General features: G+C 41.8%; 1 protein-coding gene across 20 annotated transcripts; it reads right to left on the bottom strand.

The window, feature by feature from the left end:
* Window positions 1-13186: 13186 nt before the first annotated feature.
* On the bottom strand, window positions 13187-70900 carry CTNND1 (catenin delta 1). Of its 20 annotated transcripts, XM_074401488.1 has the most exons (22): window positions 70653-70900; window positions 45080-45191; window positions 42128-42244; window positions 40120-40408; window positions 37967-38038; window positions 36411-36563; window positions 35273-35808; window positions 30750-31213; window positions 29152-29335; window positions 27876-27993; window positions 26593-26746; window positions 26183-26200; window positions 25681-25749; window positions 24082-24209; window positions 23485-23635; window positions 22578-22770; window positions 22120-22234; window positions 20848-20935; window positions 17321-17383; window positions 16141-16244; window positions 15645-15731; window positions 13187-15349 (listed from the first exon to the last, which is right to left on the bottom strand). In XM_074401488.1, exons 4-22 carry the CDS (start codon window positions 40312-40314, stop codon window positions 15338-15340), a joined length of 2904 nt encoding a protein of 967 aa, XP_074257589.1. In that variant the 5' UTR covers window positions 40315-40408; window positions 42128-42244; window positions 45080-45191; window positions 70653-70900; the 3' UTR covers window positions 13187-15337. The 20 variants fall into 20 exon arrangements, with proteins under 20 accessions (XP_074257589.1, XP_010333112.1, XP_039327070.1 ...); XM_010334810.3 differs by lacking the exon at window positions 45080-45191; XM_039471136.2 differs by lacking the exon at window positions 45080-45191 and having other exon boundaries at window positions 13187-15346.
* Between the last annotated feature and the right edge of the window lie 1189 nt (window positions 70901-72089).

Below are 72089 nucleotides of genomic sequence, written 5' to 3'. Positions count from 1 at the left end.
CCTCCTACCATTGGCACTACACCAAATACTACTAATCACAACAAAAACTACTATTTATTAAGTTTGCACCATGTGTCTGTTACTCTTCCAAGTGCTTTACAGGCTTTCGCTCATTTAAACCACACAATAACCTTATGAGATAGGCAGCATTATTATCCCCATATTTTGAATAAAAATAGTCAGAATTTATAATCAAGTTTTCTTTTTTTTGAGACAAGTTTTCGCTCTGTCACCCAGGCTGGAGTGCAGTCACATGATCATAGCTCACTACAGCCTCAACCTCCCAAGTTCAAATGATCCTCCTCCCTCAGCCTCCTAAGTAGTTGGGACTACAGGCATGTGCCACCATGCCCAGTTAATTTTTGTGCTTTTTGTAGAGATAGGGTCTCACTGTGTTGCCTAGGCTGGTCTCAAACTCCTGGGCTCAAGTGATCCTCCCACCTCAGCTTCCCAAAGTGTTAGGATTACAGGTATGAGCCATTGCACCCAGCAGAGTCTGGGATGTTAATAGCTTGTTTTTATTAGCCATAAGCAACTTGATACATAGTATATGTCCATGTGTTTTAAAGGTATGGGGTTGAGTGAGACATTATCTCTGGGGGCGTTACTAGGAGGGAAAGTCAATGGATTTACCTAGTCAGACAGACTCTAAGATTTCCCAGAAAAGAGAAGAAGAGATGGCTAACTGCTGGGATCTTACAGTTTGGAATGCAAGCTGCTATAAGAAGGCAGAGTACCGTTAAGTAGATGTGGTGGTGCATACTGAAAGCAGCTATAGTTGAGACAGGGGCAACAACAGTAGAAGTGGTCAATGTGAGCCCAAACAGCTGGCATCACTCCCTCCCTCACCATACTATCAGTTATAGTGCACAGAAGGACAGACTAGAGACTCTGATCAAAGAAGATGCTGAGACAGTTGCAAGGGAGACATGAGTTCTCCGTGTGCTCTGCCAAGAGCCAGATAGAAGAGAAAGGAGCAGGGTTCCAGCCTATTCCCCAGTAGGTGCTAAGAAGGGCTGCCTTTGTTGTTACAAGGAGTGAGCATATTTCCACACCCTCTTTGTTGTCTTCCCTAGGAGTATGGCCTGGGAAACAATGATCACAAATATCATCTTAAAGGTTTTCCTCCTGGGACCAAACCTTCATTGACTAAATTCCTCTCAAAACAAATGCCTTGGGCAAGGCACAGTGGCTCATGCCTGTAATCCCAACACTTTAGAAGGCCAAGGCAGGCGGATCCTGAGGTCAGGAGTTCAAAGCCAGCCTTACCAACAAGATGAAACCTCGTCTCTACTAAAAATACAAAAATTAGCCAAGCGTGGTGGCGCACACCTGTAATCCCAACTACTCAGGAGGCTGAGGCAGGAGAATTGCTTGAATCCAGAAGGCAGAGGTTGCAGTGAGCTGAGATGGCACCACTGCACTCCAGCCTTGGAGACAGAGCGAGACTCCATCTCGAAAAAAATAAAATATAAATAAAGAAATAATAAATAAATAAAATGCTTTACTCATTTGCTATATTAAAATAGCCTCCCGGCTAAAATTTCCCTACCTCCAATCTTCTGCACTATGGCTCAAGTCACAATCTTTAAAATATTCAAATGTTTTCACAACGGCTACAGAGAAATTTTTTGAAGCCTCAGAGTTCTGCTTTTAAATAAAATATTACCTGGAAGCCCAATATAACAAAAGTTAGGAGCAAAGCTGTTCTTGTTCAAATGTCCTGGTATCCCCTCTGTTCAGCTTCTGTCCCTCATCCTTGCTCCAGAGGCCTCACCTCAGAATGCTAGGTCTTCAGGGTGGTGTGAAACTCATTTGCCTGCATGAGAAGGACTTTAAAACCCAAGCGCCACTCCCTTCATAGCCCCATATCCTGCTGCCCCGTATGTCCCTGTGCCTCAGCCACGTGGAGCTACTAGATCCCAAATATACCATTTTTTTAAAACTTATTACAAGGAATTTTAATTTTAAATTTTAAATAATATACAGAAAGATCAAATAGAACACTATAATGAACCTTGGTGTACCCACAGCTCAGCTTGAATTATCCATGGCCAATTGTGTCAATTATAGCCCCATCTACTTACTCTTCCCCATTCTACTGAGAAGCACAAATTTCCTGATCATAACATTTTATCCATTAAAATTTCAGTACACTGCTCAAATTTACAATGAATTAATCGTAACCCATGATACCACTGTCACGTCTAAAAATAATGATCCCCGGGTAACATCAAATACCCAGTGTTCAAATTTCCAATTGTCTCATAAAATGTCCTCTTTGTATAAGGAACCAAATAAGACCCATGCATTGAGACTGACATTTTTTTCTTTTATAGGTCTTCCTCCATTGTTTTTCTTCTTGCAATTCATTCATTAAAGAAATTGGATCATTTATAATTCCTCCCATTTTGCTAATTACATCCTCATGGTAACAGTTTAACATTGTCCCCATCCTCTGTGTTTCCTATAAAGTAGTATTTGGAGCTACAAGTTTGATCAGACTCAGGCTTGATATTTTTTCAAACTACTTCATAGGCGATATCTATCTCTTTTTGTGATGTTAGCCGCTGTTGACACTCAATGCCTAAGATCCATTTATTAGGGATTGCAAAATGATGTTCTATTTCAATCACACCTTCAATTATGAGATGAAATGTTTCTATAAAGAGAAACTTCCCTTTGCCTACACGGACACCTAATGAACCACATTCTTTTTATACTCTGTATTTTTTGCACATTTTCCATCTGACTTGAATGACTTCACACCTTCTCCAACTGGTGGAATCCTAATTATCCTTTCAAGCCAACCAAAATGTCACCTCAGTGAAGTCTTGCCCTCCTTCCTGGAAGAAATCAACCCTCTTCTAAATGTTAAAAAGAAATCATTATAATAGTTCTTACCGGCCAGACACAGTGGCTCATGCCAGCACTTTGGAAGCCAAGGCGGCCAATCACCTGAGGTCAGGAGTTCAAGACCAGGCCTTCACATGCACTCACCACTCACTCACTGACTCACCCAGAGCAACTTTCAGTCCTCAGGCTTCCTTCATTTAATTACCCTATGCAGATATACCAGTTGTTTCATCTTTTATACCACATTTTTATGCTTAGACATGCAAATCACTTACCATATTACAATTGCCTACAGTATTCATTATTACTAGAATAATGGTACACACATGCTATACAGGTTTGCAGCCTAGGAGTAATGAGCTATACCACATAGCCCAGGTGTGTAGTAAATGATACCATCTAGATTTGCATAAGGACACTCTATGATAGTCCCATAACAATGAAATTACCGAACAATGCATTTCTTAGAACATATCCTTGCAATTAAGTAATGAGTGACAGTAGTGATGGGGTCAGGGTTTCACTTTTTAAAAGTCAGTTTCGTGCAAGCGACACTATGGAATGCAGGTTACAAAGCAACTGGCAGTTACCGACCATCACTAGAATATGAGTTACCAGAATTCAAGACACTCTACAGGAAGTAAAGGTAAAGTCAGAGCTGAGGTACCGAATGTCCACAGCCAGACATTAGCGAGACCCAGAAAGAAGAGTTGGGGACCTGATTTCTCAAAAGTTCAGAGAAGACATGGTGAGAATCAGATTGAGCCAGGGTCCTTTCTGGGGATTACATCAGAAACAAGTTAGAAGCAGGCTGTAGCCTTCAAATGGCTGGCTAGGACTCAAAGCCAACTGCATTCCACTTCCTTCTGCTACACTCATTTCACACAGTGTCAGGACTGTAGGTTTGGGGAATGCAGACAGAGCAACCCCTATCTTCAGATAAAATGTAGGTTTAAAAACCCAAAAATAAAAATAAATAAATATATTTTTTTTAAAAGGCAAAAATTCTCTGAGTTATATTTCGAAGGAAGTGGGGGACAGGATACTTTGCATCTCTGCCCAGGGTCACAGAGCAGTAGGAAGCATATTTTCAAATCCTCTGGGGAAGTGAGGAGGAGGTTGATGAAGCTGAATTGTCTAGAGAGGGGGCAAAGCGGCCTTACTGTCTGTTCATCCTAACCATAGGATCATAGACTCTAGACTAAGCTTCCAGACTGGGAAAAAGGTCTCCTAAGTGGACTATAGACTTCCATGTTGGCCACAGAAAGTTGGCCCAGAAGCAAGAAGATTCCAAGTCTAAAATGGCACAGACTTATAATGGTGAAATAGGTAATCATGAGGAAAATAAGGAAGACTAATATGACTAATATGCAATGTGGTAGAAAGATGTTTATGACATGCTTTATGGGGAAAAAACAAATTGCAGAATATGTATATCATACATTCCATAAGAAATAAATCTTTGTGATTAGCCAGGTGTGGTGGTACTCACCTGTAATCCCAGGTACTCAGGAGGCTGAGGCAGGAGAATCCCTTGAACCCAGAAGGCGGAGGTTGCAGTGAACCAAGATCAGGGCCACTGCACTCCAGCCTGAGCAACAGAGCGAGACTCCGTCTCAAACTCCCCCGCAACACACACACACACACACACACACACACACATAATTTTTGGCCAGGCACGGTGGCTCATACCTGCTGTAATCCCAGCACTTTGGGAGGCCAAGGCAGGTGGATCACCTGAGGTCAGGGGTTCAAGAACAGTCTGGCCAACATGGTGAAATTCTGTCTCTACTAAAAATACAAAAATTAGCTAGGCGTGTTGGCACACACCGGTAGTCCCAGCTACTCGGGAGGCTGAGGTGGGACAATCGCTTGAACCTGGGAGGCCGAGGTTGCAGTGAGCTGAAATCGTGCCACTGCTCTGCAGCCTAGCAACAGAGCAAGACTCCATTAGGAGGGGAAGGGAGGGGAGGGGAAGGGAGGGGAAGGGAGGGGAGGGGAGGAAGGGAAAAGAAAAGAAAAATCTTTGTGACCGGGTGCAGTGGCTCACACCTGTAATCCCAACACTTTGGGAGGCTGAGGTAGGCAGATCATGTGAGGTCAGGAATTTGAGACCAGCCTGGCCAACATGGAAAAACTCTGTCTCTACTAAAAACACGAACATTAGCTGGGTGTTGTTGCCTGTGCCTGTAATCTCAACTACTTGGGAGGCTGAGGCAGGAAAATCGCTTGAAGCTGGGTGGTGGAGGGCAGTGAGTGGAGATTGTACCACTGCACTCCCACCTATCTGGGTGACAGAGGGAGACTCCATCTCAAAAAAAAAGAAAGAAAGAAAAAGGAAGGAAGGAAGAAGGGAAGGAAGGAAAGAAAAGAAAGAAAGAGAAGGAAGGAAGGAGAAAGAGATTTGCTGCATAAGCACATGGAGAAAAATATCTGGAAGGATATGTAACAAATGGTTAAGAGTAGTTATTCCTGGGGCATGACATAAAAGAGAGGCAAGAATTTTAATTTCATAATCTGCTGTATTAAGTCTTGTTATTTTAAAAAGGTCATATGGGCTTTTTTAATTTAAACCAAGATATTACAAAATAATCAATCTATGAGGCAGAATGGGGTCAAGGTAAGGCAAGGTGGGGTTGGGGTATGTGCTTTAGGTCCACTTCACTGTTGCTGGAGGTGGAGACTCCTGGCTGGTGATGGGCTTTGCCAGCAAAGGACACCCACCATTCATTATCTCATCGATCGCTGGTGGTTACTACGTACGCCTATGTTCAGCACCTACTGTGCTCCGTTCTTGGTATTTTACTGGCCTTATAAGTAGAGAGCTGCTCAATAAGGACAAGTCCCGAGCCTGCACTGGTCCCATCTGATTCCTGAAAGCCTGGGTTGATGTGGCAATAAGTCTGTTGGAATTAGAGTAAGGGACAAAAGTGGACAGAGTAAAGGGATACATGGGTTCTTAGTCCTGCCAGTCCTCTGGGACTCAGGACTATCCTAAGTAAGCTGGCAATCTCTGCTCTGCAGGGAGAACTCACTGAGGGGGACCACCTCACATGAAGTGGCTTCCTTCTACAAGTCCCAGGGTAGAATGTGGCTGTGTACTATTGGCAATGCTAACCACTCTTTGAGGGACAAACTTTTGGGAAGGAGAAATAAAACCAGATTTGTGATTCTTGATAGACTGCCTGGTAGTAGAGGTCTAGAGTGGTAACAACTAGAGAACTAGTGGGAAGAAAGGAAGAAGAAAACAAAGAGAGGAATGAGGGGACAAGCAAGAGACAAGTAGGGAGAAGAGGATGAGGAAAGACAGACACAGGCCTGATGGTGGGAAGAATCAGAACAATTGCCCATTTTGTTCAATCAGTAAGGTGATCTTCTGGATTCTGAAGCCTAGTTTTATGCCAGAGAGAAGGAGGATTAAACAGAAGATTGAACCCATGCTCTCTAGGGTTCCAGACCCCAAAGATCCAAATATTATAGGAAGATTGGAAGAAAAATTAAATATCTTCCAACGATGAAACACATCAAAGCAAACCCTGCCTTTTCTGCTGCTTTGCAATGGGAAGCCGGACTGGCTTCTTAAAAAAACAACCAGGCTGGGTGCAGTGGTTCAAGCCTGTAATATCAGCACTTTGGGAGGCTGAGAAGGGCAGATCACCTGAGGCCAGGAGTTCGAGACAAGCCTGGCCAACATGGCGAAAACCCATCTCTACCAAAAATACAAAAATTAGCCAGGCGTGGTGGCAGGCACCTGTAATCCCAGCTACTTGGGAGGCTGCAGCAAGAGAATTGTTCAAACCCAGGAGGCAGAAGTTGCAGTGAGTTGAGATCACGCCATTGTACTCCAGCCTGGGCAACAAAGCGAGACTCCCATCTCAAAAAATAACAATGAAAATTTAAAAACAAACAAATATATTCTCCTAAATCAGACTAATTCCCTAGTTTTTCAGAATCTCCTTTCCCTTCTTAAATATTTATGTACCAACAGGGTTCAAATCTAAACTCATCATTCTTCTCATATTTACACTCCCTGAGCCATCTCATATATTCTCATAGCTTAAAGTACATTGCTTAGACTGTCAAATCTGTATCCAAAATCCAGGCCTCTTTTGAGTCCTGGTGCCACATATGCAACTGCCTGTTGGATACCTCCACTTCAGTGTTCCCCAGTCACCTCAAACTCTACTTGTAACTAAACGTTTCTTTTCCAACATATCTTTCTACTTGGCACTGTTTTCTATCTCAATTAGTGGTTGATATCACCCAGATATCAAGAAATCTTTTTTTGTTTTATTTTTTTGAGATGGGGTCTCCCTCTGTCACCCAGGCGGGAGGCTAGTGGCATGATTTTGGCTCACTGTAACCTCTGCCCCCCAGTCTTAAGTGATCCTCTCACCTCAGCCTTCCAAGTAGCTGGGACCTGAGGTATGAACCTAGCTAATTTTTTGTATTTTTAGTAGAGACAGGGTTTCACCATGTTGCCCAGGCTGAAGGAACTCATTCTCAGCTCTTCTCCTCACCCTATGTTCTACCAGTTCTACCTTTTAAAGCACTCTAGGTTAGTAATTAAAACAAAACAAAACAAAACAAAACAAAACAAAACAAAAACCACAGCATTTCTAATCAAATGTGATCCAAAAAAATAAAGTTTTAACCTTTGTCACTGAGTGTAACCTAAGGCAAGCTACTTAACTGCTGTAAGATGGGAATAATCACAGAGTTGTGGTAAATATTAAACAAGAATAATGCATGTGGCTGTGTGTGGTGACTCACGCCTGTAATCCCAGCACTTTGGGAGGCCAAAGCAGGCAGATCACCTAAAGTCAGGAGTTCGAGGCCACCCTGGACAACATAGTGAAACCCCATCGCTACTAAAAATACAGAAATTAACCAGGTGTGGTAGTGCACGCCTGTAATCCCAACTTCTCAGGAGGCTGAGGCAGGAGAATTGCTTGAATCCAGGAGGTGGAAGTTGCAGTGAGCTGAGATCGCAGTCACTACACTCCAACCTGGGGGATACGGCAAGACTCCATCTCAAAATAATAATGGTAATAATAATAATAAATGAAGCCTAGCACAAAGGTTAGCCCCAAAATATTTGCTATTTTATATATACATGTCATTCTCCTATGTATGAGGTTCATGTGATTAAATGTCAATATATTCAAAGTACTTGGAAAGCTTTACACATCACTAAATATTAGCTGTTAGTATTACTGAATAAACCGGAAATATTCTTTTCTATACTATGACCTAGACTAAGCCACCATTATCCCTTGCCTAGAATCTTGCAGTTTCGGATCATCCAGTCTTTCCTCTCCATACTCTTCTCTATAGCTAGTGATCTAATGACTTCACTGCTTAAAACCCTTTGCCCTCGGGGTAATTTGCCAAACATTCCTTGAGGACAAGGGCCTGTGCTCACAATATGTCTGTTACCAGTATAGGGCCTAGCATACAACAAAGTACTTAATAATTACATGTAGCTTTTTATTCATTCTTTCATTCAATTAAATCCCTTCATATTTCTCCTGAGCTCTGCCCAAAGATTACTCCTTTATCTCTTGAGGTTTCAGGCACACACACAAAAAAACCTTGGTATCTTGTGAGGGAGTCTTTTCCCATCCTGGTTCGGAAAAGTCTATATGTTGTCACAAGCACTACCAGACTAAACAGATGCTTCCACACGGGCATGCCACATAGTAATCTCTAAGCCCTTAACATTCATTCTTGCAAGAGTCATTCCTAAAAGTCCTAACGCTTAAGCACCTAGAACAGAGCCTGGACAAAAGAGGTCTAAGTACCCACCAAATGACTAAGGCAATCTTTCCCTAATCTAGGGCATGGACATGTATATCACTTGTTTGTTATTTTGAGTTCCCCTTGAAATCATCCCCGAAGTAGTTGGACATAATAACTGAGCAATCACATAGCTAATTATATCATATTAACGTAGAAGTACCTGGTGATAAATACAATAGTAATAATACACTATGTGCCAGATACTCCTTTAAGTGAAATTACATTCCTTATCTCTTTAAATCTTCACATTATGTAGATATTATTCTTCCCATGATGAAGGATACCAAATGCTTTAAAATCTGTTCAAGGTCACACAGCTAAGTAGCACAATAAGGACTTGAATTCAGGCAATCTGGTTCCACAGCCTGAATTTAGTGTTGAGTATTTTAACATAGATGGTCATTCTGAATGATCTAAAAAATTTGAGCTAGATTTCAGAGTCACCTCAATAAAAATAAAAAATTAAAGTAAAAGGCATTTGAATAAGACAGTAGATAGCACATCTTCATCCCATATACAATCTAAGCTTGTATCACTAGTATAGACATGCCTTAAGTGCACCATAAGGGACAGAGGAATGTCTGTTGCAAATGTGTGACATTGTAATGTTGCACCAATTCAAAATTTGGATAATGTCCCTGAGTAAGCCCTTCTTGGTGCCCAGGAAATGATGACCCAGAGATGAGCTTGAATAGCCCAATGCCTCCCCGTGACCTCTCTCACTCCAAAGCCAGTGGTACCTAAATATGAAACATCTTCATGTCAAAGGGTAGCCTCCAGCTCTAGTCCAGCCCTACTCTGGGTCAGTTAGGATGTGGAGAGGCTTCTCAGACAAATAAGACTTTGCAATTTCATCAGCAAGATATGAAAGCATTTGTACTGACTCTTTCAGCCAGGCTGACCAACTCATATACCAGCCAGAAGATTTTTATTTAACTTCGCTTTTATGGAAATTGTCTTGGAGCTATTCCCTTTGCCCCTATTGTTCTTCACTCTGCTCTTTGCTGCACACAGCTACTTCACTTGCCACGCTATACCCCAGTGCTGTGATATAAAGGTGGGTTCTTCACCACCAACAACCACCACTGCCCTGTGGGCTCAGCTTGTTCCGTCAGATGCAGCACCAGTCCTAACTTTGCCCTCTCCTTTTGCTTTCTTCCCTCTCTACTTGTTTGGAAGTTATATGTCTTATATTCATTATTTAGTGGTTATTCCAGCTAATATCTATTAGGTTGGTGCAAAAATAATTGCAGTTTTTGCCATTTCGATGCAATTACTTCTGTACCAACCTATTTAGTTTTTCAAGTCTTATCAGCATCTTTACTTTCCTCCTGAATAGAAGAACCTGAAAATTAGTGTTGTAATCTCTCCCTCAACTTCACATGCTATTGTTGTCCAGCATTTTTATTCTAGTCTGTTTTTCTCCCATAAATTATGCATTCTTCTTACAGTGAAGGCTTTACCAGTCTCTGTTCAGTGTTCCTTCTTGCATCTGATTCTCCATCTGAGATCATTTTCCTTCCACCTCAAGGACATCCTTTTGTGAGTGGACACTCTACTTTTGTCTGAAAATGTTTTTATTAGCTCCTTCTTTTAAAAGTGTCACCGGGGGTAAGCTTTCATGGTAAGTTCCTTTTTTTCTTAAAATCATGAAGATTAATTGTTCAGTTTCCTGGCTTTCATTGTTGATGCAGAAGTCACCCATCTGGCTGGTTTTCTACAGGTAGTCTGTATTTTCTCTGCAGAGAAATTTTCTTTGGTTTTCTGTACTTCACCCTGATGTATTAGATAAGTTGGTTTACCTTGCTTGAGATTCACTGGGCTCCCTAAGTCTGAGGTTTGATGCCTTTCATCCAATCCTTAAAAATTTCTCTTTGAATATTGCCTCCACCATCTCCCGATGTTCCACATAATGTATATTAGATCTTACTCGATTGTCATCGCAACCTCTTGCCTATTTTCTATTATCTCTTTATCTGGAATGCATTCTGCATAATTTCTTATCTTGCAATTCACAAATCCTCCTTCAATTTGTCTAATCTATTTAATCCATCCATTGACTTTTTACTTCATATATGTATTTTTCACTTCTAATTCAAAGGTTTCATTAATCATTATTTCATTATAGTCTGTGCAACAATGCTAACATCTGAAGTATTTTTCAAAAATCAGCTTCTGCGTCTCCATTTTCACTCCTTGTGCCTTATTTCTTTGTTCAGTTTCTCATTTTTTAGCAAGACCACTCATTTGCCTTGAAAGTATCTATGGGAATTGCATTTGCTTCTGGAAATCATCTGGAAGCATAAACAAAGTCTGGACTGAAAGCCCACAGAAGGCCATTTGCGGTTATGAATTGTCAGGTGGGCTACTCTATACCTTCCATGCGGCACTAAGGTTCCCTGCTGCCCCCTTCTATGGGGTGTTTATTTCTTGTTCACCTTTACACTGAGGGTGTCAGCTTTATGAGGGAACCTACTAGATTTCTCATTTCCTGTTGTCCTTACTTTGTGTAATCACTAAAATAGGTTATGGTCTGCTGAATTTGGCAAAACTTCTGAGGAAAAGCTGGCTTTGGCAGTTACTTCTGAGGATCCCAGCTTTTGCTTCATTTTGAAGATCTGTAGGCTCCTTACTTTTGTGCCTTCTCAGCAATATGTTTAAAAGTATTTTTTTTTATAAATATATTCACCCAGAATCTTGGTTGCTTCTGCTGAAAGGACTTTTCAGAATATCTAATCCAGCATACTGCCAAAAACAGAACCCTGAATTAGTTCCAAATATGCACACCAACACACTTCCCCTGCCCTGATTCTGCCAACAGAGTGAACTATAAGACCAACGCTAAGCCTGCCTTCAAGGTGAAAGGAAAAAACTGAGGTGAAGATTAAAAGTGGGTAACTGACTGACACATCACCACAAATATCCCATATTTATTTCTCCTCAGGCACAAATGTTTTATGGCACTGTCCATTACCACTAGAGATAGAGGGGGAAAAGACAGCAAGGTAGTAATACCTTTGTGTCCTAAATAAAAGTGGAATAATCTGTCCTTTTTCAACAATATAGAGAAGTATATGGAGATAAGTATAGCACTTTTTCTCAGATATAATTTTTTTTAAAAAAGCTAGTTGCCACACCAAGTGAGGTCCCAGCTTCGAACTCTGCCACGAAGTGCATCAGTGTCAAGAAACTTGTGAGATGGGGCCTTTACGGATCATTCTGTGTAACACTTCACTATACTTAGATAAGACTGAGAGAGTAGTGTTTTTAAGATCAGAGATCTTGTCTATGGCCATACTACCCTGAACGCACCCCATCTTGTCTGATCATAGATCTTAGCTACAGAGGATTCTCTTGGATTGCAATGTATGAGAAAAGATTCCTGTTTCACTCTCTAATCTAAACCTAACCTTAACACAATGCTTAGCATATAGGAGGTACTCAGCAAATATTTACTGAGATAAAAACAAATGGACCAATCCGGGAGGAAGAGGGAAGAGTAGGGTTTATATCTAGCTCAATGTCAGTGAATAAGAATGTAGCAGGGAAATAAAGTGTTGCTGACCAAACAGCCAGGTTTTTCTACATAGATAAAAATCACCTCAAGCTGGGCTATCAAACCTCTTTGGAAAGTAAACTCTTAATAGCTTTTTGGCTTTGTACTTCATCCTTCTAGTCTAATACCCTATAATTGTTAGACACAAATCAAGCTTTAAAAGGTAACAGCTAGATTTCCTGGTCTCACTAGCCCAAAAAAGTTTTCATACCCAAGTCCTAGTTCAATAAAACAAGACAGGACCATCATCAGGAGCAGCTATATAATTTTAATCTAAAGATTTGGGCATACAGAAAGCATTTCACATAAAATCTCTTGACTCTTTAATTATATGACAGGACATAAGGGCCTCAGAAAAATAAGTATCTTCCCACAGATCTTAATCCTTGGTCTCTGCAGCAAAGATAGTCCCTGGTAATCCAGGTAATATGGTCTGTAAAATATTAATAAATAGGCCTGTCTATTGATTTCTGACTGAAGGACTGCATACAGCCTGAGAAGCAACATTACAGCCCAGTGATCAGTACTTATATACATGGGCCTTATGATCCTACATTTTTCTATTAGGTAGTTGGGATTGGTGGTTTCTAACCTTCTAGTCCTAAGTGTAAGAGGGCTACGTATTACAGTGGGTTTTATTCAATGTTAGTTTTGTCAAATGTTGCAAAAGAATTTCAGTAATTAAAGTAAGTCATTAATTCTTTATGCTTGTTTCCTATCTCTAAGTTAGCAATAAGCTCCCATGCTCAACCTCAGCCACATTTAAGAATCTTCAAGAGAAAAAAATGTTTCACATATAGTTAACAAGAACGTTGCTTCATAAGAGTTGGGGCTGAGCTCAAAATAAATCCTGGTATAACTTCCTTCTGGTTGCTCTGGAAAGAAGGACACTGATACATAAGGAAGTAACAAAGATGAAAAGCAGGGAAGAAATAACAGCTTGAAGTGAAGAAATGACACAGACCCCCCACATACACACTTTAAAAACTTTATTTATATAAAAAACTCATTTGTTTTTAAAAGCATTAACAAGAGAGAAAGAAAAGAGAAAAGGTATGGAGCAGAACACAAGCCCCTTAGTAGTGTTCGGTGGGAAGGTGGGGTTTTTGGTTCTCTGGAATTGAATGTTTAGTGTTTTTATAAACAAAAGAGAGGAAAAAAAAGTTAAAGGTCCCCAAAAGCCCATGGCTGTTCTATTACCCACACCTCACCGAGAAAAAAGAGCACCAGGAAAAGCGCAGAAGAAGACAAGAGAAATCAAGAGTGGAGCCAGGTCTGGATGAGGCAATTTCCCCTGAGCAGTGTGCTCTTAGGGTCACAGAGAGCAAAAGGCTCCTTTTTGCCAGAAAAGGTAGATGAAAGTGGGAGGAAATGGGAAAGGGGAAAAGGGTAAATAAGGAATTTTAATGCACAAGTAAAGGGAGTGGTGGGTTGTGCACTTTTCTCCTACCCCATAGCCTCAATATATAAGGGAAGGGGAAGAGAGGAATAAAGAACTCCAGTTGCATGGAACAGAGCTTTTAGATTAGATTAAGGGGAGAAGGCAAATAAGGAAAAGGATTTAAAAAATAATAATAATCAACCCGCATAGCAGCTGATTTCTCTAGCCCAACCTGCTAATTAATATATGCTAAAGTGAGAGGGGGCAATACTGGAGGGAGGGGAGAATTGGGGAGAGATCAGTTCTCCTTCGGCAATAATGGTAAATTCTGGGCACCTAAGGAGTAAGAGTCACACCACTCACTTCTCACTAACCTTACTTTGAGATTCAACAGAATAGGACTTTTGCAAAATCCCACCCATTTGCTGTTGAGCAAAAGCTTGCTATGACTGAAATCATGGCTATACCAATCCCCACTGGAGAATTTGAGGTTCTCTAGGTCACTTCTCTTCTTTCTGCTATTTAGGGCCAATAGTAGGTAAGAAAGCAACAAAATATAATTTGCAAAATTATGAGAAATGAGACTGCAGAGGCAAAGAAAGGCACATGGAAGGGTGGGAGGAGATGCACCCCAGGCCAAAGGCACAAAGAAGAGGCAAGCCAGGGGCAATCCCCACCTTTTATGGGTAAAAGGGACAGGAGTTATGTACATCAAGTCCTTTAGTTTGCCAACCAATCCAGGGCAGAGGCAAGGGACAGAGCTATAAGGATAGGAAAAGGAGAAACAGGGGAGGGGGGAAACCAGCTTTGAAGCTTCCTGCCAGTTTCAGACTAATTGCTTCACGTACATTCCTACTAGCTCTTCCTAGAGGTGTTCTTCATCCCCAAAACACATCTTTCCGCTCCTTCTAAACCAAAAGTCTTCCTTGACATTCTCCCCTTTCTACAGCCTCTTGGAAATGTTCAGGCCAACTCAGCAGACATAACACAGGGCAGAAGAGGTGGGTTAAGGACAGCCTCTGTTAAGGGGCAGCAGCAATAGCCCAAGGTTGGCATGAGGCTTGCAGAAGAGATGGAGTTTGTAGATTCTTGATGGTCCCTGCCTTGGAGATGAGGAGAGCAAGGTTTCTGATCCCAGCTCTAGGAGACCTTCACTTACTCAAGGGTCTTTTGCCAGGTGGAATGTGCCAATGTTGCCAGCCTTCTTTGCTTCAAAAATAGCCATTAGGAGTAAGGGAAGAGCTCACACTTTCCCCTCTCTAAAAGAAAATAAAAGTCCCTTCCCCACCAGAAAAAAAAATCTTGATTAAGAATCATCAGTTTATCGGACTGCTGGACATTGCATATACAGCATGTAACTTCCAATTCTTCCCATGGCTTCCAGTGAAGATTTCCCATTCTCTCCCTCCCTCCCTCCACAAAATGCCAGGAGTTCCAGGGAGAACTGGCAAAAAAAGAACAAATCTGCAGCAGTTTCTCAAGATATGCAAACAACTGAATCAGGCTTCTTCGGAGAAAATGGAGGGAATGGGGAAGGGGGAGGCATGGGGGCAATGAAACTTCACCAGAAGAAGTTGGGAGCTGATGGAAAGAAGGCAGCCACTTGGGCTGTAAGGGCAGGAGGCAGCCTGGCAGTTGGCACAATAGTCCAGCGAAGAAAAAGGAAAATCATCATTTTGTCCATTTCACCACCAAAAAACAAAAGTACATATAGGCCCAGATGGAATGGAGATAGTGGTGTGCTAAATCTTCTGCTGTGGAGAAAAAAGAGAAAGAGAAAGATGTTAATGGGGTTAAGATTAAGGAGACCCCCCCTAAAAAAAGTTGAGCAAATCTGGAGAAAGGAAAGCAGTACATAACGGAGAATCAGATCACCAGCTGCATGTCCCAGACTCTTAAGAGGTAATAATCACAAAAGCAGAACCCCTCGAGCCCCATGTGGCTGAGACTAGTGTCTCTGGCATGATCAGATCAGTGTGATTGGCAAATTGCTGGCACACAGGAACCTCCTTCCTCAAGAACAATCTTGGGGGTGACTGAAGGACATACCATGGAGGGGTAAGACACTTGGCCCCCCTCATCATCCAAAACCAACACATCCAACTCTTCCTCCAGAGATTCCTGCCCCTCGTCCTGCTGTGAACACATGCAATTTGTTAGTATGAGTAGAGACAAGAACCTCATGAATGTGTGCCAGACGGAGGGAAACTCTGAAAATTTGTAAATTCAAACAAAACAAGATAAAATAGTAAGAGAAGGGCAAAACATTCATAAACAGGCAGGGAGAGGAAGAAGGTAATGTTTGAAAATAGGTCAGTTTGTGTTAGTCATATCAGTAATACTTTTACAGACATGCTTCTTCCATTTTGACCACTTAATGGCCCAGGAAATCCCAACATGAGTCGAAACTCCTACTTTTTACTAAAACCCCTACCAGAAAAGGATGCCATCTTTCTCTCTGTACTTTTTTTTGTATTTCACAAAACACATAGGCTTCAAAATAGAACTAGCCTTAGACAGACAGCAGTATATAAAGAGAATTTACCATCAAGGGTGTCCCCTTCAATGGCTCCATGTCGCCTAGATCTCCCGATCGATCCAGTGTTCTATTGTGATCTCCTCTCTCATTTGGTGTGGAATAGTTGTTATCTGGTTAAAAAAAACACACACACACACAGAAATATGACATTCCCCTCTAGTGTACAATATATATAAAGCAGATAGGTGTAATTAAGCACCATTTTGGGGAACTAAGCCTGCCAAATGCTCCAGAAAGGCATTAAAGTCTGATGGTCCCCAACTTAAAGAACTTGAATCTGACCAGGCACTGTGGTTCACACCTGTAATCTCAGCACTTTGGGAGGTTGAGGTGGGTGGATCACTTGAGGCCAGGAGTTCAAGATCAGCCTAGCCAACATGGTGAAACACTGTCTCTACTAAAAATACAAAAATTAGCCTGGTGTGATGGTGTACACCGGTAGTCCCAGCTACTTGGGAGGCTGAGGTATGAGAATCAGCCACTACATTCCAGCCTGAGTAACAGAGTGAGACTCTGTCTCAAAAAAAAAAAAAAAGAATTTGAATCTTGAATCTAAGAAGACAATATTTATAAAATACCCAGAATATGACACTATAATAAAGCTAAACACGTGGTCTGTCTGAAAACGGTATTGGAATTCAAAGAAGAGAGAGTGAAATAAGCTGCAATTTTTAGGAAGGACCTGACAAGGGAGAACAGGACTTAAGTTTTTGGAGATAGAGAATTTAGAAAAGCAAAAGGGAAGGACTTATCAATAAGAGGTATTATATGAACAGAATCAAAAAACTGCAGAGTGAAAAGACAGAATAGCAAGCAGAACAGTGGGGCAGAAACAGAATGTATCCATTCACTCCGGAGAAGGAGACTGGGGTAGGAGTATGATGGGCTATAATTTTAGGGACATGAACTTGAATGTGCAGTAATGGGAGAGGTATAGAAGCATTTCTGAAAACCTTTGAGCATGCAGGAATGTGGAAAAGTAGATAGATCAGATTTTTTTTTTTTTTTTTTTTTGATAGATCAGATTTTATTAAATTTCCTTACATCCTTCAAAATGGAAATGATCAGCTAGTGTTCCAGGATGGTAAATGGTGAGGGTGTTAGGAAAAAAAGTATAGAGCTAGACAGCTCTCCTTAGCCCAGTGAAATATCACTCCACATCTTTAGGCAAGTATTAAACACCTACCTAGCAATTTTGTGTTTGATCCCATATTGCTCATCTGAATTTCTTCCCGATCAGGCTTCTTATCTGTATGAAGTCAGAAAGTTATCGATGTCAAAAATAACTCTTCATAATCTGTACACATCATGAAAATTGCTCTCTGGTCCTCCTTCCTTCCCTTCACTCACACTTCTACTTAGCACCAACTGTGTGCACCACAATGCCTGGCTAATTTTTAAGTTTTCTGTAGAGATTAGGTCTCACTATATTGCTCAGGCTGGTCTCAAACTCCTGGGCTCAAGCGATCCTCCCACCTCAGTCTCCCAAAGTACTGGGATTATAGGTGTGAGCCAACACACCTGGCCCCTACAGACTCCTTTTGTTGTTGTTGTTGACACTCTCTTGCCCTGTCGCCCAGGCTGGAGTATTAATGGCATAGTCTCGGCTCACTGCAACTGCATCTCCCCAGTTCAAACGATTCTCCTGCCTCAGCCTCCACCTCCCAAGTAGCTGAGACTACAGGTACGCGTCACCACGCCCAACTATCCCAGCTATCTTTTTGTATTTTTAGTAAAGATGGGGTTTCACAGTGTTAGTCAGGATGGCCTTTATCTCCTGACCTTGTGATCTGCCTACCTCAGCCTCCCAAAGTGCTGGGATTACAGGCATCAGCCACTGTGCCCGGCCCCCTACAGACTCTTAAATCAAAAAACAATTCCATCTAAACTAGCAGTTTTCAAATTAGTTGGTCTCAAAGGCCCTTTTATAGTCTTAAGAATTATGAGGATCTAAAGAACCTTCATTGGTGTGGGTTATATGTATTAACTGTTACCATACTAAGAAGTCTAAAGTATCTATTTCACTTAAGAGTAAACTTATTACATGTTATCACAAATAATCTTTAATAAAATGCTTTTCATTTTTGTACATCTTTTTGAAGTTTGGCTTAGATTCTCAAATCTGCTTCTGCATTCAATCTGTTGTGTTATGTTATTGTAGATAGTGTGTATCAAGAAAATTGAGCCTCACACAGATGAAAAGTTAGAAAAGAGAGGATGACTTTAATAGTCTTCAGATAACTGTGTTTATTCTGCTTTTTTGTTTTGAGACAGAGTTTCGCTCTTGTTACCCAGGCTGGAGTGCAATGGCGCAATCTCGGCTCACCGCAACCTCCGCCTCCTGAGTTCAGGCAATTCTCCTGCCTCAGCCTCCTGAGTAGCTGGGATTACAGGCACGTGCCACCATGCCCAGCTAATTTATTTTTTGTATTTTTAGTAGAGACGGGGTTTCACCATGTTGACCAGGATGGTCTTGATCTCTCGACCTCGTGATCCACCCGCCTCAGCCTCCCAAAGTGCTGGGATTATAGGCTTGAGCCACCGCGCCTGGCCTATTCTTCTTTAATAGTATGCTAATTAGTAGTAGTTTGTTAAAGGTTAGCAGTAATGTGGAATCTAAAACTAACAATCTCTTCATATTCTGTTTCATTAAAATCCATTGGTCCATCTTGCACTTTTAATGGATCAATTATGTATGTGTGATTTTGACACATCATGCATTGGTCACTTACAAAATATTGCTACATTAAGTTATCCAGATGTTCAAAATCTTAACACACAGCATTATACGAGATTTTGAAATCACATTCATTAATATCAAGGATTATTTCATTAGAAAAGTCTTATTTATTTATTTATTTTTAGACAGTCTCTCACTGTCGCCCAGGCTGGAGTGCAGTGGCACAATCTCAGCCCACTGCAACCTCCACCTCCTGGATTCAAGCAATTAACCTGCCTCAGCCTCTTGAGTAGCTAGGACCATAGCTACATGCCACCACACCCAGCAAATTTTTTTAATTTTTTTTTTATTTTTCGTATTTTTGTAATTTAGTAGAGACGGAGTTTCACCATGTTAGCCAGGATGGTCTCAATCTCCTAATCTCGTGATCCACCCACCATGGCCTCTCAAAGTGATGGAATTACAGGTGTGAGCCACTGCACCCAGCGTATTCATGTATTTTTTAAGACAGGGTCTCGCTCTGTTGCCCAGGCTGGAATACAGTGGCACAATCACGGCTCACTGCAGCTTTGACCACCTGGGCTCAAGTGATCCTCCTGACTCAGCCTTCAAGTATTTGGGACTACAGGCATGTGCCACCATGACCGGCTAATTTTTTTGTAGAGACACAGTCTCATTATGTTGCTCAGATTGGTCTCAAACTCCTGGGCTCACATGATCCTCCTGCCTCAGCCTCCCAAAATAATGAGATTATAAGCATTAGTCACTGCACTCAGCCTAGAAAAGTCTTTTCAGTATTGGGAAGTTACCAGGCTTACAGTGGCAAATAAAAGTTTTTCAAAACTATAATTTCCACTTGAAACCTCAGGCAGCAAACATTGTGTTATTTTCCTCAAAATGACAAGCTTATCACATTCATTTTTGAGAAAATGTCTGCCAAATACACACGTCTGAATAATCCCTTTGTCTACCAGACAATTTTTTTCAAGTAAAAATGGTTTTCCATTAAAAAAATGGTTAGTGTGGCTGGATGCGCCACATAATCCTAACACTTGGCCAAGGCAAGAGGATCACTTAAGCCCAGGAGTTCAAAGACCAGCCTGGCTAATATAGGGAAACCTCATCTCAAAATAAATAAATAAATAAATAAACAACTAAAAAGTGGCTAGTCAAACTAGTAACTGAAACAATAACACAAGTATGTTTCTTTAAGACAACCACCATGCTTTGGTTGTCTTAAGCACAGAATATTGAAAAGATATATATCAAGGGTAGAAAAATAATAAAATTATTTCTTTTCTTCTCCACTTAAGTGAAAATGGCTGTCTGCTTTTACCTACATGCATGGCAATGAAAAGTACAATGACTCATTCAGCTTTGTGTCACTGCCCTGGTTTGCGCTAGGCCACCAGCAGGAAGCATTACTGCCGTCAGTACAGTTTTGGGACTCTCAGACCACACTATAAAAACCAATAATCAAGGAAAAAGCCAAGTGTAATTAAGATAATAATGGTCACAATATACAACTTAGGTGAAAAAGAAAAAACTTATAAAACAAAATAGATAATTCATCTCGGGGAAAAATGTGTTTCCTCACATAGTAAAAATGTTTAAAGAGATATGAATGGTTTTCTCTGGATAATAGAAACAAGTGATGTGATTTTTTTCTTATTTTTCTGGTTGTTTATATTTTGTAATTTTAAAATAGTAACCATCTATTACAATATTAGGTATTAAATGAAAATTTAAAAGGAGAAAAAATAGAGAAAATAGAGTAGAGTTCACTTTCCAGTGTTTTTAAGTTCACAAGCAATGGTAATGGAATCACACCCAGTCTAATTACCTGTTTTGTTTTGATTTCTAATGCTTAGACTTACCTATTTCTGCATTACAATCCTGGAGTGAAGAATTATTCCCCTCCCCCAAAAAGACCAGCTAATTCAAAAATAAATATATATCCTATTTCTTAGTAAGCCGCCTAAAGAACAGCAGGAGTGGCTAAAAGGAGAGGGTGTGCCTTCTGGATACTGTACCTGATTTTTGGTTCCGGTCAATGAGAGGCAGAGTACTATCATCATATGAATGACTGCTCTGGCTTCGGGAAGCATTGTTTAGATTCACCTAGAGGCAAACACAAAATGCAACAATGTCACAGAATACTGAATTCACTCATATCTTATGCTATAATGGGCATAAACCCCTAGGCTCCTATTTCCAAAAAGAATTATGAAAAAGCAACTCATAAGGGTTGATAAATACCCTACATAGTGAAACAAACTAAGATATTATGGCTTCTATTTGTGTTCCAGAACAGGAAATTACAAAGGATCCGAACATTGATACTATCAGAAGAAAATACAATTTCAGAAAACAGTAAAAACTCCCTCCAAAAGGCTAGCTAGGGTAGATTTGGGCAAAAGTGAAAAAGGCCATTATCCTTCATTATCACCTGCACCTAAAGTATATTATGACATAGAGGGAGACCTGAGCCGCTGTGTTAGCAACAAATGAATTACAGACACATCATCCTTTTGAGGAGTAACCGTTTTTTTTTTTTTTTTTTTTTTTTTTGAGACACGGTCTAGCTCTGTGCCCAGGCTGAAGTGCAGCAGTGTGATCTCAACTTACTGCAACCTCCATCTCCTGGGCTCAAGAGATCCCCCCCACCTCAGCCTCCTCAGTTGCTGGGACTACTGGCAAACAACACTACACCTGGCTACTTCTTTTATTTTTATTTTTGGTAGAGATGGGTTTCAACATGTTGCCCAGGCTGGTCTCACACTCCTAGGCTCAAGCAATCCACCTTTCTCAGCCTCCCGAAGTGTTGAGATTACAGGTGTGAGCCAAATCTGGCCAAATAATTCCTAATTAGGAAATATGGGTCAAAAACAGATTTAACTTGAGGCCAGGTGCAGTAGCTCACGCCTGTAATCCTAGCACTTTGGGAGGCCAAGGCAGGTGGATTGCCTAAGCTCAGGAGTTTAAGACCAGCCTGGCCAACATGGTGAAATCTTATCTCTACTAAAAATACAAAAATTAGCTGGATGTGGTGGCATGTCCCGGCTATTAGGGAGGCTGAAGCATGAGAACCACTTGAATCTGGGAAGTGGAGGCTGCAGTGAGCCAAGATTGCACCACTTCACCCCATCCTAGACAACAAAGCAAGACTCTGTATCCAAAAAAAAAAAAAAAATAGATTTAACATGATGATGAAATGAAAGAAACCAAAGACAACAGAAGCATTTATTATCCTGGGGCTAAGGGAAAAAAAATAGTAAAAGTCTTGGTCTCAAGATTTCCTATACCTGAAAGTCTGATTTCTTCCATCCTTCTTTTTCCAGTGGCTTCCGCAGTTCCTTATATCCCCAGATTGTCTGTAATACCAGTGCTGCTGCTCGAACTTCTTTCTCTGAGCGGTTCCTTTGGAGGAAAGTAACACCATAAGGAATTTGGATAGAAGACCAAGAAAGAAGCTTGGAACATATATCCTCTAATAACATAAGACTATAAATGCCAAAATGGGTTAAATCAAGTTTTTACTAAATCCTGTATTCTATCCCAAATGGTGACACAAAAAAATGTTTGACATAAGAGTCTATTATCAATTTATGGATCAACATTAAGATAGATAATAGAGTGATAGCTCTTCACACTTTACATGTAAATAAGAAAAAATTTTCTCTTTTTCTTAGTAAACAAAAGAGGAAAACAACTCTCCACTCACTCAAATTCTTCTGACTGTAATTTTAGGTGGTAAGCTCACCCTGATTTGTTGATCAACACCAGCTTCTCAATACCCTGTGTCTCTCGAAGCTTTTTGGCAGCCTCCAAGTTCTCAGCGATAACCTCATTGATGGTGTTCAAAATAGAGACCACAGTGTCCTCAGAGAAATTCCAAGAGGAGTTCTGCTGTCCTCCTGGCAGATTCTTTACCAAGTTAGGAATAGCATGTTTACCTAGTAAGACAGAAAGAACATATACAGGGAGAAAAGACCAAGTCAGGTCACGAAGAGCCTTACAATATACTTCATCGCATTAATCATATCAAGTGTAGCTACTATCCATCTGAATCAACTTCATTATCCTATAGATTATCATAAAAAAAAAGGGCTAAGGACCTGAAATGTCACGGATTTACTCTTCTTCGACTATTCCTTTATTTCTTTTCTATTTCAACAACATTGAAATTGTAAATACTGTATATTAAATAAGATACACAGTCCTTTCAGAAACTCTAATGAAAATAATATCTTGAATATTATAATAATTTAATAGAAGAGTTCAAATGAATTTAAAATATAAATAAACAACCTGGGCTCTGCTACTAACAAGCTACATTAACTCTGGGCAAACTACTTAACTTCCATGAGTTAAGTAATTTCCTTATCCTATTAAAAAACTGGACCTTCATAAAGTGGTGAGGATTAAATAAACATAAAAGTGTTTAACAGTGCCTAGTAACAAAGTAAGTACTCAATAAATAATAGCAATTATTATTCTAAGAACCCATTAAACTAAAACCCTCACCAACTCTTGCACACATAAACTACAAAGTAGAGGAGGGTCTTTCCCTTCAGTCATTTCAATAAATTCAATAAATTATTAGGCACCTGCAAGACTACAGATACTGTACTAAATTTTGAGGTAAGAGTTAGCATTCAACTCCTCACCAATTAATTCCTTGTTGCGAGCATCTACCGCCAGATTTCTCAGTGCTCCAGATGCAGCCTTCACCACCCGTTCATGTTCATTAGTCAGGAGGTCAGCTATGGCAGAAAGAGCCTTCTCTTGACGCAGAGCAGAGCGGATGTATCGACCATACTAGAATATCACATTGAAAGGGTGAAACAAATTATAAATGGCAGCAAACTACTTATCTAAGTTTTCCCATCTCCAAATCCATTTTCTTTTTTTCTTTCAGTTTTTTTTTTTTTTTGAGATGGAGTTTCGCTTTATTGCCCAGGCTGGAGCGCAGTAGCACGATCTCAGCTTACTGCAACCTTCACCTTCTGGGTTCAAGCAATTCTCCTGACTCAGCCTCCCAAGTAGCTGGGATTACCAGTGTGCAGCACCACACCCAGGTGATTTTCATATATTTTTAAGAATATGTGAAGATGGGGTTTCACCATGTCGGCCATGGTTGGCCAGGCTGGTCTCGAACTCCTGACCTGAGGTGATCCACCCACCTTGGCCTCCCAAAGTGCTGGGATTACAGGCGTGAGCCACCACGCCTGGCCTCCAAATCCATTTTCTAAAAGGCACTTTACCGTCCAGCGCCCAGCACACAAGTTCTGGATAGCTCCAGCTGAGGCTTCTAGGATGGCAGGAGTCTTGCTCTCCTTGAGAAGTGAGATGTATATCCGAACCACCTCTGGCTGAAATAAGAGCTCATAGCCTGCACAAAAGAGAAAAAGGCAGCAGAGGGTGCTAATCAGTACCAATAAACCAGGGTCTAGCTGGCTGGAGTCCAGACAGTACTCTGGGTTGATGGATTTATGCTCCTGTACTAACTGGTTCCCTAAACTCTCTCACACCCTCAACAGCAAACTTATAGGCCAAATTCCATGTCTTAAGAATAACGAATCCATGGTAAGAGTAGAACAAATATCAACTCATTATATTCAACTTCTCTCTTTCCCTCCTTCTTGCCTCTTCTCCCATAGCTTTGCCTTTGGTTCTACCATGAGAACTCAGGCTTCATTTAGCTCACTGACAGCACTCAAGGTTAAAAATTCCTCATCTCAAATCAACTATTTCTTTTTTTTTTTTTTTTTGAGACGGAGTTTCGCTCTTGTTACCCAGGCTGGAGTGCAATGGCGCGATCTCGGCTCACCGCAACCTCCGCCTCCCGGGTTCAGGCAATTCTCCTGCCTCAGCCTCCTGAGTAGCTGGGATTACAGGCACGTACCACCATGCCCAGCTAATGTTTTGTATTTTTAGTAGAGACGGGGTTTCACCATGTTGACCAGGGTGGTCTCGATCTCTCGACCTCGTGATCCACCCGCCTCGGCCTCCCAAAGTGCTGGGATTACAGGCTTGAGCCACCGCGCCCGGCCTCAAATCAACTATTTCTAACTCAATCCAGTCATTCTTCCCATCTTTGCAATTACTAAGTAAAAGGGTTCATCACAGATTTAACATTTACAATTTTTATATCCGTGGAGAGCTGTGAACTTTGGACTCCCTGTATTGATGAATACAAAGATCCAAACTTCTTAAAGTATAAAAAATAAAAAGTATCTTTTTCTTTTTTTTTTTGAGAGTCTAGCTCTGTTGCCCAGCTTGAAATGCAGTGGTGCAATCTTGGCTCACTGCAACCTCTGCCTCCCAGGTTCAAGTGATTCTTCTGCCTCAGCCTCCAGAGCAGGTGGGATTACAGACCCGTGCCACCACACCTGGCTAATTTTTGTATTTTTAGTAGAGATGGAGTTTCACCATGTTGGCCAGGCTGGTCTCAAACTCCTGATCTCAAGTGATCTGCCTGTCTTGGCCTCCCAAAGTGCTAGGATTACAGGTGTGAGCCACTGTGGCCAGCCTAAAAAATATCTTTCTTGGTGAAGGATCTTCGTTTAATAGTGAGGTTTAAGTCTCAGGCCCTGTATGGCCATTTATGGTTCCTAAATTTCTGCTCTAGACTATCATCAGGACCTTATTCTATCCTCAAGTAACCTGAATAAATGCCTTAACAAGCAGTACTTTGTAACTGCTGTAATACTATACATCTTCTCAATACTTTCACAATTATTTCAAATCCATAAGTTGGAAAAGAGAGGACAATAAACATATTACATAAAGTCTGCTGTTAGGTTACCAAATATCTTTGTACTATGTTTATGAGACCTTTGGAGACTCAGAAGATAACTTACCTCGAGCTGGACTCGTTCTTTTAGGGAAATCCACTGTATCATTTGCTGGATCCTCTATGGGTTTTTTCCCTATAAAAATGAAAAAGGGTTGGGGAGAGAAAGGTAAGCCAGTTTAAAAAAATAAAAGATTCCACATGGCACATTTTTCATTCTTCAGTCAGAATCTTTTGATCACAGATGCACCATGGGGGGCAAAGGGCAGGTGGGGGCAACTTGTTCCAGAAGAGGACTACACAGAAACAAGGATAGAAAGCAGGCAGCAGATAGGTAAGATGAGGATGACCACTGCTGATGCTTGATGCTATTGTCCTGAGTTCTGATAACGGGGACTGCTGCCAAGAAACAGCATGCCATGAGCCATTAGCTACTGTTTCAATGTCTTCCTCAACTGAATTTTCCTACATGCATAGACAGGGAAAGGTTAGGCAAGGATATACTAGGGACACTAAAACCAAAACATGCAAATTAGAAGTAGATAAGCACCTTAAAAGACTCCACTCACCTCTGGAGAACCACTCATCTTCCAGTGTATCACCCAAGGTAGAAAGCAAAGAAGAGAAATGAAATAAGAAAAATGCAGAAGAAAGATGTCAGCAGGATCATGGGCAAATAAGCAGGAAAGCACAGAGAAGAAAAGAAAAACACAGAAAACACAAAGGACGTATGGGGAAAAAGGTCCCAGATTAATTGAGTTCTCATCCTCCACTGCCCCAGTCGTTGATACCACCACCACCACCACCCCACCACCACCCTGAATAAAGCACATAACACAGGATAAGCAGCAAAGCAAAAAGACATCTGTAACCAGGCAGACTCCCATACTGCTTGGCAAGTATTTTATGCCTTAAGCAAAAGTGTTCCTTCCTTTCCCTGCCCTACATTGAAGAGTAAGAAACAGGAACCAAGACTCACCTTTGCCCTTCTTGGCCCCAAAGCAACTCGCCGCATGTGGCCCAGTATTGTTGGCGACATTGGGAGGTGCCTCTTGGTAACGCTCTGCCTGTGGGATCTCGCGGTGAACTTGATATGATAAGTTCCGAAGGAGGCACACACAGTTCTCTACAAGCTTAGGGACACAAGATAAAAGGGGTCGATGAGAAAAAAGAATGTCTATTGTGATTTCTCCACAAATACAGCTTTCCATGACTAAGGTATTAAAATGTTGATCTTCAAATGCATAACCCAATCCATAACTTCTCAGGATGCCTTTTTTTTTTTTTAATGTCAGCACAAAAACCTGAGTAACTCAGTATGCCTCTTAAGTGTTCCAGGCTTCTTGAAATACCTGTGGCCTCAGGCTAATGGAAGGCCGACCTATGGACTTATTGGCTTCTGCCACTATTTGGTGTGTAACCAAAACTTGGATCATCATTCTTTCTACTTAGACAATGTACAGTTTTGGAAGACAGCTAATCAGCTTTAAAATATATAGGTGACAGATTTTTTTTAAAAAGGCCAGGCACGGTGGCTCACGCCTGTAAATCCCAGCACTTTGGGAGGCCGAGGCAGGCAGATCACCTGAGGTTGGGAGTTCAAGACCAGCCTGGCCAGCATGGTGAAATCCTGTCTCTACTAAAATATAAAAATTAGCCGGGCATGGTGGCAGGCACCTGTAATACCAGCTACTCAGGGGCTGAGGCAGGAGAATTCCTTGAACCCAGGAGGCAGAGGTTACAGTGAACTGAGATCACACCACTGCACGACAGTCTGGGCAACACAGTCAGACTCTGTCTCAAAAAAAACAAAACATGTTTTAAGTTGAATACCCACTTTAAGGAGTAGGGGCTCAGCTGGACATGGTGGCTAACACCTATAATCCCAACATTTTGGGAGGCCAAGGCAGATAGATCATGTGAGGTTTAGAGTTTGAGACCAGCCTGGCCAACATGGTGAAACCCCATCTCTACTAAAAATACAAATATTAGCTGGGTGTGGTGGCACATGCCTGTAAGCCCTACTCAGGAGGCTGGGGAATTGCTTGAAATTGGGAAGAGGAGGTTGCAATGAGCTGAGATCATGTCTCTACACCCCAGACTGTGCAAGAGAGTAAGACTCTGTCTCAAAAATAAGAGATAGGGGCCAGTACGAATATTTAACATTACTTGAAAGCCTGAGATGATAGGTCTCTGCACTAGATACGTCATAGTTGTGGTGAATGGAATTCACTCAGCCATTAAAGGTAAGCCAGCACTTACCTTACTGTCTGAATCCTTCTGCCCAATCTCAGCCTGAACAATGAAAATGAGGGCATCAACTAAACCATCACATTCCCGAAGCTTCCGGCGAGCTTCACTCCTCTCTGAGCTTACATTCCTGAAGGGAAACCAGAAGCTTCAAGATGACTCGAATCCAGAAATCCTCCCTTAAATAACCCTCAACACCTACAAGCTTCCTCAATAATTTTTTCTACTCACTATAATAATGAATACCTATTATAAGCAAGGTACTGCAGTTGAGAAAAAGTTGATTAATAGTCCCTGCCTTCTGAATGTTTATAATGCTGTGGGCTGGGGGTTAATGATATGTACCAGATACAATAATAAGATACAGGCCGGGCACAGTGGCTCATGCCTGTAATCCCAGCACTTTGGGAGGCCAAGGCGGGTGGATCACAAGGTCAAGAGATCGAGACCATCCTGGTCAACATGGTGAAACCCCATCTCCACTAAATACAAAAACTTAGCTGGGCATGGTAGCGCGTGCCTGTAGTCCCAGCTACTTGAGAGGCTGAGGCAGGAGAATTGCTTGAACCCAGGAGGCGGAGGTTGTGGTGAGCCGAGATCGCGCCATTGTACTCCAGCCTGGGTAACAAGAGCGAAACTCCGTCTCATAAAAAAAAAAAAATTATAAGATACGATAACCAGATACAATAATAAGATGGAATAGATTCTTCTTGTATGGAAGTATAATACATATGGAGAATGGAACAGAGCACACAGAGGTGTATTCCAAAGAAGGAAAGATTATATAGCAGCATTTATAGAATATAAAAAGAATAATTCAGGAACACTTTAATAAAGGAACTTGAGTTTAGCCACAAAAAGATAAAGAAGAAGGGAAAAGCATTCACAGAAAGAACAGACCTTCCTCACCCATAACCTTGCCTCCTAGTACTCTGTACCCCTTTTGCTGCATTTATCACAGCCTGACTTGAAATACAGATAACTAAGACAAGGGCATAGACACAGGACTAGACCACCCTACACATGGTAGATGCTGAACAAAAGCTTACCAAAGTAGATGAACAAAGTCAAAGAGGCATAAAAGTGAAGAGTATGTGCGGGGAACAACAAGCAAACTGATACAGGTACATGTGGTATATAAGAGGGAAGAGCAACAAAGGCAGAAAGACAGGCTGGAGTTATAGTATGCAGTACAGATAGGAATGGAGGCTAAAGAATTTTAGTTTTAAGGAAATGTAAATCAGTCCTCAAAAATTCATCTTCACATTCTCAAAACCCCTATTGTTACCTAAGGCAGCCAGCTGTGTTGGTGAGCACTGATTCCCACTCAATATGACGTGGCTTACAGTCTTCATTAGGTTCCCGCTCCCAGCCAGAATGAGGAATGATCACTTCATCTGTCAAGGCGTGCAATGCGTGGTCCACAATCTCCATTTTGATTGAGTCATGAGATGAAAGATTCCACAGGGTTCCTGGAAGAGACAACTCATCAGATGGCTCTTGGGCACTCAAGCAATACATTTGAAGAACGTCAAAGATAATTCCCTATTATATCATTTCTCAGTCTTTCCCAGTGACCAAATACCTCATAGTGATATTCAAGCTTTGTTTGCGATCCTCAGCAAGAAATATATTCTACATTATAGCTCAACATAAACATACAGATCATGAAATAAAGTTTTATAAAACTATACTTAACTATAAGCAATGCTCTCTGATCTACCTATATCAGAGTTTTTCAACTTCACCATCACTGACATTTTGGGCCAGGTAATTCTTTGTTATGGGGAGCTGTCTCATCTATTGTTGGATGTTTACCAGCATCCGTGGCCTTTACTCGCTAGATGCCAGTAGGACTCCCTCTCCCCGCTCCAAGTTGTAACAACCAAAAATAAATCCAACCCTGAAAATGTCCAAAAGTCCTCAGGGCAGGGCAGACAAAACAGCCCGTAACTAAGAAGCAATGGTCTAAACTACTTTTTTTTCTTTATTCCTTTCTCTTGGAATGCTGATTATGCTCCACAAAATTTTATTCACTCATGGATTACACTAATAGATTGCAACCCACAATCTGAAAAACTCTAAATAAAGCAGGAACCACAAGCTCATATGTCTATATGGGCCAACAAGGTGAGTCAATAGAGGCAGATATTTAAAAGAAATTACAAGAATGTTAAAAAATGGCAGTTGACACTCAACTCCATGTTTGGGAAACAACTTCCTAAATGGCTCTAGTTGGTCAGATAAAAGAATGTGTTGGAGATTAGTATAAATTAGAAAGCATATGCTTCAATCAGTTCAGACCAAATACTGCCAGGGAAGAAAAGAGATCCATTGTTAACAACTCTTTCACATTTTTAGTAGAAGTTAAGAATCTGCAATTTTAAGTAAAATCTTCTGAATTTCTTTTTTTTTTTTTTTTTTTTTTGAGACAAGAGTCTTCCTCTGTCACCACACTGGAGTACAGTGGCACAATCTCGGCTCACTGCAACCTGTGCCTCCCAGTTCAAGCGATTCCCCTAGGCGTAAGCCACCATGCCCGGCTAGCTTTTTGTATTTTAGCAGAGACGAGGTTTCACCACATTGGCCAGGATGGTCTTGATCTCCTGACCTTGTGATCCATCCACCTCGGCCTCCCAAGTGCTGGGATTACAGGCGGAGCCACCACGCCCGGCCAAAATCATCTGAATTTTAAACATCAGCAACCATTTCTTTAAAATTTCAAAAATGCTGTATAATCTAAACAAATCTGTGAGATGGATCTGACCCAAAGGCCACCAGTTCACAACCTTTCATCAAAAGTAAAAGGTCTGGAAATCCCTCTAGTTCTCAATATCTCTAGAGACTGACAGTGACTTAACAATTTTCCTTGGGCCTAGAACTCACCGGTAATGACTTCAGTAAGGTCCATATCACGAGCCTTTCGGAGCAATCGCACAAGGGCAGGCACACCATCACAGTTTTTTATGGCAATCTTGTTATCCTGGTCACGTCCAAAAGAGATATTCTTAAGAGCTCCACAGGCTCCAAGGTGCACTTCCTTTTTGGGGTGGTCTAACAATCCCACCAGTATTGGGATGCCCTTGAGTTTCCGCACGTCGGTCTTCACCTTGTCATTGCGGTAGCATAAGTGTTGCAGGTATGCAGCTGCATTGGACTTGACAGCATCTAAGCGAAATCCAAGCATGGCGATCACCTCTGGCAGCTCTGGCTGTCTCCAATTAGGAGGTGGGGGCCCTCCTTTGCGCAGGCTATCCAAGCTTGCTAAACTTCCTCGCTCATGCTGGGCCAAAGGAGCCCAATAGTACTGATCTGATGGCACCTCCTCACCAATCATGTCTTCATAGCTCCTGAGAAGTTTTGGAAGAACCAAGAGAATACATCAAGCCATAATGTCTAGCTTCCTGGACATTCCCTCATCTGCAAAGCAGGATTAACCCAAATTTAAGAGTGCTGATCTTATCTCTCCTTTGCATGAATAATATACTGATCAATTTTCCTCAATGGGTTAGGAAAAATAAAAGGCAATAATTTTAAAGGCACCTGCAATTTAATTAAAACTACATTTTTTTCCTTTGAAGTATGAAGGCTTAGAAAGTAGCAAGCATTCAGGAGAGGTTAATCAAAAAGAAAGAACCAAATCCTTATTACTTATCATTTATTTGAATGATATCTGACAGCTATTAACTTTTCTAGGTAGAGATAAGGATAAACCCTGAGACAGCAGAGTTAAACAAAGCAACTGACTCAATGGCACAGAAGTCTGAGAACAGTTTCTTAACCAAACAGGAAATGAGGCATTTACACATAGGAAACAACTGGTGAGATAAGACCTTTAAATACATTTCATGTTTAAGCTTCTCCTTATCCTAGTTTGAAAATTATAAAAGATGGATTGATAGAGAAAAAATCATAAAGGACTTCTTGCTACATCACAGGAGAACCTGGCTTTGGTACTGATGAGCTATAAACTTGAACAGTAATTTTCAGTCATCCCAAGGTCATGTCTGCTACTCAACAAATGTGTCAGAGGTAAGATTCCATCCTCCAATTTCTAAAGATAATACCTCCAGTTCTTTCAAAATGGAGCCTATTCACCAACATCATATTTGGGAAGCCCAGCCACTAGAAACAAAGCAATAGAAAGTAAGAAAAATCAAACCAGGAGATAATTCTTCCTGTTTCAGTACTACCAACAACCACTAGAGGGTGAGTCTCACACTATTATTTATTCATAACTACCAGGAAGGAAGAAACCATTATCTGTGAGCTCATCTCTTTCTGGCTCCCACAGGAGAGGGGAATCTATTGTGTGGAACTCTCCAAATAAGCTGTTGTTTGTTCTACAAAACCACTCCCACTGTCACCAAATACTCAAGGTTGCCCTGAGCAGAAGGCCTTCCTCACAGGTATCAACATCAACCACACAACAGTGATTTAGATGGACAAAGCATTTAGTAAAACATGACCCAGATAGTCTTAAAATAATGCGGAAACAGAGACAGGCCTGGTGGCTCAAGCCTGTAATCCCAACACTTTGGGAGGTTGAGGCGGGCGGGTCACCTGAGGTCAGGAGTTCAAAACCAGCTTGGCCAGCATGGCAAAACCCCATCTCTACTAAAACTACAAAAATTAGCCGGCTGTGGAACTGTAATCCCAGCTACTTGGAAGGCTGAGGCAGGAGAATTGCTTGAACCCAGGAGGCGGAGGTTACAGTGAGCCAAGATTGCACCACTGCACTCAAACCTGGGCCACAGAGGGAGACTCCATCTGGGGGAAAAAAAAAAAAAAAAACACGAAAACAAAATGAATAGCTTAGTTAGCTAAGTTTTAAAAGTAGGCTATTAAGCAGTATGTTAACATTCCATTTTAGTAGACAGAAAATAGGATATAGTTACATGTATAAGAAAAAAACTCAAAGGATATGCACCAAAATGTTAACAGTGGTTCTTTATCGGTAGATGGTATACTTTTCTGGGTTTTTCAAGCTCTGTATTGAGCATGTTTAACTTCTATTATTAATATAAACAATTATAAAAACAATTACCATAACTAAAATTTCCAGAGAACTCTATCTTAAATCCTCTTCTATGTAGAGGCAGTGGATTGGACATTCTTCCCTCTGTTTTACAAGTAACAAAGCTGTGCCCAGAAAGATCAAATGACTTGCTTGAGGCTACTTGGCTAGTGGCAAAGGCACAACTAGAACCAAGGTCTCAGGGTTCAGTGCTTTTTCCACTAATCACTGTCTCACTGTTTAAGTTTGACCTTGTATCACTCTCCAAGCCTGGAACAGGAAGCAGCAAATGTTCTTGCTAGTCAAGCAGGTTTCCAAGTCCAGTGCTACCCTGGAACAAACCCAAGAACCAGGCACAAAACTCTATGTGAACTACCACAGCTAGGGATGGCAGAGAATGACCTGGCCACCCACACCCATCTGGGTCCAATCACTCTTTACTAATGAGGAAGTCAGAAAAAGCAGACTTGCAATAGAGCCAACACCCTGGACAGACTGCTTCAATGATGGCTGTTATCTACCACTGCTCTGGGTTGCACCAGCTGAGGTCTGGTGCTCCTACAGGTATTAAAATGAGTCACATGTGAGTTGGATTAGCTATCAAAGACACCTGAAAGGTGAGTAACTCAGTCTTAGATAATGGGGCCTCTACCCCTGGGCCCACCCCTGTTCACTGTTAACCAAAGCTACCTAATACATGAGGAAAATGAGCACCAACGCATTTGCTTTAAAAGGTCATGACCCTAGATAGAGCACTTCAGCAACAGCTGCTGGGGTATCCTTACCATCAAGACAACCATAAATCTTCCCTTGTTTCTTATCATTTCTCTTTGCCTGGAAAACACTGTCTCTAATTTATTCTAAAGCAGCACTGGCAGCCCATGGGACAAATTTGTTTTTGTACACCCCCAGAATGCTTTTTACATTTTTAAAGGATTGTTTGAAAAAAAAAAGAACATAGGACAAAGATAATACATGGCCTGCAAAGCCTAAAATAGTTCTACGTGGCCCTTTTTAGGGGTCTGAAGACCCCATTCCAAAGCATTCTCTCAAGGCAACAAGGCAAACCATATACCAGTCCAAACATCAATCACTCCCTTTTTCACAACACCAAAGAATCCCCAGGGACAAGTAGTGAAGTCAGAGCAGGCAGCTGCTTAGTGACCTTTTAGAGGGTTGCTACTATACCCCCAGACCTCCACCCAAGGATGTCACCACAATTATTTCACTTTACAATCAAATGTAAGACCCTAAGCATAGAATGTCAAGGCTCTTGTGAGGTCAAAGTTTGCTTTTAACTTTGGGATTAAAAATACCACAAGAAAGTTGAGGGGGTGGGTGTGGGGGTGTTGGGGTGTGTGTGTGTGTGTGTGTGTATCTTTAACTGTCTCTTTTGGCCCTGAATTCCTAAAATCTTCAGCTCTGTTCTTAATACCAAACCAGAAGCTGAAGAAATTCCCAGGAACAAGTGAGCAAGAATTCCACCACCCCACACATCAGAATCCTCTGCCTAACACCAAAAGGGGGTCACAGTTTAGCCAGAAACAGCAGAAACTTAGGCACAGAAGCAAAGTTCATTCTTCAGGACATACATCAGGCGTCCCCAAACTACGGCCCACGGGCCACATGGGGCCCCCTGAGGCCACTTATCCGGCCCCCCGCCACACTTCAGGAAGGGGCACCTCTTTCATTGGTGGTCAGTAAGAGGAGCACAGTATGTGGCAGCCCTCCAACGGTCTGAGGGACAGTGAACTGGCCCCCTGTGTAAAAAGTTTCCAGACGCCTGACATACACTAATAACAATCACAAGTTGTTTTCTATAATTAAAATATATGGGCCAGGTGTGGTGGCTCACACCTGTAATCCCAACACCTTTGGAGGCCAAGGCAGGCGGATCATCTCTAAGGTCAGAAGTTCGAGACCAGGCTGGCTAACATGGTGAAACTCCATCTCTACTAAAAATACAAAAAGTTAGCCAAGCATGATGGTGCTTGCCTGTAATCCCAGCTACTAGGGAGGCTGAGGCAGGAGAATCGCTTGAACTCAGGAGGCAGAGGTTGCAGTGAGCCAAGATGGTACCACTGCCCTCCAGCCTGGGGGACAGAGCAAGACAACTATCCAAAAAAAAAAAAAGAAATTAAAATACATGATTTTCATTTATATATATATATATATATATATATATATATATGTATATATGTATGTATGGCAAATCAGTACTAAGCCAAGTAAGAAAAGGGAAAAACAGGGTAGCCTTTCTCCCCAAACCAGGCAGAGGGGAGGAGGCCACAAGAATCTCTAATCCTGAAAAGCTCTTAGAAGTTGAATGAAAAGCTACCCCTTGTTCCTGGTCTTAGAAAAGGCCCTTTCATCTTCCCCCATTCTTGCCTACCTGAGGCGCCGACGAGGGTCAGAGGGTGTCCCAGTCCGACGGGCAGTGCCATAATCAGACATCATACCATAATCCAGGTCCTCATAGCCCATACTACGCTGGTCATCCTCTAGCCCATAAGGCTCTGGATGAAAGCGATGTAGATCCACGCTGCTCCCACCTACCCGAACCTGGGGTTGGGGCCCATACACATCCTGTCTACTAGGTGCCCGGTAGCCTTCCATGCTGGGCCTATACCGCTCCTCAATGCGAGTAACCCGGGACAAACTGCCATAGTTATCACTGCCACCTGGATAACCATCTTCATAGTGGCGGCTATATCCATCAGGAGGGTAGTGGAAGTTCCTGGGAAGGGTAGCAGTGCCTGCTTGCCCCACATAGGGACCAGGTGTCCCATTGCCATTCTTGCGGAAGTCACGACCCAAAGTCTGGATATAGTTGTTAGAAACTGATGAGGCATCCACAGGCAATCCGTCTGGTCCCATAGGGACTGGCTGTACTGTCCGTGTGGTCACAGTCTTCACTACTTTCTTGACCTGCAAGTAAGGAACAAGAAAAAGAAAAACTAATGAAGGAAGTGAGCAATTAAATTCTAAACCACTCTAAAAGAAACAAACCCTTAGATTCCTAGGTCATTTTACCTTGAAATGCTTTAAGGCAGGCGTCCCCAAACTTTTTACACAGGGGGCCAGTTCACTGTCTCTCAGATCATTGGAGGGCCGCCACATACTGTGCTCCTCTCACTGACCACCAATGAAAGAGGTGCCCCTTCCTGAAGTGCGGCGGGGAGCCTGATAAATGGCCTCAGAGGGCCGTAGTTTGGGGACGCCTGCTTTAAGGTCTACCATCTATCTTTCTTGCCATCCTACAGGAAGTCCCCAAGCAGGAAAAATGCCCTGACAATAACTATGCCTATAAGGGGAACTGCTACAGACCTTGAAATACCTTCCCTCTTCCTTGTTACATAAGATTTTCCCATATCTCTTCATCTTTTCTATCTGGCCAGAGATCACTTTCTTTATGTGATCAGATCAATGATGGCATATCAATCCTCCATCGTAAGTGCTCAACCCCTCCCCTAACAGAAACAAAAAGACCTCTTCTATCATTTCCAGATCTTATACACATCTTAGTTTACCGTGGTCTCTGTGCGCCGAGTGGTCCCATCATCTGAGGTCTCCACAGAGACTACAGACATAGCTCCCTCAGGATCCTCCTGGGTATAGGTCTCCACAATCTGCCCCGGTTCCTGCATCCTGGGGATAGTGCTATATAGAAGGTGACTGTGATCCTATATGGAAAAGAAAAGATAGAAGAAAGTACTGTTAAGCTCTGTGTATTAACAGTCCATCCTAATAAGAATCATAAGTGGTAACCCTGGAGATAGGGTCTCCTCATGCATCTTGTATAGGCCTCAGGATTTTTAGATGGGTGGCTGCCATCTTCTGAACTTGTACAAAAGGACAGTAGACATAATTTCCCAGTTGTAGTCATTTAACAAACATGAACTGAGTTAACTATAGCCACATCAACATCCAAGTGACAGAGACAGCAGATTTAACTTCCCAGCTGTGGTCATCTAAGTTAACATGAACTGTGTTAACTGCAGTTTCATCTATGCCTGAGTGACCCCTCAAAAGAGCAGCTCACCCAATAAAAAAAAGAACTTTTAATTTATTTACTTGAGATAGGGTCCTCACTCTGTCACCCAAGCTAGATAACAGTGTCATGATCATAGCTCACTGCAGCCCCAACCTCCCAGGCTCAAGCAATCTTCCCACTTCAGCCTCCTGAGTAGCTAAAACTACAGGCTTACACCACCATGCCTGGCTAATTTTATTTTTTTTGTAGAGACAGGGTCTCACTATGTTGCCCAGGCTGGTCTTGAACTGCTGGGCTCAAGAAATCCTCCAGCCTCAGCCTTCCAAAGTGCTGAGATTACAGGAATGAGCAAACCACACCTGGCCAAAATAAAAAACTTCTTTTTTTTTTTGAGACTGTTTTGCTCTTGTTGCCCAGGCTGGAATGCAATGGTGTGATCTTGGCTCACCACAACCTCCGCCTCCTGGGTTCAAGCAATTCTCCTGCCTCAGCCTCCTAAGTAGCTGGGATTACAGGCATGCACCATCACACCCTGCTAATTTTGTATTTTTAACAGAGATGGGGTTTCTCCATGTTGGTCAGGCTGGTCTCAAACTGCCGACCTCAGGTGATCTGCCCACCTCAGCCTCCCAAAGTGCTGGGATTACAGGTGTGAGCCACCACACCCGGCCTGAAATAAAGAACTTTTAAGATAAACTTGAAAATCCCAGTAAGAGCCACCTTTTGACTGGCTCTATGCACTCTTCAGATACTATCTAAAAGGCTCAAGACCAGCCAGATTTTAGGTAGGGTTTTCTGCTGCAAAGTAGAAGCCTACTGTCTCTAGAAAAGAAACATAGTACTTAGGGATCAAATAAGGTGGCAGTGGTGAGGAAAAATAGCCATAAAGATCAGTGGTCATTAAAATTCATTCCAAAACAATACTACATATATACTTTGAAGCTCCATTTCTTTGTTTTTGTAAATGAAAAAAACTTATTAATGGGTGTGTACAATGTGCCAGGCACTTTACAAGACACCAATATGCACTCACAGGCTGGGGAAATAAGAAAATATGAATGAAGCAACCCAGGTCTTGAGACAAAGAATTACCTGGGGTCCGTTGAGTTTCAAATCTGAAAATTTCTGTCTCTCAAGGTCAGCATCGCCCACAAACCGGCCGTTCTGAAATACAGCCCACAAGAAGACAATTCATTTTGTGGCCTTCTTTTGCTCTATCAAACACAAATGATCTTTTTTCCAAATAGGAAAAGGCCTTTCAAGAAGATAGGTGTGGCCTGGAGTCCTTGTGTCAGTACTCATAAAAGAACCATATCACTCGTTAGTTTAGCACTTTCCTCAAAATTGGAAATCAGGCCTGGAACTCTGGCAAACAGGGTCTCTGGAACATAAGAACGTAACCTCCATGATGGCAGAAGGTTTAGTTTAGTGATGTATTCCCTAGTGCCTTTAGCAGTGCCTGGCACATAACAGGTGCTCAAAAACTATTTGCTGAATAAATAGCAGAGACCGAGATAAGTCCCCCTACATGCAGCCTTTTTGGAAATCCATAAGAAAGTAAGGAAAGTTGGAAAGCCTAAGTGGGGGGGTTTCCAAAGAGCTTCTTTATAGTCTCATGAATCTTCATGCAGTACTACCACTGGAAACTCCCATTCCCAGCAGTTTTTTAAAGAAAGAAGCAAGATGGCTATCATGTCCTAATGTAAAAAAAAAAAAAAGAAAAAGAAAAAAAAAGAAATTAAAAAAAAGAGAGATATGAGTCTCCCTTTCCAAGTACAAAAACAAGTACCCCAACTCCCCCCAAGAAAACAGAAGGCTCATCATCTTTACCAATAATTATTAGAGCCACAGAATACATTCCAAAATGTCATCCAGAAGTTGCTCTGACTTAAGCAGCAGGAAATAATCTAATGACATTATACCACATAAAAATACATTTGCCTGCTCCTCTCCCAGTAGAACAGTGAGATCCAACCACCTTGGGAGACTCTTCCTCCACCCCACTCCCATTACATAGAGAGCGTAATGCTGCAGGGAGAGGAAGTTAAACATTACTTTCAGGAAGAAGGAAGGGTGTGGTTTTACTGCTAAGCAGAAGTTAAAAATAAGAGAGAAACCACATACTGAATCCTGGAATTCCCCAGCACCTCTAGGCCTGAGCAATCCTGCTTTCTCCTTTCAATATAATCTCATCCCTAACTTTCTACTATAGTTCCTGTAAAAATCCTAGGAACATTGCAAGCATGCTGCCTCCCTCGAATTCCTTTATCCCCAAATTGGAATTCTGTTATCTCACTCAACTACAAGGTTCCTCAGTATGAGGGACTTTCTCTATCTTAAAAAATAAATTACTCAATAAAAAGAATGACAAGGACTATTAGGGCAAGAGCACTGTTCTGGTTCCCACTCAGAGATCTCTCATAAGATGCTGTCTATCAGGCAATGGCGAGCGCGAACACACACAAACACACACACACACACACAAACACACACACGCACACACGCACAAAACCTCAGACAGATTATATCACAGCAAAGTCAGACTAGAAAAACCAGAGGAAACACAAGATACTTCTCATTTCTACCACCAATCTCCAGAGTCACATCACAGAGTCAATCAACCCAGAGACCACTGGCTCCTGTGGTTATTTGGGTTAAACAGCAGAATGATGCTCCTTCTCCAACTCTAACCAACAGAATTAACAATGACCCTTTCCTCCAACACATGATTTACACTGCCAACAAAGAGAGCCCACAAGGGCAATATGGAGCAGGAGTACACAATTTATGGACACTGACACACCTGAGTACAGACTGTTCCCTCAGGGAGACTGAACTAGAGCTGAGCGCACAGGATGCCCAACCACTAAATGGGCATTTACTTTCCTGAATTTTTGATACCAAGAAAAAAAATCAGTAAACAAAAGTCACTTGAGCATAGCTGCAAACTACACTATCTACCATTATTAGAATTGTATCCCACCCCAGAAAATCTACTCCAGCAAAACAGGAAGTCAGATGGATGCTTCTAGAGAAAGTAAGCCCATCCAACTCAGTCCAGCAGCAATATTCCTTGTCTCTTATCAGCATTTTTCACCCCTGGAAAAAAAAAAAAAAAAAATCCCTGGAAGGACGGGCACTGGATAGCTCATCACCAAAAGGAGAAGAGCTTCCCAAAAAGGATCATAGCCTCTCTGTGACCATGCCAAAGTCCTACCTGCAGGTCTGATGGAGAGAGGGGTTACCTGATGCCGGCGGGTGAGTGTGCCGTTGGCCACGAGTGGGTTGGCATCTTGTGGTGAGACCCGGACGCGTTCCAGCTGCGCCGAGACGTGGCGCCGTTCCTCCTCCAGCGCCCGGGTCAGCTTCTCAAACTGGGCCTCTTGTTCCTTCACAGAGGCCAAGATGCTGGCGGTCGACTCCACCTCTGAGTCGTCCATGAAGGTAAGGGGCGGAGCCGCCGCAGGGCAGGGTAAAAAGGAAGGTGAATCACAGAGGGAGGAGAAGGAGGGAGAGAGACCCCCTCACTTCACACTACCGGGAAAGGGTAAGAGAAAGGAGAGAAAAGGTCACAGGTCAGAGAAGACAGATGAATTATCAATCCCAGAGCCAAAGATGCCCTCTCGTGTTTTTACTGCAGTGCAAAAAGCAAGCCACCGCCAAGCCTGGGAGCCCATCACCAGTGTCTGTTCAAGTGGAATCCTTTGCCCACTACGCTTTCTTCAATATCCCACCAGAAATCACTATTTAAAGGAAAGGTGCAATTAAATCTAAGTCTATACACTGTTCGGAATGGAAGAATGTGGCCAGGTGCTGTAGTTATGAGACTGAATTATTTTTCCCTGAAAAAAATCTGTTAGTATCAACTCAATGAAATGTGTAACTCTATGGTACAGACAAGCATTCGCTATCCTGCAGGGACAAGCCACTTTTAGAGATAATAGGGCAATACAGATCTTACTTAACCTCTCCCAAAACTAACCACTAAAACTACTTTTTTAGTAGCAGCAAAATTAAAAAAAAAATTACTATGCTAAATTAAAATGCCAATTAAGAAATGAAAGTAGACTGGGCACAGTAGCTCACACCTGTAATCTCAGCATTTTAAGAGGCCAAGGTGGGCGGTCACTTGAGGTCAGGAGTTCAAGAGCAGCCTGGCCAACATGGAGAAATCCTGTCTCTACTAAAAATACAAAAATTAGCCAGACATGGTGGCAGGCACCTGTAATCCCAGCTAAGGCATTAGAATTGTGTGAACCCAGGAGGTGGAGGTTGCAGTGACCAGAGATGGTGCCACTGCACTCCAGGCTGGGCAACAGAGAAAGACTCTGCCTCCAAAAAAATAATAATACATTCATAAAATGGTCCAACAGTCCAAAACTATACTACTATAGTTTGCTAAATATAAAACTGATGCTAAAATGCATTCCTTGACTAATGGAGACAACAGAGTAACAGAACCACAAAAAACTCTACATGTAAAAAAACACTATCTTCAAGAAACTTAAGCTCTTTGGGAAGTAGGAAAAGGAGTATTAGCCTCAACTTCTGAAAGTGCACCTCACAGTAGTCATATCCTAACCTCTACACATCAATGGCTGGAAGTTCCTACATCTCTATAATCCCACAGAAAGCTCTAACTCAAGCTTTTCCAAACCATGGCCCATGGGACGCATGCAGCCCAGGACAGCTTTGAATGCAGCCCACCACAAACTTCTTAAAACATTATGAGATTTTTTGCAATTTTTTTTTAGGTTATTGGCTAATCTTAGTGTATTTTATGTATGGCCCAAGAATTCATCTTCCAGTGTGGCCCAGGGAAACCAAAAGATTGGATGTCCTTGCTCTAAATAGACTATCTTTTTACCACCTTACTTGTTCTAACTCAGAATAAATATCCAAGTATCTAGAGGGTTTTGTGTGCTATCTATACAATAAAAGATAGTTATATAGAAATGAAGAGTTCTCCATATCATCATATAAACAGGAGGTTTAAGAGGCATTAGTCATACCTTGTTGGACTCAATGGGTTTTTTTCCCTCTTATAGCTATGACAGACTTTACTCCAGTCCAAAATATACAATGTTGAAAGACAGGTTTTGAAATAAATCTCCCCTATTCCCACCCTCTTGCCAACCCCTAAAGAAAAAAGGTATTTAAAAAGATTTTTTTCTGCTGTGACATGATAGGAATAAAAATATATATTTCTTAAAAAGATTTTTTATATTTAATAAACATTATTTCCATACACACCTGTTAAGAGAAGGTCGCAATTGATTGGTTTAACAGAGAACTGCCCAGTCTAGATTCAAATAATCATGGAAGAAGCATCCCAGCCACCACAGCAAGGAGGAAGCAGGAAGGAGAGAGCTGCAGAAATATATGAAGGAAAAATGGGAATGAGAGAAAAATAAAATATACCCAATACATAAAAACAAGAGCAAGGGGCAATAATCAGAATGAAAGAAGTAATTTAAAATATGACTTGGAATTGCTTAACGTGACAAGTGCCATTTGGACTTTGCTTGGATGTCGTTTTCATTAAAACCTGGATTATACTGTCATGTGAGAGTTCCTCTACCAGTATTCCCATATATAACCAAGAACAGGTTATATAATATGTTCAAAAATCCATTTACCCTGTCTCCAGCAACCAAATTGGGGAAAAAGAAAAAAACTGCTGTTGGAATGCCCTTCCCCCTCCCTTCCCACCCCTAAGGCAGAAACCTCAAAGCCCAGTCCCAGCATGCCCACAAAGACATTGAGAAACCAATGCAAAAGTTGTGTGGGGAAGACATGTGGGGACTGGCCTAGGCTGAGCCTTTTGCTTCAGTTCCCTTTCCCACGCTCCCCAGAGCCCCACCAAGCACAGATGCTTGGGCCTGTTTGTGTATATGGAATTCTGCAAACAAGAGTACCCCAAAAAAACTGATAAATAAGTGCCCAATAAACTCCTGAATCAATCCAGTCCCTAAATTTAAAGAATGTGGTAGCCCTTCCCTAAATTCCTCCTACCCCAGCTTGGAGTTCCCACAACCACTTATCAACTCTTCTTCTTCCTTTCAGTCTAAAACCCACTGCCACTTGCTCATATTCCCACCCTACATTCCAATAGGCCACTCAAAGGTCTTTCTTTAATAAGCACCTTTATTTAAAGAAAAAAAAAAAAGTTGCTCCCCTTTCATCTCCATTTCTTATTTTTAAGTACTTGCCCTTATCCACTATGTACAATGACCTATGAACCTTCCACACCAAGAGGACTCTGAGCTCAAAAGAGATTCTTCCAGTTACTGAGTTTCAACAGGGTCTGAAGTGCAATTACCACTACAGCAACCTCCACCCTATAATCTTCTTTGCTAATAAAAGCCCAAATTACTGCTACCATGGGGGATACAGTGACATCCCCTGCTACAAAGAGAAAGTGTATAAATGACCATAAATGGCCCTGCAACTTAAATTAAATGAAGAATTAGGAAGGAAGACAGAAAAAATACTCAGGGCTCTAGATCAGAAAGCAGTATCTGGAGACACATTAGCTTCCACCATTTTCATGGCTTTAAAGCTGACCACCTGGTTCTAATTTGGAAAAGAAGACAGCACAATTAAGCAAAAAGATCAGATTCCTAGGTCTAAAAGCATGGGGAGATATTCTCTCTGAAAGAGGTCAGAAGCAGAGGCTATATGGGATAGAATACAATGCAGAAGACTAGTCCCAGTTCTGGTTCTACAACTACCCAACAATGGCAGTAAGCTCTGTCATGTTCTCACTTGTAAGATGCCAAATCCATTTACCCTGTTTCCAGGAACCAAATTGGGGGAAAAAAAAACAGACTGCTGCTTCCCAGGAGTTAGGAAGTTAGCCCCATCTAACTCAAGAGTTGTTATAAGGATCAGGTAAGACAACGCATGTTACATAAAAATGTCAGGTATTAAGTTGTTTCAAGAGTTAGTTTAACTCTTCCAATTACATTACTTCACAGTAATGTCTCAGCCTCAAACTATTTTCTGAACTAGTAGATGAAATCAACTGGATCAAAAACATAACTAGGTTCTAAGGAGTGAATGGGCTGGTTTTCCTACTCCAAATCTATTTACTAGGAGGCCCCACCTATATATACCAGTGTTTCTGGTACAAAGGGCACTTCTCTTGTGCTTGAAAGTCATCATAGCATTACATATCCGTCATAAGTCCTTGATTCTGTATTTGAGGCCTTAACTATTTATTACCTTGGAGAAACGGAATGTGAAACAAACTAATGATTACTGAATGTTTTACATTTATTACTCTGGTAATCCTTACAACAACCCTAAAGAAGTTTTACTGCAAATAAGATTCATGGGTGAAGAAACTACCCAACGTCTCACAGTTAATAACAAATTTTGAATTTAAATCCAGGTCTGTGCCATTCGAAAGCCTGTGTTTTTCTATGCCATGTTGTCAGGTCCAAATAGAAGTGCAGTCAGTACAAGATGGATGGTCCAGATCCTCTCCTCTACAACCTTTGAGAGCTTTCTTCTCAACTATCACAGGAAAACAGGGAAAGAAAAGGGTTCTACTTTGTTTTTTTTTTTTTTTTTAGGCTCAAGAGTTATCCATAATATCTACATATAAGTGAGAAAACAGAAAAAAAAAAATGGAAGGAAAAAGAAAGCATGAGTGGGGCAAGCTACAGTAAACGGTCTCATAACTTGGAGACTTAAGGAAAATAGATCCTTCTCCATGTCATATACATCAAAAAGATTACTACAAACCATCAGCTGACTTTGGCAGAAGAGTCGTACAAGTTCAGCCCATACCGAGTTTGCCACTTACGTTTTCAATTACACTTGCTCTCACCAAAAAAAAAGACCATCAAACAATTCCTGAAGTAAGGGTGTTAGGGAGACATAAAGTGAAACTTGTTATTCCCCCTGAAGACTAGATTTTCTGAGAATGCTTAGCTTTACTCTTAACAAGCCATAGGTCCTACATTCCTAAATCCCACCCACACTAGAAAGATCTTCCTGCTATTACCCAGAGTCCAGAATCCATAATAAAGATCCCTCATCCAAGTAATGATGATAAAAGCTCAGTCTCTTCTGTAAGAACGCCAAACCAAAAGAAGTTAAATTGAATCAAATACCCAGAAGGATCAAACAACCAGACAATGCCAACCAGATAGGAAGGCAAAAAAAAAAAAAAAAAAAAAAAAAAAAATCACTTACCAGTCGGGCATGATGGCTCACATCTGTAATCACAGCACTTTGGGAGGCCGAGGCGGGCGGATCACGAGGTCAGGAGTTCGAGACCAGCCTGACCAACATGGTGAAACCCCGTCTGTACAAAAAATACAAAAATTAACCAGGCATGGTGGCAGGCACCTGTAATCCTAGCTACTCAGGAGGCTAAGGCAAAAGAATTGCTTGAACTGGGGAGGTGGAGGTTGCAGTGAGCCAAGATTGCGCCACTGCACTCCAGCCTGGGCAACAGAACAAGCCTCCATCTCAAAAAAAAAAAAAAATCACTTACCAGTAGCATAGTCCCTGGAATGATTTCTTCTACTGTAAATTGGCTAAAGAAATACAATTTGGAATTATGATTCTTAGAGGTTAAGCGTATAGGCTCTGTTACCTGCCTGGGTTTAAGTATCAGAGCTATCACTTATTAGCTATATGATTTTGGGCAAAGTATCAACCACTCAAAACAGCAGCTTTCTTTTCTGTAAAATGGAGGAATAAAAATAGATAGGGTGGTTGTGGAGATTAAATGAGGCATTTCATGTAGAGTACTCAGAAAAATGTCTTGACCACTGAAAGCCAGTAATATTGTTACTACTACAGAGACTAGAGCTTGGGGTGTGGTTGGTAGAGTTTCTGAATAAACCAGCCTCCCCATGCTCCCCTCTTTCATTTGCAGCAGACCTGAAAACTGTAAGAATTCTTCACTTGAGGGAAAAACAAAATAAAACTCAGATTAGGGGTCAAAAGACCACGGTCCAATTCCTGGCTTTGCCAAAAACTAGGCAGGAAACCTTGGAAAAGTTATAACCCCTGTAAGCTTCCATTTCTATTACTCTTCAGAGTTTAGTTTTAATGAGCTAATATATATAAAACCATAGGCTGGGTGAACTCCAAAGTTCACCAATCTTTGGGCTTTTGGGAAAGAAATTTTATCTTCAGCAGCCAGGCCCAAAGGCAACTCTCCTCCTTTTCTCCTATATATTCATTATAAAATCAAAACCAATATCACAGCCCGCCGTGGTGGCTCACGCCTATAATTACAGCACTTGAGGAGGCCAAGGCGGGAGGATCACTTGAGGTCAGGAGTTCAAAATCAGACTGGCCAACAAGGGGAAATCCCATCCCTACTAAAAATAAAATTTAAGAATTAGCCAGGCATGTTGGCACACACCTGTAATCCCAGCTACTTGGGTGGATAAGGCATGAGAATCGCTTCAACCTGGGAGGCAGAGGTTGCAGTGAGCTGAAATCATGTCACAAATTTATGCTCTTCCTCTAATGATGACAAGCAAAACTCCCCTTCCATGTCATTCTAGAGGTTTTTTTTCTTTTTAAAGACAGGGTCTCTTGTCGCCCTGGCTAGAGTACAGTGTCACAATCACGGCTCACTGCAGTCTGGACCTCCTGGGCTTAAGTGATCCTACCACCTTCGCCTCCCACTGTGCCAAAGTGCTGGGATTTCACCAGCATGAGCCACTGTGCCCAGTCATTCTAGGGATTGCAAATGGCTTTTTTCTTTTCTTTTTTTTTTTTTTTTTTTGAGATGGAGTCTAGCTGGAGTGCAGTGGTACAATCTCGGCTCACTGCAACCTCCACCTCCCTGCAACCTCCACCTCCCGGGTTCTCCTGCCTCAGCCTCCTGAATAGCTGAGATTGTAGGTGTCCAACACCATACCCAGCTAATTTTTGCATTTTTAGTAGTAACAGGGTTTCACTATGTTGGCCAAGATAGTCTCCTGACCTTGTGATCCACCCACCTCGGCCTCCCAAAGGCTGGGATTTTGAAAAAAGTCATTTGCAGGCTGGGTGTGGTGGCTTAGACCTGTAATCCCAGAACTTTGGGAGGCTGAGGTGGGCAGACTGCTTGAGCCCAGGAGTTCAAGACCAGCCTGGGCAACATGGCAAAACCCCACCTCTACAAAAAAAAAAAAAAAAAATACAAAAATTAGCTGGGTGTGGTGGTGCACACTGTGGTCCCAGCTAATTAGGAGGCTGAAGTGGGAGAATTGCTTGATTCCAGGAGGTCCAGGCTGCAGTGAGCCACGATCACACCATTACATTGCCACCTGGGTGACAGAGTAAGATTCTATTTCAAAAACAAATAAATAAATAACTTACCAAGCCTCCTACTGCAGAAATACTAATCAACAAAATATAGTACCTGTAACACTACAGAACTGTATTACATAACATTCTAGCCAGAAAAGCGGGCCCTCCAGATACCTAAAAGACATTTACTTGCCTTAACTGGCACTTGACCCCAAACACAAATTATTCCGGTTCAACCACAAACAAAGAAAATTGCCATTTTGTTTCTAAACCAAAGAAATGTATTTACGAAGATTTTCTATGGCTTCTTATCATTGCTTGTACCAGAGTCCAAAGTCTAAGTACCCCAACCTACCTCCACTTAATGTTCAATTATTTTTTTTTTTTGAGATGGAGTCTAGTTCTGTTGCCCAGGTGCAATGGTGTGATCTCAGCTCACTACAATCTCCACCTCCTGGGTTTAAGCAATTCTCTTGCCTCAGCCTCCCAAGTAGCTGGGGCTGTAAGTATGTGCCACTATACCTGGCTAATTTTTATATTTTTAGTAGAGATGGAGTTACCACATCATCCAGGCTGTTCTCAAACTCCTGATCTCAAGCGATCCACCCGCCTTGGCTTCCCAAAGTGCTGATATTACAGGTGTGAGCCACCACACCCAGCTATGTTCCACCTTCTGAAGCTCAGTCAGAACAATTCTAGCATTTCTCACTTCACTGGGAAGACTCACCTTCAGTTAACTCTAAGTCCCTGAAGCTGATTTGCATTAAGATGAAAAGGACTCTGCTCACTCCAGAATCTCAAATGAGCACTACTCAAGTCACAAAACCTGTATTATTCTAGATATGGCCTTGTCTTATTTTGATGAGGAAAAACTAGGTCTCACCGTGTACACCATGAATATTTCTGATGAATTAAGGAAGGCTCTGGGCAAACCACCCTCCTCTTAGGAAAGAGTGATGCATTCTCTCAGATTGGAATGTCAGAGAAAAATACATCAATAGGAGGGCACCATAAACTCCCTTTAGTCTTATAATCCTTACCCAAAGCTACCTGTCAAAATTTAAAGTTTTTACTGTAACTCAAAAAAATATTCACCTCCACCACCATGACCTCCTAAATTCTGAGACCAAATAAAACATTCTTCTTGCTCTCTTTTCCCTTCCCAAGTATTCTGGGAACCCCCACAAACCATAACGTACTAAAGTGGCTAAGTGCTGGGCTGGCTTTGAAGCAAAGGAAGGGTGTGGCTCTCAGCTAGTGAGGGGGCCTAGGACTGAAAGGGTACAGAAAGAAACAAAACCTGCTTCTCTGTGGAGCATGCATGACGCACACACAGGACTGGTCTAACAAGTCCTGATCTCTCAGGCCAGGCCGCCTCCTTCTCCTCCTCCATTATCCACATGCCTTTCCAAGGCCCTCCACTGGAAGAGATAACACTTAAGTTTTCTCTTACCCTGAGAAGAGACTGAGACACACAGTTACATACCTGGATACCCTGTGCAACCTTGTCAAAGGCACCTCACCTAGCCTTAAAAGGAGAAAGCAGAGCTTTAGGGAGAGGCCGATAAAGAAACAAAGATAAGAGGGAGGGGCAAAAAAAAAAAAAAAAAAAGGGAGGTGTCAGACTAAAGGAAAGGGAAAGGCCAAATGCCTTTCTCCTTCCTCCAAGAGGAGAGAGGTCAGGTGCACTACGAAAAATAAGAAAAAGTCTAATTGAAATGGAAAGATATTAAGTCTCATGTCATAAAAGAGAAATCCTAAAATTAACTAGGATACCTTATACCCTCCCATACCCTAGGCTAGGAAAAAAAAATACGTTCATGGAAAAGCTTAACCTTAGAGTTTACTAGAGGTCACCCAACTGTTTGAGCTCATATTTCTTTTTTAAAATAGCAGCTTCTCACCAAACTTCCTGACTTTCAGTCTATGAAATTCCCTCACCTCTTTGCCCATTGTTTGAAAATAACTTGGAAAAGGTGGAAGCATGTAACTGAGCCATATTTACACAGTCCCAATTCCTCAAAACCCTGAAAAGACCAACAAGGCATTCTTTTAATCAAGTATGGAGTATGTCTTCTTTTTGAGACAAGAAACAGGGAGACAGAACATGTCAATCTATGAAGAAATCAATCAGAAGTGTTAGGTCCTTTTTCAGCTATAGACAGAGAGCAGGAGGAAATGTTTTCTCCCTATCTGAAAGAAGAAAATCCTATCTTAAAGGGGAAAAAAAGTTGTGTATTATTGCTCTTCCCTTAGAAGTTATCATATAATCCTTTCAACACTTGCAGAGGTAATGGCCTCTTTTTATAAATAAGTATACTACTGGCTGGGCACAGTGGCTCACACCTGTAATTCCAGCACTTTGGGAGGCTGAGGCCGGAAGTTCAAGCCCAGCCTAACCAACATGAAGAAACTTCGTCTCTACTAAAAAATACAAAATTAGCCGGGTGTGGTGGCACATGCCTGTAATCCCAGCTACTCTTAGGGAGGCAGAGGAAGGAGAATCACTTGAACTCGAGAGGCTGAGAATGTGGTGAGCCGAGATCAGCCTGAGCAACAAGAGCAAAACTTCATCTCAAAAAAAAAAAAAAAGTATACTACCTATATATCAGAAGTATTTAGTATTTAGCCCAAGCTCATCAACTAGTAGTAAGTAGTAGAAACTTTTTTTTTTTTTTTTTTTTGAGACAGAGTTTCACTCTTGTTACCCAGGCTGGAGTGCAATGGCGCAATCTCGGCTCACCGCAACCTCAGCCTCCTGGGTTCAAGCGATTCTCCTGCCTCAGCCTCCCGAGTAGCTGGGATTACAGGCACGCATCACCATGCCCAGTTAATTTTTTTGTATTTTTAGTAGAGACGGGGTTTCACCATGTTGGCCAGGATGGTCTCGATCTCTTGACCTTGTGATCCACCCGCCTCCGCCTCCCAAAGTGCTGGGATTACAGGCGTGAGCCACCACGCCCGGCGAAACTCATATTTTACTTCAAGTCCATGTTCCTTCTTAATAAAGTGAAGGAGCATGAATTTTCTATGCTTCCTGGGGTTAAAAGTCATTCTTAGGGCCAGGCAAGGTGGCTCAAGCCTGTAATCCCAGCACAGTGGGAGGCTGAGGTGAGCAGACTGCTTGAGCTCAGGAGCTCGAGACCAGCCTGGACAAAATGGCAAGACGCCATCTCTACAAAAAGTACAAAAAAATTAGCTGGGTGTGGTGGCATATGCCTATAGCTCCAGTTACTCAGGAGGCTGAGGTGGAAGGATCATTTGAACCTGGGAGTTCCAGGCTGCAGTTAGCTGAGACTGTGCCACTGTACTCCAGGCCTGGGTGACAGAGTTAAGACCCTCTCTCAAAAAAAAAAAAAAAAAAAAAAAAAAAGCCACTCTAGTTCCAATTGAGACGTTAACCCAAAGTTAACATTTTTTTTTTTTTTTTGCAGAGAGGGGAAGGAGGCAAAAGAAGGTGGAATGGAGCCAGCTAGATCTCTGGGTCTTACCTTCACTTTAAAGAACAAAACCTTACTCAATTTGGAAAGAAGAGCTTACAGTCTACCCCAGATTTAGCTCCCCTGCATTTTTTTTTTTTTTTTTTTTTTTGAGACAGAGTTTCACTTTTGTTGCCCAGGCTGGAGTGCAATGACGCGATCTCGGCTCACCAAAACCTCTACCTCCCAGGTTCAAGCGATTCTCCTGCCTCAGCCTCCCTAGTAGCTGGGATCACAGGCATGCACCACCACACCTGACTAATTTTGGATTTTTAGTAGAGATGGGGTTTCTCCATGTTGGTCAGGCTGGTCTCAAACTACCTGGTCTCAAACTCTGTACCTCAGGTGATCTGCTCGCCTCAGCCTCCCAAAGTGCTGGAATTACAGGCGTGACCCACCGCGCCTGGCCTAGCTCCCCTTTTATGAGGACCTAGTACTTGGGAGGAAAGGTGCTAAGGACAAAAGAGGCACTACTCTAAAAATCACCTATCCTTTGACTGGCAAGACTGCTCTAGAAAGCTGGCTCCATGCCACATTCTCTGATCACCCTCTCAATCCTACCACAAGAAAAAAAAAATCCAATCACAAATATCTCTACTCCCATTTTTTTTTTTTTTTTTTTTTTTTGAGACGGAGTTTCACTTTTGTTACCCAGGCTGGAGTGCAATGGCATGATCTCGGCTCACCGCAACCTCCGCCTCCTGGGTTCAGGCAATTCTCTTGCCTCAGCCTCCTGAGTAGCTGGGATTATAGGCACGCGCCACCATGCCCAGCTAATTTTTTGTATTTTTAGTAGAGACGGGGTTTCACCATGTTGACCAGGATGGTCTCGATCTCTTGACCTCGTGATCCACCCGCCTCGGCCTCCCAAAGTGCTGGGATTACAGGCTTGAGCCACCGCGCCCGGCCCTACTCCCATTTTTAACGTGACATCTCACTAAGCCAAAAGCAAAGATCAGAGCTGGGGTGGGAAACAGAAGGAACTAGAGGCAGTAAAGATTGTGCTAGCCAGCGTAAGAACAGAGGAGGAGGATTGTTCTAGTGGTATGTTAGCAATCTGCCTTTAGGGCAGCTGTCCTCCTGGACTATCAAAGGCGAGTTTGTGTGTGTGCTCATGAACCAGCCAGCTTGCTTGAAGTTGAGGACTCAGCCACCCAATCCACAAAGTGAGAAGAGATGTCTATTTCAAAGCTGGAATAGAAGGCAGAGAAAACACAAAACAGGAGAGAAAAGAAGGAAGGAAAAGAGAGGGTACTGCAGGTGCTATTTCAGTCTAGAGCTAGGGAAGAAAAATCCCAGTAAACTACCAAGCATTCCCTAGTTATGTTCAAACATTAGAGAATTACCAGTAACTCTTAATACTAAGTGGGTAAGTTTCTCTTGATCTGTATGTAGTAGGGTACCAATTGGAAGGATGAGACCTAAAATGCAAAGGACCTCAGCATTACCTGTTTCTTTCTGTCCCTTTTAAACCCAACAAGGTACCTGCAACATATACAGCAAATTAACATTTTTTAACATCTAGTTACTTCTAGAATTACTTTCTTAATTAAATCCTAGAGATCCATAAATAATAGTAGCACACACAAAACTCTGTAAGCTTCCCAATGCTAAAGAGATCAGGGCCATTTATATAACTCAAGTGCTAAATGCAAAAGGCCACAGTCAGAATTCACACTCCCTAATCCTTCAGAGTAGCTAGATGCTCCGAGACCCATTAGACACACAAAGGCTGCTCTCTTCTCAGCAAAGCTCTGCAGCAGAGCTGCTCTCCAGGGACAAAGAGATTTCACAGGAGAACCACAAAGACATCGCCCCTCTCTGTTCCCCCACTCCCAGCTTTCTCACTTCCTGTCACAGTAGCACCAGACCACAGTCTCCCAGAAACAAACAAATACAAAGTGCTGGATTCTGGGCTGCAGGCCAACCGCATTCCAGGGCATCCTGTCTACCAATCACCGGCCAGAGCCCCCACTTTGCCCTGCTCAGCTCCTTATCATGTTCAGGGAAAACAACCCTCCTCTCTGCCCCCAAGCCAACACTACGTAGGACAAAGCTCAGGCCTGTAAGAATCAGCAGAAAGATACTGTGTGTGGATCTAAGAGTTTGGAGGGGTTGAGGGAATTTTTAAGATTCCTACTTGGCAAGTTTCTTCACTTTAGAGGCACTGCATTAGGGATTTTAAAGCTACTGCTGCGGTTACATTCAAATCAGCTACATGTGACACATCCCCAAGAAAGCTTCATTATGGCCATTTGATTCTGAACCTGGATTCAGCCAATGGAACATTGCCATTTGGAGAACTACTTTAGCAACTTCACCTTCCCTATCATCTACCTCTGTTTCCAGTCTTTCAAACTTTTTCCCTACAAGCATAGAGTTGATTACTAAGACAGCTCCACAAAGAACAAACAAAGGCAACAGACTCCACCCTACAAAGAGGCAGTTTAATCAGGTGCTGGGAGCAAAGTTCCCTAGAGTAAGAGAAGACAACCACTAGGAATTGCACAGAAGCTGAATCCCTGCAGCAAAGAGGTCAAGACAGCAACATCAGCTTTTCCTGCTCACAACCCCCTGAAGTGGGTAAGGGGCTGTAAATTTGTAACCTAGTCAGAAAAGAAAGCCTCCTCTCCTAATAAGGGTCCCCTGCTAATCCCAAGAATGAGATAAATGATACATTTTTCTATTATCTTATACAATCCATTGGAAATTAGCCCTAAATCCCAGAAGCAAAGAGGCAGATAGAGGTTAAGCTCTATTAACTAGAGATTCTTGAAATCCAAAGAAGCAACATCCTTTGCCCAAAGGGCTCAATCTCTTTGCATGAAACATAGCATGATGCTCAGCAGAGTCCTCTAACCAGAGGGGCATACCAAGAACTAACTAGTAATATGCTATCACTTCTCATCATTTTTCTCCCTTTATGTTTCCTAGATTCCTTTCATCTTCTTAGATCTGTTGAACCCTGGTCTAAAGTAGCACATGATACAAAAGGAACTAAGTCTAAAACAGATAACTTAAAAGTACTTAGTCCTTGGCCAGGTGTGGTAGCTCATGCCTGTAATCCTAACAATTTGGGAGGTTGAGGCAGGCAAACTACTGGAGGTCAGGAGTTCGAGACCAGCCTGGCCAACATGGTGAAACCCCATCTCTACTAAAAATACAAAAATTAGCCAGGCATGGTGGTACACAACTCTAATCCTAGCTACTCCAGGAGGCTAAGGCAGGAAAATCACTTGAAGCCGGGAGGCAGAGGTTGCAGTGAGCTGAGATCACACCACTCCGCTCCAGCCTGGATAACGAGAAAAAAAAAAAAAAAAAGGAAGGATTTAGTCTTTATCTGGATCTGGTACAACCAGGTGGAAGGGATAGAGAAATAATATACATAATAGCCATTCTAGGGTTGAACAGAAAAGCATATTTAGCAACACTATGGAACTTTAGCAGCAGAGCCCAGCCATTGCAAACTCTATCACTGAAGCATCTGCAAAAAAGTTAAGAATCTCTTATCTGGCATGGAATCAGACTAACTCTCTTTATCTCTCAAAAATACTGTATAATTCTTGGGCAAGGTGGCTCATGCCTGTAATCCCAGCACTTTGGGAGGCTGAGTCAGGAGATAGACCATCCTGACTAACATGGCGAAACCTAGTCTCTACGAAAAATACAAAAAATTATTTTAAAAAGCAAAAAAAAAAAACTTAGTTGGGCATGGTGGCACGTGCCTGTAGTCCCAGCTATTTGGGAGGCTGAGGCAGGACAATCGCTTGAACTCGGCAGTTGGAGCTTGCAGTGAGCCAACTTGCAAGATCTCACCACTGCACCCCAGCCTGGGCAACAGAGCAAGAGTACGTCTCAAAAAAATAAAAAAAAGAATACTGTATTCTTATCCAATTCTTCTTCATGCATAGCCCAGGCCAAATAAATCAGAGGTGAAGTAGATATACTAAAGCAGATAAAAATAGTAGCTTCTAGTAGGGGAGAGTTTTCTGAGATACCAAAAAAAAAAGTTGTAGAAGACACACCCCAGGCAGAGAACTGAACACACCCACATCAATGCTGTTAAATCCAAAGGATGCTTGGCAAGTTCTCTGCATCAAATTGAGCAGGTAAGACAGAAAAGGAGTGCTGACTCAGAAATATAGTAATCCCGGGGTGTGAGGGAGGAAAGAAAAGTATAGCCAACCGATTACAATTCAACTTAACTTCACCAAAGGTCCCAGTTCTAATTGTATCTCACGCTCTTTGCAGACATATTTAGAAAGCCCAACTAAAGGAATAATGAATGGATATGAAGAAAGCCTCTGGAGGGCCCAAGACTTAAGCTGAAACCTCAGCGGGTAGGAAGGATGAATCTGTTTTGCTGTCTAACTTCCCACCCCCTCTCTCTCCAAAGCAAGCCCAAAGCTGAAAGAATTATAGGGAGGGGAGGCAGAAGAAAGAATGTGACTGGGAAAGGTTTAGCTACATTCCAACTAGCCAACATCCCACATAGCATTAAGAGTGCCTGAGAATTCAAACCCACTACATAAGAGTTGCTGAGTCTCTGCTAACACACATCCAATTCCTGTGCCACCAACCCCCACCCTCAAACACTCTGAAAAGAAGAGTAATTGAGATAGCTTGATGAAGGCACCAGCTGTTTCCACCGCCACCCTCCCTCCCTCCCTCCCTCCCCTCCTGAGACCTCAGTTAAAACTCACATCAAACACTTAATACAATTGACTGGTCAGTAGGAAGGAGAAGACTGGTCTAAAATAGCAGGAAGAGTGCCAACTGGCCCCACTTGGAATGCTTTCTTGGCTCAATTCAAAAATAAGAAACCTCTGTCTTCTACTCCTCTCTGCCCAATTATGTTCTCCTTTCCACAATTTACTCTTCCATGTCAAATGAGTTTCAGTTTCTCCCCTCCAACTCCTTGGTCTATTTTCAAATGTCAGAATATACAGGGGAAGTGTATATAAGGTTGAATGTGAAAGGAACATCTGAGAGATTAGGCTTCCCAGACTGTAACATGCAAACCTAGTACAGGGCTCCCATATAAGAGCAAAGAGACAGAAGCACACACAACACCCATCTGCGTGATTCAAGTAAGGAAAAGAGTGAAACTTAAGCGGCTATACACAAACAACATTGGTGGTAATAGGATTTCCTAAAACATGGGTAGCCAGTTAAGAATACTAACAGCTCCTCCCCACCCATATTCCAAGTTGGCCAGAGTTAACCAAGGAGGAGGGGAAGGAAGCCAGCACTTCCTTTTCAGACAGGAAGTAACATTGGCCCTTCCTGTCCAGTTTTAAACAAATTGTCCAGCTCAGTTTCAATGCTAACATCCTCTCCTGAATTTGTTCCACAATTTAAAACTGCAGATATAGTCTAAAGGTTTCCATCCCTCCCAACAGGCAAGTCCTCCATACCATGCTAGGTGTTAGCATAACCCCCAAATCAGGAGGTAACATCTGTAATTCCAAAACAATACAGGACCCAGAGGTAAATAACTTCACTTCAAATTAACGACCTTCTCATCATGTCTACTACAATAAACTCGACTTCTTTAATTCTCTCTCTTATTTTTATTTTTTGTGATGGGGGTCTCACTATATTGCCCAGGCTGACGTGAAACTGCTGGGCTAAAGTGATCCTCCCTCCTTAGCATCCTAAGTAGCTGGGACCAAAGGCACAAGCCACCATCCCTGACTCTACTTCTTATCCTAATTAAATAACCATCCACCTGAGAAATAACATATACATGCAGCTTAATTCAAATATTCAGGTTTTGCGATCCTCAAACAAATGATCAGAATCTCTTGGGGAGCTTTTTGAAAAAAATTAAATTCCCCCTCTGCATCAGTTTCTACAGGGAAGTCTGGGTGCAGACTTTTTTTTTTAAACTTTTTAAAAAAACTTTCATGTTTTTAAAAAACCCTCATAGGTTGGGTGCAGTGGCTCACACCTGTAATCCCAACACTTTGGGAGGCTGAGGGAGGCAGATAACCTGAGGTCAGGAGTTTGAGACCAGCCTGGCCAACCCCATCTCTACTAAAAATACAAAAATTAGCCAAGTATGGTGGCACATGCCTGTAATTCCAGCTACTCAGGAGGCTGAGACACAAGAATCACTTGAACCTGGGAGGAGGAGTTTGCAGTGAGCCAACATTGTACCACTGGACTCCAGCCTGGGCAACCGAGTGAGACTGCCATCTCAAAAAAAAAAAAACCCCTCAGAGACTCCTATGGCCTGTTGTGACCCACTGTACTGGCCTATACTTAACAACCCACTGATCTTGCTAAAAGGGCACTAGTTATCAAATACATTATTTGGGCCAGTTTTACTGCTCACCAGAAACTCAGATCATTATTCAGTCTAGATTAGAGGCTCTTTGGAAGCATGAATCTAAACATAAGGATGGCTGGAATGGCACAGTCCTAACTCCCGTACTCCAGACTCAGAACCTAGAAGGAAGAACTGGCTCACTTGCGAGCACCATCTTCTCTGGAATCCTGAGTTGCTACACTGTAAGATATCCTTCTGCACACTGCATATCCGACAACCCAATTATGTTTGAAACATCTTAGTTTTAAGAACCAAGAACGGGATGCCCTTGGGGAAAGAGGATCTAGGATCCAGTTGGTGCAGCTCATGGCTTGTCCCTATGTGTACAGTTCTCAAATTATTCTTTTTATTTTTAAAAAGTTATTTTTTAAATAGATAATATAGGCATGTGGCTTAAAAGTAAACTTCAAAAGGCACAAAAGGATTTGTCTCATTTCAAATTAAAAAATACTGTATCAGCATCAAATAAACATTTCTTTGTTTGAATATCATTTAAAAAAAAAACACACAAAAGATCTTAATTTTTTCTTCAAGGAACAAAGAGCTATACCAAATTTTGAAAGACTGCTTCCATATTCTATCCCAAAAGAAGTCCGAAGTCTTAAATCTACCATTAAAGACCTTAGATAATTCTAAACCACTTGGCAAAAGAGAAAGAACCAGAAACTCTGGATTCAAGTGGTTACCTCTGACACTTACGTAAGCCACTTTAACTTCTGGTTTGAGTAAGAGCGAGTAGCATAAGGCCTTTAAAAGAACTAAAAAGTGAAACATTCCCACAAGTAAACATGTGTCACTGACGACTTAGGAAAGAAGAATGGCATTAAAAAACATAATGTCTCCCAGATCCCAAACAATAAAGGTACATTTAAAACAAAATAAAACAAAACAAAAAACCCCTTTTTTTTTGGAGACAGAGTTGTGCTGTCACTCAGGCTGGAGCGCAGTGATGCAATTTCAATTCAACCTCCGCCTCCCAGGTTCAAGCCATTCTCCTGCCTCAGCCTCCCAAGTAGACCGAACTACAGGTACCCGCCACCATACTCAGCTAATGTTTATAGATCTTTTAGTAGAGATGAGGTTTTGCTATGTTGGCCAGGCTGGTCTCTAACTCCTGATCCCAAGTGATCTGCCCACCTCGGCCTCCCAAAGTGCTGGAATTACAGGTGTGAGCCACTGCACCCAGCCAAAAAATTTTTTAATTAAAAAAAAAAAAAAAAAAAGACATACTCTCAGGCTGGCCACAGTGACTCACACCTGTAATTACAGCAGTTTGGGAGGCCGAGGAAAGAAGATCACTTGAGCCCAGGAGTTCAAGACCAGCTGAGCAACATATAGAGACCATGTCTCTACAAAAAACACAAAAATTAGCCAGGTGTGGTGGGCCATACCTGTGGTCCTGGCTACTCAGGAGGCTGAGGTGGGAGGATCACTTGAGCCTGGAAGGTCGAGGCTATAGTAAGCCATGATCATGCCACTGCACTCCAGCCTGGATGACAAAGCAAGGCTCTATCTCAAAAAACTCTCAAGACAACCACAAACATCTCACACCATCTATACATGATGAAGTAATAAGTATCAACCAGTTGTTTACACAGTTTCAAAATTTTGGGTAATCTCTGATTGCCTGGATTATTTCCCATGCAAGATGATACAGTTACCTGACCAAAGGAGTAGGAGATGGGAAGAAAAAGTTTCTTGATTGAGGTCATCTCCCAAGGATATTAAGTAACAGGATGACAACGAGGTAAGCATAATTAAAGGGAAGAACAAAGGGTAACCAGGTCAAGAGCCAGGGCTAAAAACTCCAAAGAGAGAGGAAGACAGGGAAAGAGAGAGGGGGAGGAGAGAGGGGAGAGAAAGGGAGGTGGGGGAAGGAGAGAGAGAGACAGAGACAGAGACAGACAAAGACTGACTTTCACTGAGGGACAGACCAGCTAAACCAGAAATCTTAAAAGGGAAAGTAAGAGTGGGTGATTCAAGACACAGGTAATCAATCTCAAGACACAGGTACTCAATCAAATATCCTTTTCTTTCCTATATGGGGTTGCCATAGAACATCAAATCACTAAATAGTTGGTGCTTCTTCAATTCCATCAAAGCCAACTATGTAAAGTGGCTCAGGCTGTGCTTTAATAACCTCTAATGCCTAAACAAACATGGAAAGGGAAAATGGAGACATCAGTTATTATCAGGGAAAATCATCTCTCTCAGTGTTCAAGACAGAAAGTATGGATATGGTGACCTATAAAGGGGTCCTCAAAGCCATGAAATCAACAATCAGGACTTGGGGAAGCAGGAGCTTTTTGGTTAAATGAGCAAAAGGAGAAGCAGCAGACAAGTGGGGCAAGCCTATTTAGTCAAAAGCACATAAACCAAACCAATAAATGTTGTCCTCAAAAGAAAACTGTACAGGTCTAGGTTGTCACTTCTGCTCATAGAAAACTGACTAGGTAGATAAGAAAATGGAGAAATATACAGTATTTCTCTGGGAAAGAAAAATCTGAGGGCCGGGCATGACGGCTCATGCCTGCAATCTCAGCATTTTGGGAGGCTAAAGCAGGCAGACTGCTTGAGCTCACAAGTTTGAGACCCTGTCTCTACAGAAAAATATAAAAATTAGCTGAGTGTGATTGTGCATGCCTGTAGTCCCAGCTACTTGGGAAGCTGAGGTGGGAGGATGGCTTGAGCATGGGAGGCAGAGGCTGCACTGAGCTGAGACAGTCACACCGCATAGAGACAGACTTTGTATCCCAAAAAAAAAAAAAAAAGAAAGAAAAAAAATTTTGATCTCACTTCCCAAAAACACATAAGCTTATTCTAAGTAGCTGCCTTATTATTAACGTTCTCTATGACTAGGGTAATCAACCTATGCAAAATCTGCTACTCTGCAAAATATCTGCTAACTATACATTCATGGAGATTCCATAATGGGAGAAATATGGAGGCTGAGTCAGGTGCTACCTCAAGTTACAAGAAAGACACAAAAATCTGGTAATAGCTGTTGTCTCTGGGGCTTGAAGTGAAAAGGAGACAATTTTTCTTTGTACAATATAATACACAACAAGATCCTACATTACAAAACACATTCCTATTGGACCTCTCTGGACAGGTCTCTTACTTTTCCTTCCCTCCCCTCAGTCTCTCTTGTCACAGGCAGTAATCAGCCTCAGGGCCTTTCCACTTCCTACTCCTCATAGCTACATGACTATATCCTTCATTTCTTTTGGTATCTCTCAAACATACCTTACACATGAGACTCCCTGACTGCTCTATATAAAACAACCTCACTCACGCTGGGACTTCTTATCCTCCATACTACTTATCCTGCTTTATATTTTTTTTCTCAATAACATTATCACATTCTGACACACTGCATATTTACTTGCTTATCATTTGTCTCTCACGACCAGAATGCAAGCTCTTTGAGAACAGCTGGCCGGGCGCAGTAGCTCACGCCTGTAATCCCAGCACTCTGGGAGGCTGAGTCGGGTGGATCACCTGAGGTCAGGAGTTTGAGACCAGCCTAACCAACATGGTGAAAACCCATCTGTAAAAAAATTAAAAATTAAAAAAAAAAAAAGAGAGAGAGAACAAACAGTAGATCTATTTTGTTTACTGTTGTACTTCAGTGTATGGCATACAGCAAACTCTCAAATTTCTTTTGAACGGAGGTATTTTACTTCCTTCTTCAATGAATACAAAAAGTTAAATTTTAGAAAAAAATAAATCAACTTTGTTTTCTTTTTCTATATTTCTTTTTTTTTTTTTTTTTTTTCAACTGTGATCTTAGGCCTACGAAGAGGCCTAGGTAGCCTTACCTGCCTACTTGGCTGACCTTCGGCACGGTAGACATCCAAGAAACCAACTGTGCCCCAGTTAACAAAGTAGTCAATGGACAGCAGAGCAGCAAAGAGGTTATAGAACTTCCCCCATTCCAACAAAGAAGCAGGAAAGAAATCAGATTGGCGTCAATTTCTCTTTTAAAATAGACTATTTTAAAAGTGTACTGAATATACACCAGCTACTTTATTTCAATGAGATTTACTTCACTTGCAATGAAATGAGAACTGCAGGTGCTTTGATAAAGGTATTGAGAAGTTGACCTAGTTTCTATAACAATGTCTTATGTCCCCAACCATTAGAATATATTTTAGTTTCTTAAAATATGAACTTCCTAAAACAAAATATTTCCCCCCCCCAAAGATACCTCCTAATATGCTACTGCACTGCACAATAGAACAACATGAAAAGCAGATCTAAAACTAATAATTTACTCTGAAGAAAGTAAATTTCTTTTGCTCTACTGTCAACTGAACCAAAATGAGTAATTAAGAAATGTGGATGAAATCTGAAAATAAAAAAAAAAAATCTGAGGCTGGATGTGGTGGCTCATGCCTGTAACCCCACCACTTTGGGAGGCTAAGGTGGGTGGATCATGAGGTCAACAGATTGAGACCATCCTGGCCAATATAGTGGAACCCCATCTCTACTAAAAATACAAAACTTAGCTGGGCATGGTGACACACACCTGTAGTCCCAGAACTTTGGGATGCCGAGGCAGGAGGATCACCTGAAGTCAGGAGTTCAAGACCAGCCTAACCAACATGGAGAAACCCCGTCTCTACTAAAACTACAAAATTAGCTGGGCATGGTGCTCAGGAGGCTGAGGCAGGAGAATCGCTTGAACCCAGGAGGTGAAGGATGTGGTAAGTGAGATCGTGCCATTGTACTCCAGCCTGGGCAACAAGAGCAAAATTCCATCTCAAAAAAAACAAAAACAAAAACAATCTGAATCACTACAAGAGGTCAGTTTTCTTGGATTGCAATTGCATTCCTAAACTAGATCTAACTAAAATAACCAGGAAGTGGTATCCTAATACTTGTACCTTTAGCACATGGGTAATTTATTCTAGAATAAGAATCAGAAACACTTCTTTTATTAACTGTGAGGCAAAGCAATGCCCATGAGGACCTAAGGGAAAACCTAAGGGGAAAAAAGGGAAACCCAGCCTAAAAGGAGGAAAAAAAAAAAAATAGGGGAGGCAAGAGGAGGCAGAGAGAGGCAACAAAGACTCCACAGAGAACAGGAAAGCAAAAGAAAAGGAGAAAATGCAGGAGAATTGGTGGAAGAAATTGCAGGTTAAAAAAAAAATGTGGGGAACTGAGTGAGGTATTTATGGTAGGAGGCTACAGAGTCCTAACAGAAATTAGCTTAAATAGTTAGGCAAGGTGGTGTGTGCCTGTAGTTCCAGCTACTCCAGAAGCTGAGGTGAGAGGATCACGTCAGCCCAGGAGTTGGAGACAGGGCAACATACCAAGACCCTGTCTCATTTTTAAAAGAAAAATGTAAAAAATATATATATTGAAAGAAATTGGCTTAAGTACTATTTAGAACACCAGTTTCATGGGTTCTTCGGTATGAAGAAAAGGGAGAAAAAAAGAAGGAAAAATCCTAGGCTGGAAGAAACCTACAAATTTCTAGACAAGGTTACATCTAACACATAGGTATTTCTCACAGACCACAGCTTGGCTTTTCGACATATAAAAGCTGACTCCTGGGGCGTAGTCTCGGCTCATCGCAGCCTCGACCTATGAGGCTCAATAGAAAAAAAAAAAAAAAAAAAAAAGCTGACTCCTGAGGGCCCAGCATGGTAGTTCACGCCTGTAATCCCAACACTTTGGGAGGCCGAGGTAGGCAGATCACAAGGTCAGGAGTTAGAGACCAGCTTGGCCAACATGGTGAAACCCTGTGTCTACTAAAAATACAAAAATTAGCCGGGTGTGGTGGCAAGCGCCTGTAATCCCAGCTACTTGGAGGCTGAGGCAGGAAAATCACTTTAACCTGGGAGGTGGAGGTTGCAGTGAGCCGAGATCACACCACTGCACCCCAGCCTAGGTGACAGAGTAAGACTCTGCCTCAAAAAAAAAAAAAAAAAAAAAAATGCTGACTCCTTTTTTTTTTTTTTTTTTTTTTTGAGACGGAGTTTCGCTCTCGTTACCCAGGCTGGAGTGCAATGGCGCGATCTCGGCTCACCGCAACCTCCGCCTCCTGGGCTCAGGCAATTCTCCTGCCTCAGCCTCCTAAGAAGCTGAGATTACAGGCACGCACCACCATGCCCAGCTAGTTTTTTGTATTTTTAGTAGAGACGGGGTTTCACTCTGTTGACCAGGATGGTCTTGACCTCGTGATCCACCCGCCTCGGCCTCCCAAAGTGCTGGGATTACAGGCTGAGCCACCGCGCCCGGCCGCTGACTCCTTTCTTAGAAGCATAGTTCTCACAGAAAACAGTCACGATCTCAAATCACAGTTTTGCAAATGTCCATAAATAGGGATGCAAATACAAAATGATGTCCACTAATCATTCTATTAATCTTCCTCCTATTAACACTTCACTTTACTAAAATTATCCATTCTCATACTACTGTTGTTTTGAACTCCACTCACACAACTCTCCAATATTGCCTACTAAAAATAATTTTTCTCCCATTTATAAAAATTTGGCCAGGCTCGGTGGCTCATGCTTGTAATCCAAGCACTTTGGGAGGCTGAGGTGGGCAGATCACAAGGTCAGGAGTTCGAGACCAGCCTGACCAACACGGTGAAACCCAATCTCTACTAAAAATACAAAAATTAGCCAGGTGTGGTGGTGTGCATCTGTAATCCCAGCTACTCAGAGGGCTGAGGCAGAAGAATTGCTTGAACCCAGAAGGTGGAGGTTGCAGTGAGCCGAGATCATGCCATTGCACTCCAGCCTAGGCGACAAGAGCAAGACTCCATCTTGAGAAAAAAAAATTTTTTTTAAGTTAGCTTTACCCACTCAGGAAGCTCATATATTCTGTAATGCAAGCATCTACATCTACCACAGATTCTCAGGTTTTAAGAGACCCTCAAAGGCCAGCACAGTGGCTTACACTTGTAATCCCAGTACCAAGGCGAATCACAAGATCAAGAGATCAAGACCATCCTGGCCAGGCATGGTGAAACCCCATCTCTACTAAAAATACAAAAATTAGCTGGGCATAGTGGCACACACCTGTAGTCCCAGCTACTCAAGAGGCTGAGGCAGGAGAATCGCTTAAACCGGGGAGGTAGGGGTTGCTGCCTGGCAACAGAGCGAGACACAGTCTCAAAAAAAAAAAGAGAGAGAGAGAGAGAGACCTTCAAGGGCATTTAGTTCAACGGACAAATGAAATCTGAATTCTTTAAAGCATCCATCCTAACAGCAAACACAAAGTATTACTATGAACTGTGCATTACTCTATATTAAATAACTTCAAGCATCACGACAATCCTATAAGATGGTTAATATTATACCCATTTTACAGACAAGGAAGCCAAGGCAGAAAGAGATTAAGCAATTTGTCCTAGGTTACGTGGTTCCTGCATGGCAAATTGGCTCCACCATCCATGCTCTTAATCATTATGTTATGCTGCCTTGCCCCCTCACCATAGTATGGAAGTCTCAGATTGGAAATCCCTTTTTGGTTAGCATATTGACCAAAAAACATAGACAAAAGCATTTGTGGCAACATGTTAACAAATGATATCTAGGCAAATGAAGGGATATAGGAGTGCTAAAGCAACTTTCCCACAAGTTTGAAATAAAAAGTTGAAAAATGCTTTTGTCATCACATCATGGGACAGGTTTTCTGAAAGTCATGACCAAATTACCTATTGCTGAGCAGCAAAGAAGTAAATTCTTTGACTCCTTATAATGCCCCCAATATATGCCTGATCTAAGTTGCCTACACTACCTACACCAATCAAACCGAAGGGCCCGCTGGAGACAAAGTGACCCTAAAAACAGGGAACACTATCCCTGAATAGAATGGTAAATTCAGGCCCTATTCTCAGTGCTTAATATTTAATAATCAATAACATGCAATTCCAAGTAGAATTAGGGAAAAAAATTACTTCCGAAAAATACATTAAACAATTAAATACAAGTCAATCCATACCTCAATTTCCCCTTTATTAGTTCTAACCAGAACAGTTGTTCTTGCCTTCTTACAATCTCCCTGCCAAGCTACATCAATGCTCTACTGGAAACCTTGGAGGCAGCTGCATAGTTTAGGCAGAACAATCCCTACTTCAGCTTTGTGTGGCATTTAACCCTTCTCTGAGGGAAGAGAACATGAAAGAATATTTGCAGTTATTCACATCCTTATTACCTATAGTTCACTCCTCAGGCAAGTACCTTGTTAGTATCTTTTAAATTGCCCAAGAAGGCTGGGTGCAGTGGCTCACACCTATAATCTCAACACTTCGGGAGGCCGAGGCCGACAAACCACCTGAGGTCGCGAGTTTGAGACCAGCCTTACCAACAAGAGAACCCCATCTCTACTAAAAATACAAAATTAGCCAGGCATAATGGCACATGCCTGTAATCCCAGCTACTCGGGAGGCTGAGGCAGAAGAATTGCTTGAACCCAGGAGGCGGAGGTTGCAGTTAGCCAAGATCATGCCATTGCACTTCAGACTGGGCAATGAGAGCGAAACTGCATCTCAAAAAAAAAAAAAAAAAAAAAAAAAATTACCCAAGAAAACTGATTTCTGCTCTTAAACTCATAAGCTTCCCAATACATTAACAAAATCTAAAGTTTTGTGGCTAAAGCAGTGACTTACAAACATTGATATCCAAACATACTTTCTTTGAAACACTGATATCCAAAATTATCGTCCCAAGCTCTTAATGTTTTCATTTTTATTTTTATTTGTTTATTTATTTATTTATTTTTCGAGACAGAGTTTTGCTTTTGTTACCCAGGCTGGAGTGCAATGGCGCGGTCTCGGCTCACCGCAACCTTCGCCTCCTGGGTTCAGGCAATTCTCCTGCCTCAGCCTCCTGAGTAGCTGGGATTACAGGCACATGCCACCATGCCCAGCTAATTTTTTGTATTTTTAGTAGAGACGGGGTTTCACCATGTTGACCAGGATGGTCTCGATCTCTTGACCTCGTGATCCACCCATCTCGGCCTCCCAAAGTGCTGGGATTACAGGCATGAGCCACCGCACCCGGCTCATTTTTATTTTTATCTTGAGACAGTTTTGCTCTTGTTGCCCAGGCTGGAGTACAATGGCACGATCTTGGCTCACCACAACTTCCACCTCCCGGGTTCAAGCGATTCTCCTGCCTCAGTCTCCAGAGTAGCTGGGACTACAGGCGCCCGCCACCATGCCTGGACAATTTTTATATTTTTTGTAGAGATGGGGTTTTACTATGTTGGCCAGGCTGGTCTTGAGCTCCTGACCATGTGATCCACCTGTCTTGGCCTCCCAAAGTGCTGGGATTACAGGTGTGAGCCACCACGCCCAACCCAACTTTTATTAACAAGCATAGAAACCACTCACCTCCAACAAGGGCTGAAAGCAGTACTTTCCTGCTGATGGCTTAATATACTGTGTCCCCTAAAAAATGGCTACATTTAAGGTTTTCAGTGGTTGAAGTTCATTATGAAATGAACTGACCAGGATGCATATGATTTTTTTTTTTTTTTTTGAAACAGGATCAGGCAAGGCGCAGTTGCTCAAGCCTGTAATCCCAGCACTTTGGGAGGCTGAGGTGGGCGGATCACCTGAGGTTGTGAGTTCGAGACCAGACTGACCAACCTGGAGAAACCCCGTCTCTAAAAAAAAAAAAGAGAGAGAGAGACAGGATCTGGCTCTGCAGCCCAGTCTGGCAGGCAGTGGCGTGATCTTGGCTAGCTGCAACCTGTCTCCCACGCCCAAGCTGTCCTCCCATCTCAGTCTCCCCAGTAGCTGGGACTACAGGCACAAGCCACCATGCCTGGCTAATTTTTGTAGTTTTTTGTAACACGAGGCTTCACCATGTTGCCTAGTGATCTACGCACCTGGACCTCCCAAAGTGCTGGGATTACAGGCATGAGCCACCGCACCAGGCCAGATCCTTACTTTTTATACTATTCTTTGTACATCTTGCCAAGAAAGGAACAGGATTAAATAAAAGCTAAAATTTTAAATCCTCCATTATCTCCAGAAACTTTGCTGAAAAATGTAAAGGAGGGCCAGGCATGGTGGGGCACACCTATAATCCCAGCATTTTGGGAGGCCAAGGTAGGAGGATGGCTTGAGCCCAGGACCTTGAGACTAGCCTGGACTATACAGAGAGACCCCATTGCCACAAAAATATACAAAATTTAGCCAGGCATAGTGGTGGACACCCGTAGTCCTAGCTACTCAGAAGACTGAGATGGGGGCACCACTTGAGCCCAGAAGTTTGAGGCTGCAAGTGAGCCATGATTTCACCACTGCATTCCAGCCTGGATGACAAAGCAAGACCCTGTCTCAGAAAAGAAAAATAACTTAAGGGAGGAGATGCATAAAAGGTTGGAACTATAGACTACAGTAAAAGTTGCAATAGTGCACTGCAATTTGATTAATCTATGTTGTTTTGCTTCCTTTCAAGCCTTCCCCACAAATCAGTCCCTCACCGATTCTCATCAAGTGCCTTACTTAACCAAGGCTTACTGAGCACCTGTGTATGTACCAGACACTAAGACAGGTGCTAAAAAGATACAGCAATAAGACAGTACCTACACTCAAGCTGCTGCTCATAGTCTAGAGGGAAAAACAAGAATATCTGAACTACCTCCTACAAGCCTGTCCCTGCAAGTTGATATCATTTCAAACCTCATATCTAAAAATTCTCTGGAAGAAGAAATCTTGCTGATAATCAAACAATGTGTGACACAATTCCAGGAAGTTTAAGAAATTAGGACAGCAATGGTGGGCATACAGAAAGATTCCCGTTCTAAAGATTAAAATAATATCCATTCTAGCACATCCACCTCCCCATGGGCTCTAAGGAAAATAGATCTTTTATATACATTATCCCTACAGGAGTGGTGAGGAGTTGGAGGGGGTTAGAAATTTAAGTGAGTACTGCTCCCATGCCAAGATGAAGCACCACTCCACTTGCCTGCAGCAAGGGTTCATTTTAGTTCCAGCTGTTGTTTCCATTCTCTCTGGAGAACGGCAGTATATTAGTGGTTAAGTCCATGGACTTTGTAGTTTGTCAGACCAGGGTTAATTCTGGCCTCAACCATTTACAGGCAGTGAGATTTTCAGCAAACCTCAGCTTGAGGCTCAAATTCCTTAAAAACCAAAATAAAACAAAACAAAAAAAATGGTTGTGGGAAATTAATAGCTTACACAAAATGCTCAGTATACACTAAAATTTAAAAAAAATAAAAATAAAAAAACAATATGTGAGAGGAGTAGGGGGGAATGAGGGCCTTGTCAGTTACTAACAGGGTACCAAGAGGTACCAAAATAGAAGGCGATAAATAATACAAAGCTAATCATTTTGTTATTCCAACTGATAGTGATCTATGCTTAATTTATTTGCATCCATCCTATCTCATCCATCCCAGAAGAGCAACTACTTCATAATCTAAAGCTGGACTGTAATTACTTGGTGCTTTTCTTTTTGTTAATACCTCCAATAGTCTCAGTTTTAACCTAGCTGAGACAACATGTTGGAGCTTCTCTGACTGTCCATACTACAACACTAGAACTCCAACCACCTAGAAGAGAACCGCCCCCCGACTCCCCAATCTGGAACACAGACCACTACCTTACTCACATAACAAAGAAACCAACCATACATAGGAGGGAAACAAGGAAAGAAAAATCTGAACAGCTCAAACTTACCTGATATTATTTTTTACCCCAAAACGAGGAGCAAAACAAAAAAATTTTTAAATAAAACATTTACTTATCTGCATCCCTTATTATAATTCCTGAAAGAACCAGTGGAGGTGAGGTAAAAGACAAATCTTCCATCTTATCATCCCAAAGGCTCTGTACTACACACCCGTCAAAACAACACCTTAGTTGTGGAAATCGTCCTGGACACTAGGTTAACTAGGATGCTCACTTCAGCTACACAAAGCCCAGTATTTAAAGCTGGACCCAAATCACCACCACTCAGTCATCCAGAACCTATTTTCAACTGCCTTTGTACTCCTCCTTCAGATTCCCTCATTCCCTCCCCCTAAAGGTTGAGTGGGAAACAGACACTCTGGCAGCAACATGACCAACACTCTCAATATCCAAGAAACCTCCCCAGGCTGAAATCAAGGCAGAGAGAACATTCGAAAGAAAATTTGAAAAATATTAAACAAGAACTACAGCCCAACAGAGCATACACACTGTATTTTTTTCTTTTTAACTGTACTTGTTGTAATTAAGAGATCCAGACATCAAAAATTTCCTGCAGCCTTCGCCTAGATTATATTTAAAGGAGGAACAAAGTTCGGTTTCCTCCTGAAGCCACAACTTCACAAAGATGAAATCATCTTTCAAGAAATACTGTCATTCTAGAAAAGAAATTCTAGTCTTAAAAAAAATTGGCGGGGTTGGGGGCGCAAAATAGGATTATTAAAGCCCATCTTGTTACAATTAGGACAGTATCTATTCTAGCTATAATATAATTTTCAGGTTGATTCACATTTTCAAAAACAGAATTACCCTAGCTTTAAGCTACTGATGAGTTGGCTATATAATTAACTAGAATCAGTACTTTTGCAAGAATATATTTGCAAAAACAAACCAAATCTTAAGATTAAATATAAGATATGAAAGCACAGTCATGGGCCTTCAGCTCTAAGAGATTTCAGATTTCATGGCAAATTAACTAAACAATAAACTCAACTTCAAAAAACAACTTTCAGGTTGATTTAAAAATAAAAACTTCCCTTTTGTTTTCTGAAATGTATTTTAAACACTAAAGTTTGTATAAATGGTTTTTCTAAACCTAATCTTATTCTACCCATGGCCCTTTCAGGTTGCAAAAAGCTGTAAATATTTTCAGGTGTGTTGCCACTTTACTCAGGTGAAATAAAACGCTTGATTAGAATTTCCTTATTGCTTTAAGTAAATAAATCAAACATTATCGTATTTGCAGATTTAACAAACAACATCTCCACAAATCTTTGCTTTCAAAGGCAGTTTTAAGAGATGGCAATTCAGTTAACATTGTTCCATTTGTTTTCTTTTATAAGGCAAAGCAGGGAGACTACATCTAACTGGAGAATGAGGCTCCCACCCACCGCACCTGGAAAAGTAAGAGGGATCCACCCAGGAACAGAAGGGCTGAAACCGATATGGGCCGTTCAAACTCTATGGGGGAAAAACAACACCATTTATGCTGCAAACCTCTCTGCAACTTTCCACTTCCACAAATACAATGATAAAAGAAAAAAAAAGTTTGAAACATGTTAAGAACCATCTGTATAACTAGGTTCTGACACGGACAAATTCCTTTCCCAACCCACATGCAACATGCCAAAAAAACAACTTTTGATTTGGGCTCTGAAAACAGAAATACGTTAGGATAATCCAGAAAAACAAAAAAACATAAAATCAAAGAACACACCAAAATATAAATTTTCAAACCTGCTCTTACCCATCGGGATCTATTCAGCTTCCTGTATTAGACAAGTTTGTTTCTAGGTCTTGTATATAATTTAAAAATTTAATGATAATACCAAAATATTCCCCCAAAGTATTGAAAGTAGAAAGAAAAATAATAATTGCTTAAAAGTTACTCATCAGCATAACAGACTCTTTCCCGTTTTCTAATTCCCTCTGGTTACCGTAAGACAAAAATGCGACTTGCTTATCTTCCTTTTCCCATCAGTACATACATTTTCTTTAAAAGCCACACACCTCAAATGTGGAGTTCTAAAAACCAGTCCTTTAAGAAAGAAACCCAAGGCTTCGCCAATGTGCTGAGAAAGACAAATCCAGCAAGGCAGTTGCTTTTTCACCACCTCTTCCTCCTTTCAGGATCTTTCCTGCTCTTCTTTCTCTCTCTCTCCCTCTCTTTTTTTTTTCTCCCTCAGATCCAACACCTAAAATGGAAGTTGCACCCAGCCAAAGGCAAGGGAGCCTGGGTGGTGACAAACTGATCTGGCAGCCCTACCCCCTTCGCTTTCCTAAGTGATGTCAGCCCCTGTGAGCTTCCAATAGGAGCCATGCATAAATCAGGGAGCTGTCCTTATCCAATAGGAAACTTTATTATAGAAAATTAAAAAAAAGAGAGAGGAGGAGAGAAAGACACAGGGGGAAGTTTATACATATATTTATATTTATATATTTATATTTAAAGTGGAGAGCCTGTACAATCTCTGAGGAATTACTGCAGAGCTGAGGGGGGCGGGGGGTAAGCAAGGGAGGCAAGGAACAAGGGCTTTTTAGAATGGCACGCCTAAGTTTCAGTTCTCTTTGATGGTGTGTTCTTGCTCCCTCTTCCGTACTATTCCGGTGGGGAAACAGAAAAGAGCTGCTTTTACTTGACTGCTACTGTTTGGTTTGTTGCTTTCTACCCCAAAGCATTTCCCTAAAGGAGACGGGAAAGGAAGGAGAGAGAAATCCTAGAAACAGGACTACTGTATGTTGACTTGGATGGTAGGGGATATCTGAGGTAAACCCCGTTTCACTGTTTTGGATTCAGTGCATTAGAGCTAATTTTTTTTTAATGCCTAAACTTGTTAACAGCTTTTAGTCTCTACACTCTGAATAGAAGGAAGCAGAATCCACTGGGCTGTCAAAGAAAATAACTGTCTTCCTAATTTGTCCCCAAATCAAAATAATGTGGGTTTGCTGGGAAGAGGAAATGAAATCCAATAAACAAGCAATATATTTAGAGGGAATAACAGCATAGGTAAAGAAAGTAAATCTCCTGTCAAGAACATTTTATTTCTTTGTAAACTTCAAGCTTAAGATGATCTAGTTCATATATTCTCTTTTTACATTTGACCTAAATAAAGAATTATTGGGGTATTATTTTTCTGAGTTAAGACTTTTTTTTTTTTTTAATACGGAGTTTCGCTCTTGTCGCCCAGGCTGGAGTGCAATGGCTCGATCCCGGCTCACCACAATCTCTGCCTCCCAGCTGCAAGTGATTCTCCTGCCTCAACCTCCCGAGTAGTTGAGATTACAGGCACGCAGCACCATGCCCAGCTAATTTTTTTTGTATTTTTAGTAGAGATGGGATTTCTCCATGTTGATCAGGCTGGTCTCAAACGCCTGATCTCAGGTGATCCACCCGCCTCGGCTTCCCAAAGTGCTAAGATTACAGGTGTGAACCGCACTTGGCCCTTA

Source organism: Saimiri boliviensis, chromosome 6, assembly GCF_048565385.1.
Source record: "Saimiri boliviensis isolate mSaiBol1 chromosome 6, mSaiBol1.pri, whole genome shotgun sequence".
Taxonomy (NCBI): Eukaryota; Metazoa; Chordata; class Mammalia; order Primates; family Cebidae; genus Saimiri; species Saimiri boliviensis.
Note: the sequence above shows the minus strand (reverse complement) of the source record. Positions and strands in the feature narration are given on the sequence as shown.

Coding starts and splice junctions, on each gene's coding strand:
- CTNND1 (XM_074401488.1), bottom strand. CDS start 40,314: ATGGACGACTCAGAGGTGGAGTCGACCGCCAGCATCTTGGCCTCTGTG. Junction 38,039..40,119: donor CACTCACCCGCCGGCATCAG/GTAACCCCTCTC, acceptor GCTGTATTTCAG/AACGGCCGGTTTGTGGGCGA. Junction 24,210..25,680: donor AAGAACGAGTCCAGCTCGAG/GTAAGTTATCTT, acceptor TCTTTTGTGCAG/GCTATGAGCTCTTATTTCAG.